Here is a 72089-nt window from a genome sequence, read left to right on the forward strand (position 1 = left end):
CTCCAAGAGGATCCTGGTGAGCCTGGCTCCAAAGTACCAGCATGTCTTTGGTCCCTGGCTTCCATCTGTCCTTCAGCCTCCGTGCCACCAGAGGACCTCCACGTGCCCTCTCCCCTGGCTGGCCAAGCCCCTTTCTTTTGCCTGTACCACTCCCTAGGTCTCTCCCTGCTTCTAGGCCTCTTTCGGCCTTGCCCCTCAGGGCTTTCCTTGCCTACGCTGCCTTCTGGCATTCTATGTTCCATGTTCTGTGCAGTCCTTGTCCTGGTTTATCCTGTCTTACCCAGCTCCAGTGTTCTAGTTCCATGCTTACCTTCACTCCGTTCCTGTATTCCAGTTCCACTTGTACCAGCACTCAACTCCAGTCTGTTGCAGTTGTTCCAGGGTACTCCTACCTGCATTCAGTTCCACTATTACCTGCACCCTGTTCCTGTGTTCTGGTCCACGCTTACCTGCATGCAGTTCCAATGTTTGAGCTCCCTTCCAGCCTGCACCTCACTCCAGAGCACCATTCCAGCTTCGCTTTGTCCCTGAGCTCCAGCACAGACTGTGCTTGCTCTTGCTCCAGCCTCACCAGACCACCCCACACTTAGCTCCAGCCTTAGCCTCCTGTGCCACTCCAGGAGGTGGTGTTCACAACACCCTTGCTACAGCCCAAACCCAGAACACAAAAGTGGAGATAAAGGGGGAAAAGATGAGGTATAAGGAGCAGAAAATGTCATGGAGAGAGGTAACAGGGAGCCAATAGAATAGGACAGATAAAAATAAGACACAGAGTAGGAAAAAGCAATATAAAGACAGAGAAAAAAGGAAGACAGGATAAACCAGGCATAAATTACAGAGACAAGGGCCAGAATGGGAGAAAAAAGAAAGAGAAAAGGCATACAAATTTGAGTGTTAACAAAAAATAATTTTCCTCATATTCTTTTTGGAGTAGGCTCCTTTCTATGAAAGAATAAAATAAAAAAGAATAGCAGAAATCTGACTTTCATCCCTGAGAGGACCCATAGGAAAGCCTGTTGAAACTTTAAAAATCAGCTTCAAGGTGCTGCCCCAAGAACACACACGGAGGTCCACTAGTACAGATAAAGTTAAGTTTATTATTTAATATTGACAGCCAATCATATAAGACCTCTGGAAGACTCAGAGTGGGAGCCTCATGTTTTTTTAAGGCTCTCCCTGCGTGTCTTAGCGTTAGTCAGTTAGTGATGCCTTTTTATAGGTAAAACATACAATGATCCCTAATAGGACTTCATAGAGTATCAGGTACCACGTGTCCTGTGTCCAAATCAGACAACCTATATCTAAGATACCCTGGTCCTGCCTCCCATATTGAGATCCAATTAGGCCTAGGATACCCACGTGTCTGATAATTAGTTTCAGTAGGCCACGTGTCTGATGATTAGTTTCAGTAGGCCTTTGTTCTGTCACTCTTTCCAGTCTTTTGATCAGACTCCTAATCTCATGGGGATCTCCAGTCACACTGCGCCCCTCAAGTTGAGACAGTATTCTGTGAGAACATGGCCTGGTCCATGTGTTCGCTGTGACCTCATGGCCCTCCATCATATCTGAATAGGTCCAAATTCATTCCAGATATCTCGCAGAAGCCATTCAAGCTTGGGTCAGTCAGAATTCCTTGTATGCCAGAAGTTGCATTTAGGTCAGAGACAGCAAAGGATTCTCGATAAGCTGAGTGAACCAAAGTCTGAGCCAAAGTCTGAGCCAAAGTCTTCATGTTAGACTTCCCATATATCAAGCCTAAAAGGCTCATCAGGCCAGAGACAACTGAGCTGCCTGTTATTGAAAACATTAAAGATAGAGTTTGGATATTCAGCTTCAAACTTAAGAAGAATAATTTGAAAGGGATAAAAATGTCAAGAATATGGGCCGGATTTTAAAAGGGTTACGCTCGTAAATCCAGAAGATTTACGTGAGTAACCGGCCTTACACGCACCGGGCCTATTTTAAAAAGGCCCGGCGATACACGTAAAGCCCCGGGATGCATGTAAGTTCCGGGGCTTTACAAAAGGGCAGGCGCAAAAGGTAAGACAAAGGTCAGGGTGGGGGTTAGAGTAGGGCTGGGGAGGAAAGGTTAGGGGGAAGGGGTGGAAATGTCAAGTTAGGGGGAAGGGAAGTTCCTTTCCAGGCCGTTCCGATTTCAGAGTGGTCTGGGAGGGAACAGGGGAAGGCAGCGCGGTTGGGCGCACACAAGGTGCATAATTATGCACCCCATTGCACGCGCCGACCCCTGATTTTATAACATGCATGCACCTGCATGTGCATGTTATAAAATTGGGTGTACATTTGCACGCGCCAGGTAGCGCGTGCACATGTAGGCTGTGCACGCTTCTTTTAAAATCTACCCCTATATTTGATACTATTTGAGTAATAAAAAAGTGCCTAAAATGAATAGGGATACAAAAGTATTCTGATAAGGATTGTGTAAGGTGAGGGGGAAAGGGAGGTGAAGGTAGGGATGTGCAGGGGAAAAAATTGTTTTTGTTTTTTGGGAGATTTTTTTCCCCATGAATTTCAGTTCATGGATTGTTTGATTCATTTCATTTGTGTGAAAAAAATAAATCAAACAATTTAAAAAAAAAAAACCTGCCAAAAGAAAAAAACGAGATCTCTATCCCACCCTCCCAGAAAAATGACATGGCCAGGATCCCCCTGCCCCCCGTTACCCATTCTGGTGGGGAGCTGCTGGCTAGGATTAGACCAAAGCATCGGACTTGTGTAGGCTGAGGCCATGGAAGGTCACTGTGGCTTCTTCATACAAGAATGATGCCTCGGCCTTGGCCAGACCCAGGCAAAACACCTCAACCTAGGCCAGAGCCCAGACCTAGGCTCAGATCTAGGCTCAATGCTGTGATTCTACCCAGAGGCCAGATCCTACCCAGAGGCCAGATTCTACCCAGAGTCCAGATCCCTATGCCTCGGCCTTGATCAAGGCTGGAGCCCAAGCCCAGGCTCGATGCCACAACCCGACACAAAGTAGAACGACTAGGGGGCACTCCATGAAGTTAGCATGGGGCACATTTAAAACTAATCGGAGAAAGTTCTTTTTTACTCTACGCACAATTAAACTCTGGAATTTGTTGCCAGAGAATGTGGTTCGTGCAGTTAGTATAGCTGTGTTTAAAAAAGGATTGGATAAGTTCTTGGAGGAGAAGTCCATTACCTGCTATTAAGTTCACTTAGAGAATAGCCACTGCCATTAGCAATGGTTACATGGAATAGACTTAGATTTTGGGTACTTGCCAGGTTCTTATGGCCTGGATTGGCCACTGTTGGAAACAGGATGCTGGACTTGATGGACCCTTGGTCTGACCCAGTATGGCATTTTCTTATGTTCTTATGTTCTTAAAGGCCATATCCTGACAACATGGCCTTGGCTTGGACCCAGGCCCAACATTGTGAACTAACCTGAAGGCTGGGTCCTGATGCCTGGGCCTTGTCCTATGCTGGAGCCCAGGTTCAGGTCCAATGCCATGACCTGACCTGGAGGCCAGGTCCCGATGCTAGGGCCTCAGCCCAGATGCAGACCTGACACGACAACCCGATCTTACCTGGAGGCAGAATCCTGACACCTGGCCCTGGCCTAGGCTGGAGCCTGGGCCCAGGCCTGATGTCATGACCCATCCTGAAGGCCGGGTCCCAACGCCAAGACCGATGCTGGGGCCTAGGCCTAGATCTAGGCCCGACACCATGGCCTCAGCCAGGATGCTGGGTTCCGATACCCGGACCTTGGATCAGGGTCATGCCCAGGCTTTTGAGCCCAGACCTGGGAACCTCTCTTCTTGAGTCTTCTTTCTTCGGTGCTTAAAAGTCAAATGATGCCATCCCCTGGGGTTATGCTGAAGTTAATTAACTCCGGCACATTCACCCCAGCAGACAGTGCCATTTTTATGTACAGAAATGCTGTATAATGCCATATATCAAAATGATACCGTCTGCTGGGGTGAATGTGCCAGAGTTAATTAACTCCAGCATAACCCCAGGGGATGGCATCATTTGGCTTTCAAGCGCTAAAGAAAGAAGAGGACCCATGAAAAGGAGCACCCAGGCCTGGGCCTTACTTTGGGCCAAAGCCCACACTTCAGAATCCCGGCTCTTGGCCAAGGCCCTTGTGACAGACCTGAGTCCAGGCCTGGGCCCCGCTGTCAGAACCTCGGCCTGGGTTTGGACCTGGCCTCCAGGTCGAGTCGTCGCCTCAGGTCTGAGTCTGGGCTGAGGCCCAGACATCAGGACTCATTGGTATAAATGAGCACGTGCACATACAAATAGCACATATTTGAGTATTATTTTATAAGCCGCAAGTAATGGTGCATGAATACATTTGCTTCATATAAAAAAGGGGCAGCTAGCTGCAGGTCAGGGGTGTTCCAGGGCAAGGTTAATATTTATGTCTATAACCAGTGAAAGTGATGCGCATACAGCTGTTACCCATATTTAATTATCTGGTGTAAGTCAGAATAGAATTCTTTATAGCCAAATAACTATTACAAATAGTAATTTGTAATGAAAGAGCTGATGCTGAGAATATTTTCTCTGTATTCCTATGTTGTGGGTCCTTAAGTGCTATACTTCCTTCCGCAGGAATAATTGGCTTTCTGTTTACTGAGGAGACCAAAGCCTCAACTTTTGGTCTCTGGAAAATGCATTCTAAGTCATCATGAGGAAGTGGATAGAGTTTTGAGAAAGACTTTGGTTTTCTGTATCCAGACTGAGGTGACTACCATGCAATTAATAATATAGGAGCGGATTTTAAAAGCCCTGCGCGCGTAAATCCTTAAGGAATTTACGCGCGCAGGGCCCTCGCATGCCGGCGCGCCTACTTTGCATAGGCCGCTGGTGCACGTAAAGCCCCGGGACGCGCGTAAGTCCCGGGGCTTTCGAAAAGGGGCGGGAGGGGGCGTGTCCGGGGCGTTCCCGAAACAACGCGACGTTTCGGGGGCGGGCAGCGGCGTTTCGGGGGCGGGCCCGGGGGGCATGGTGCCGGCCCGGGGCCGTGGTCGAGGCCTCCGGACCAGCCCCCGAGACCGGAGGATGGAGCGGGGCTGCCCGCCGGCGCGCACAAAGTTACGCCTGCTTAAGCAGGCGTAACTTTGCTGACAAAGGTAGGGGGGGGGGTTTAGATAAGGCCGGGGGGGTGGGTTAAGTAGGGGAAGGGAGGGGAAGGTGGGGGGAGGGTGAAGGAAAGTTCCCTCCGAGGCCACTTCGAAATCGGAGCTGCCTCGGAGGGAACAGGCAGCGCACGCTGGGCACGGCACGCGCAGGTTGTGCACCCCCTTGCATGCACCGACCCCGGATTTTATAAGATACGCGTGGCTACACGCGTATCTTATAAAATCCAGCGTACTTTTGTTTGCGCCTGGTGCGCGCCTGGTGCGCGAACAAAAGTACGCGATCGCGTATTTTTTAAAGATCTACCCCATATGTTCTCTTTCAAAATGAAGGAGAAATTCCCTAGATGTTTTGCAAACCCTTTCAATAACTAGATCCCAATCTGGAGTTGTCTCCATTTTATTTCATCACAACTGATGAAATCAGTTGTGAAATTAATGCTGCAACCCATCCCTGTGGAAATGTCTAAATATTGCATCTTCCTCTCCTTTGACTGAATTTCCTCTTCCTCAATAAAGTCACAGTTACTTCCTTCATATGGATCCTCATAATCCAAAAATTGAGATTCAGAGGATTTTGAAAACCTACTCCACCTGTGGCAGGTGAAAGCTTCTTTCTTTTTTAAAATGGAAAAATATATATTTGGGTGCTGTTCTAGAGCTTAACTGCTGCTGGAATTGCAGAAAATGTTCCTTAACATGACTTGCCATACTGGTTCAGTTAAGGGTCCATCAAGCCCAGTATCCTGTTTCTAACAGTGCCCAATCCAAGTCACGAGTATCTGGCAAGATCCCAAGGGGTAAATATATTTCAGGCTGCTTATCCCAAGAATAAGCAGTGGATTTCTGTAACACTCCCTTAATAATTGTTAATTGATTTTTCCTCCAGGAGCTTGTCCAAACCTTTTTTAAACGCAGCTATTCTAATAGCTTTCACCACATCCTCTGGCAACAAATCCCAGAGCTTAATTATTCATTGAGTTAAAAAATATTTTCACTTATTAGTTTTAAATGTATTACCCAGTAACTTCATTGTGTGCCCCCTGGTCCTTGTACTTTTCGAAAGAGTAAACAACCTATTAGCATTACTCATTCCATTCCACTCATTATTTTAAAGACCTCTGTCACATCTCCCCTCAGACATCTCTTCTCCAAGCTGAAGAGTCCTAACTTCTTTAACCTTTCTTCATAGGGGAATTGTTCAATCCCTTTTATCATTTTGGTTGCCCTTCTCTGTACCTTTTCTAATTCTGCTATATCTTTCTTGAGATGTGGTGACCAGAACTGAACACAGTACTCATGACGAAGTTGCACCATGGAGTGATACAGAGGCATTATGACATTCTCTGTTTTATTCTCCATTCCTTTACTAATAATCCCTAGCATTCTATTTGCTTTCTTGGCTGCTGCTGCACACTGAGCAGAAGATTTCAACATTTTTTCAATAATGATACCTAGATAAATTTCCTGAGTGGTGACTCTTAAATTGAAACCTTGCATTGTGTAGCTATAATTTAGATTTCTCTTCCCCAAGTGCATCACTTTGCACTTGTCCACATTAAATTTAATTTGCCATTTGCATGTCCAAGTCTCCCAGTTTTGCAAAGTCCTCTTGCAATTTCTCACAATCCTCTTGTGATTTGACAACTTTCAATAATTTTGTGTCATCGGCAAATCTGATCACCTCACTTGTTGTTCCCATTTCCAGGTTATTTATACATATATCAAAAGGCATCAGTCTCAGAACAGATCCTTTGGGCACTCCACCATTCACCTTTCTCCATTGGGAAAATTTACCATTTAGCCCTACTTCAGCAGGCTTTTGTAAAGCCCAAAGAGCCTGGTGTAGGAATGGGAAAAACTCTGGTGAGATTTCTCCAGTAGTGGGCAAGCTAGTATCCAACTGTGAATCCAATGCATGACTGACTTCATGAGTTAAAACTGGAGATTCAGAATTTTTGTTTTTATTTGCCTATGCCACACTGAAAACCACAAAGGTTGTTTTCATTATGACTGCCATTCCATCATCATCATCAGCTGACTCGTTATTCTCTTCAGCCCAGGGTATACAAGGGCTTCTGAAGCCCCTAGCTTATTCCTTTGAGCTGTTTTTGCCACTAGTTATGTCATTTTTATCATGGAAGCAAGTCTCACAGAGGGAGCCTAATGCACCTATGGCTAATCGGTTGCCACAGGAGAGAGAGAGGTAGCCTCGCTCCAACATGAGAACCTTATTCAAATACATTTTCTCCTGTGGGAGTAACCAGTAGCCAATAAGCAGCCACTGCCAATCAAAATTCACTCACAATATCTTACCTCTGCCCTCAAGGGGTAAATACTTTTTTTGTTATTTTTTTTAGAGAAAAATAGAGAGAATAGAAAGGGAGACAGTTACTTTAAGAGGAAACTCTGCTAATCCTTTTCCTTAACTTAGAACACCTTTATGGAATTTCCTGCTACACCACCAGTATGTCTTACATCTGCTGGAGGCAGAGGATCCTGCCCTGCAGTACAGTTAAATAGAGATGATGCCACAGGAAAAGGTCATTGATCTGTCTCTATCTGCTGGGAGTGGGATAGCAACCCAATCATTCTAGACTGGAATAGCAGGATGATGACGGAATTTCAATTTTTCCTTATGAGCCTCTACATATTGCTCACATTTACCTCTAAGTCTCACAATGCTACTTTTGCACGTCCTTCTATCACTAACATATATAAAAAATGTTTTTTCACTTTGTTTTATTGTATTTGCTATTTTTTCTTCCATTTGAATTGTTGTATCCTCTTAGCTATTCTGGATACTGCTACCTGTCTTCCTCCTTCTGTAATCTTTAGTGTTACATTTGGTGGTTCGCGGGCTGCCCTGATGGGCTCCCGTCACAGCCTGATGCCACCAGCTCTCTCTGCAGCTAGATGCCACGCTCCAATGCAGTGAGATGCTGCCAACTATGCACTTGGCAGGCCCATCCAGCTATGCTCCTCCTTATGTAAGCACGTGCCTGACTTCACTCCTTTTAAAGGGGTCGTGGTGGGAAAAGCCCCGTGGCACCCACTGATGACCTCACATGCCAAGCCTTATAAAGGGCTTTCTCTGGTCTTCTCTCATTGTCTCAGGTCCAGATAATCCTCAGTAGTGTGTGTTGCTTCTCCAGCTTGCCTTCAGTTATCATCCAGCTTGTCTTCAGTCTACGTACCACTTGTTCTTGCCCTTGCCTGCCTGCCCTGCTGATCCATCCCTCTTTTCCTCCTTTGGACAGATACCTGGTTTTAACCATTGCTTGGACCTTCGATACGCCTGACTGCTGCCTGCCTCTGACCACTGCCTGGATCCCGGATACATCTGAGCACCGCCTGCCTACAATACTAGCTAACTATGGACCTTCTTTATTGCCAACAATAGAGACCTTATCTAAGCCCTGCTGGCCCTGCACCCTAAGGCTCAACCCAAGAGGAACTTGGGCTGGTACAGGTGAAGGTCCTAACTGGTCTCTGCTTCGCCTGGGTCTGCCAGAACCTGCGGGGCTCCTCCCTGCAGATAGTGTCAATCTTACATCGGCCCAGGTTAGTGATGAACACTAACCTTTTCTCCCTTATCTTTTCAGCTACTTCTTTAGAAAACCGTAGTGGCCTCTTTTATCTCTTACCTTTATTTATTTTCCTAAAAAAAAGTTTAGTTTCCTTTATAATAATCCCCTTTAATTTTTACCCACTTCTCTCCTACCCTCCCTAGATTTTCCATTCCAGCTAATAACTCCTTCAATTTCTCCCCCGTTTTAAAAAGTTAGTTTTCCTGAAGTCTAGGATACTTGCTTTGGAATGAACCTTCATCTCCTGAGCTCTAATACTGTATCACACAATCTTGTGATCATTGGCTCCCAGATGATCATCCACTACAACATCAAAGATATTGGTCAGTTTCTCACATGAATCGCTGGCAGGCTGCAGATTGACAGCGCACCATATTAAGCAGATGCTGTTTTGAGTTTAATGGACTGACCTCACATAATTTCTAAGATCGCACAGACGACTTGCTATCACCTGGAGTTCCCTGAAGAAGGAGTAATACACTCCGAAACACTGTGGTGTCGGAGGATACACTTCAGGATTGTTCACATTAGTCATTTTCATGTGGATCAAGATAAGTGCAAGCATTAGCTAGTTTGCATTTACGATTTAGCCCTGGACGGTGCATATCAAGTGTTGTAGCAACCTATGATTAGGTAAGCCCAGTGCTATACGGGCTTCATAACATAAGCCAACAAGCATTCTGTGGCCATTTATGACAGTTGCATTTCACACCTCTACAAGAGTTCCTTACATAGCTGAATCTTTATGTAGTGATTTGTTTCCATTTTTCAGCTTTTTTGGGGTTATTATTTTAGTACTACTTACTTATGTTTAAATATCAGCATAATGATTATGCTTAAATATCAGCATAATCTCATCTTGAATGGTTTCATTTGTTTCTGCCTAGAGAGCAGTGCTGGTTACAACACGGACGCCACAGAAATGTTGGGACTATACAGAGAAAATATTAAAAAAAAAAATCATTTTGAAAAAATCACATATATGGAGGTGGCAGGAGGTTAATGATTATAACCATTATGACATTGGTGCAGGGATACCTACCCTCTATATGAAACCTTCTGTTCTTCCTAAAAAATATTTTTTCAGATAAATTTTGTTAAAGGTATTAAGCTTTATTGAAAATGTATTCATACCTACTTTGGAGTGTAGGTGTTGAAATTGAAAGTTTATCATTGAAAAAAAGTTTTTTCAAAATGGATAGATGAAATTCAACAAAAAATTGTTAAGACAGATTTAACACGTCACAAAAAAGAACTGAAACAATTTCCACAAACAACAAACTATAATCAAAAAGGAAATGTTGCGTCAAAAATCTTATATTGGATTACCGCTTCCCAAAATATCAATGTTTTAGGCGTATAGCCGCATCATCAAGCCTGACAGCGTGTTCTCTGTGATTTCAAAAGAGAGCCGCCCGGACCTCTAATCATCTGCGGCAATCATTTATATTCTTTTTTTCTTTTTCAATTTTTCAATTTTTCAATTTTATATTTCGTTCAATCTTCAATTCAATAGCACTACTTTTCTGAAAGTTTTTATGATTTAAACAAAGCTCAACATACGGCCGAAGTTTCGCAGCATCAGCTGCTTCATCAGGAGCTGTAGTGTAATCGCAAAATTCTTTTCAGAAATGATCAATCTTTCTCTGAAAGATTGAACAAAATATAAAATTGAAAAAGAAAAAAAGAATATAAATGATTGCCGCAGATGATTAGAGGTCCGGGCGGCTCTCTTTTGAAATCACAGAGAACACGCTGTCAGGCTTGATGATGCGGCTATACGCCTAAAACATTGATATTTTGGGAAGCGGTAATCCAATATAAGATTTTTGACGCAACATTTCCTTTTTGATTATAAGACAGATTTAAGCCATCAATAATAGAATTGTCACTTGCAGATCTGGTTTGCAAACCACAGCATCCTATCTGACTATGAAAGGTAACCTATACCTTTCCCTGAGCCTTAAAGGCTGATTTGCCTAGCCTAAGTTCATGTCACATTGTTCTGGGCCAGTATGTTTGCAGGATAGCAGAAGCCAAAAGTTGCTCAGCTCTTCTGGACTACTAAATTGCATCTGGTATTCCTACTGCAGACCAGGCCCTTGCAACTGAGCTAAGGCTACTGGTGTGTGGCAGCCTGCCAACCTTGAAGCAATACATAAGAGCTGCCACATCTGTGTTAGCTGAAAAATTGGTACCTCATGGTGTGTTTGCAAATGTCCTTGCCAAGTCTGCAGTATGTCCTCCATATAAACCAATTTGTGAGCCCATCAAAGAGAATATGCCAGGCCACCAACATACACAGGACACTGCTTCTGGTTGAGTTGAGTGAGGCTTCAAGACAAACTGTGGCTGACAATCTGGATGACGCATCACTAACCGGCCACAAGTGATCGTGCAGTACCAGTAGTGTGCACACTTCAAGCTTGCCATTAACCAGTGATATTTAAATAGCTCCCAATGAGAGGATAGGAACAGAACCATTCTGAAAGTGATCACTTTGAAAGTGTATAGTGCTTGCTCACACACCAAGCTTTAGGGCCGGTGCATTGTTTGCCGTCACAAGATTAGCAGGCCTCTGCAACATGGGGAGAAAAAGCCAGGCCCTGGGTCAATGGAATGCAGACTTAATAATACAAGCCACTTGTCATGGAAGCAATGCCTTTTCTCCCCTCCAGCCACACCCCATGTCCATGCCATTTGCCACAAACACATAGCCAGAGATGGAAGCGTCTCTCTTACCTATGAACCAACCGTCACCATACATATCATCCTCAATATTTTCACACAGGCCCAATTGCCTAAGTATAAAGGAATCATGCATGCTCCCAGGTACCTGGCCATGATGTCAAGGATGTGCATTCGAGCATCACAGATCACTTGCATGTTGTTGGAATGGAAGATATTTCTGTTGCGGTACATCTCCACCCTGTCACAGGGTGGAATGATGGCCACGTGAGTGCAGTCGATAATTCCCAGAACTTTGGGAAAGTTTGCGAAAGTATAAAAACCTCTCTTCAAATCCATCAAGTCCTGCCTGTCCTGAGGAAATGCTATGTAGCGATTAATGTGGTCAGAGACTTTTGTGATGACCTGGTGCAGATAGCATGAAAACGTGGTTTGGGACATTCCCCCACATCCACTACTGTCATTTGGACAGAACCAGTTGCCATGAAATGCAGGGTGACCAACAATTTGGTGAGGCCCAACACAGTATGGAACCTTTCCGTGACTGGATCCAGATCCCCTCGGATTTCTTCATATAATTCCAGGATCGCCCGAGAGCTGAGGTGATACCTGCAAACCATATAGTCCTCTGGCATGCCCAGCAAGGATGCTTGTGGTGGAAACATGCGCTCCCTGTATCTCCTCCGCCATGGCCGCCTGCGTGCAAGGCGAAGCTCTGGGCCCCGACCCTTCAGGGCCCATGGCTCGGCCTTCAGTGGAGGGACTTCCCTAGGAGGGCTTGGAACTGGCCTTGACTGTTCTTGAGGTTGTTATTGTTTTGATTATTGTTGTCTGTGGCAAGCCTCCCAAAGTATCCAGTATCCCCCAACAATTAAACTTGCCATAAACATTATGGTTTTAGGAAGCTAGACCAGGTAAGAACAGGTATTTTTATTGGGAAACGAGGGCCTGGTAGGTGTGTCTATTATAATTTCTCTTTTTATCGCACACAATAATCATTGCGATAATACCTGTGATCTGTGATATCGGCCGCAGGAGCACGATAAATAGTTTTTTCACTGTACCACCAAAAAAAAAGGTGTAGTTATTTCCAACGTTAAATCCCACAATAGTGTATATTACTTTATCACACTCCATGCTAGCAGACTCTGATTTCCATTTGCTCTACCCAAACTCCTCCCACTCGAATACTCCAATTTTAATTTGCATATGCATTTTGCGTTGCGCTATTTATCGCGCATGTTATGGCGATGTGCTGGAGTGGAGTGAAAAGGCCTTAATGTGAAATGATAAATGACCCAGGCAGTTTTCAGTAACAGCTCAGTGGAAAATTCTGCAGCAAAGGCTAGAACAAGTTTTGCTGTATAATATTGTAGATCCTACAGCAATTCAGTGTTACGTTTGCATGTATTTGCTTGATTTGTATACACATATATTTCTTAAAACAATGAGTTGTCCATCTTGTGTATCTGGATTATGTGATTCTTTCTTCTTTATTAGAAAATTCTGATTATATTAAACTAGTTTATATTTTTATCTCCTAGTTGCCCTTTTTCCTTATCTATTTATGTATAATTATAATGTACACTGTATAATATGCCCTGGGTAGGAATTATAAAAGCAATTTAAATGAATAAATACATAAATTCAATAATATATTTTCTCCATTTCAGTTTTTTCTTCTACTTTCTTACTTTTAACTACTTTTTTCCACCTACTTTCTGCTGGTCTATCTCTCTCTCCTCTTCTCCAACATACCTTTCCTCTCCTAAAATGTGCATTTTCCCCTTTACTTTCGCCCTGCATTCCCTCATTCTCTCCCTCATTGCTCCTCCTATTGAGCTCTCTCTTCATTTCAGTTTTTCTGCAGTCCTCTCCCCCTTCTCCTCTTACTTACCCACAGTTTTCACTATTTTTCCTTTCCCTTCCCCTTCTTTCTCCAGTTTTCTTTCTTTTCCAGCCTGGTCTCTTCTTGGTTGACCTGGGCTATATCCCCACCCCACCTCAAAGACAGCTCTTCCACCTGCTTTCTTCCTGCTGCTCATAGCATAGCGGGCTAGAGGAGACCTCATGCCTGTCTGAGTACTAGTGATTGGAGGACAGTGGTCTTGGAATGAGTGACAGCAGCAGCAGGGGGAGGAGGCCAGCAGGTAGGAGGCATTGGCTGACCTATGATGACAGCAGCATAGGGAAGAAGGAAGAGTCTGGCTCCAGTGGTGGCAGCCAAATGAAAGCAGACAGATGCAAGTTCTGGAAGTTCTTGTGGCATAAAATTCTGAATTTTAACACAACTTAAAACACTTTATAGATAAACTTATTAAAGTTCCTACGAAAGCTGAATATATTGCATAAATAAATATTGCATACACATTGAATGGATGACCTGACAAATCTTTTCCTGTAAAAAACACAGAGTTTGATCTTTTATTAGACTGTGTAAGGAAGCCACCAGAGGTGGCAGTAGTGAGCAGCTGGATTAGCCCGGCAGGGCTGGTATGCCTCAGGTGCTGGAACAGTGACTCGTCCGGTAGCAGTGCTGTAGTGGAAAGAACTGAGAGAATGAGTACAGTGGAGAATATACAAGACCCCAATATGGAGATCCCCAGGGTAGGGAGAGCAGACCCTCGAGGAGCGAGTATCTGAACCCTGAGAGCTGGGAGGCTTGTAGATGATGTACTCATGCAGCGGTTGCACAAAGATGGCACTGGAGCTGGAATGGAGGCAGGCCCTCGAGGAGCGAGTGCTTGGTTCCAGGGAACAGCTCTGAGGTGAAGATGGTAGTACTCACTGATGTTGAAGATTAGTGAATCCTTACAGGCAGAAGAGAAGGTAGGAGTAGGCAGCAAGTCAGGGAACATGGGCCCTCGAGGAGCGAGTACCGGTTTCCTGATAGCGACCTGGAAAGCAAGTGAGGCCCCCGAGGAGCGGGTACCTCGTTAGCGTTAGAGAGTCCAATAGTGATTGGAGAGGCAGAGTAGCTGGGTATGGAGACCGAATCCCATCTGTAGGATTCCCGTATGATTACCCTTGCTAACTCAAAGGCTAGCAAACATTGTAGGCTTTAAATATCCGGGCATCATGATGTCATCATGGGGGGACGCCCCGGAGGTTCGCACCAAGTAGGAAATAAGAAGAAGGGCTGTGCGGCGCACGCGCCCTATGGTACAAGCAGAGCATGGCTGGAGGCAGTGCCCAAGCCGGTCCGGGGACGCCGGAGAGGACGGCAGGCAGACACCGCGGCAGCCAGGCATCCATCTGCAGCAAGAGGAGGAGCAAACAAAGAGAGGTAGGCGGAGTGAAGCCGTCGGAAAGGGACGGTTGCAACATTGATGTTTTATCTTTCTTTCTCTTCCTCTCTCTCAATCTGTTAATAATATTTGCACTTAAAGTTCAATTTTTATTTTTCAATATGGTGCCTTTAATTTTCAATTAATTCTTATAAAAAATGTTTATAATCCCATGATAAGAAAAGTTGTAACAAGCATACCCAATTACAATCCTGTAATATGAAGACTGATGATACTTCTGCTATGTTTCATTAATAGCTCTCATAATGATCATCACAAGATACGCTTCTCCTTGAATAATGTAATCTGTTGAAAATTGCAGGGAGAAAAATCAAAGAAAAAAATCAATAATTAATATAGATCAACATGCCTTTTTCTCACTAAAGAATTATTTATGTTTAATGTGAAGCTAAATGCCAGTTTAATGTAAATCAATTTGTTTTTGAGCAAAGCAAATGCTGTAGGATAAACAAAGACACACTGTTGTTTTAGTTTTGCTGTTCCTGGAATAACAAATAAAAGGCACAGTTAAAAGTAAGGGTATGCATTTATTTTCTTAACTGAAATTTAAAGCAATGAACCTGCCATACTGCAAAGTGAACAAGTGCTAACTTCTCCAAAATAGGTTCATCGAACAAAAAGGAAGAATGCGGAAAATGTCTGAAGGTTCATTGAATCAGTTCAATAAGCCTTTTTTGGACCACATTTTTTAATCCGCTTTCAATTTTTTTTAAACGGCAGAACTTAATTTTCTGAACAACTCTTCAATATACAAAATCGAAAGAATCCATTGAACTTCAACTAGACTGAAATTTGCCCTCTTTTACTTTGACTTCCAATTGTTCACACATTTCTCCTCCAGTATGTTTGCTTTTTAAATATGATGGTAAGTTTCAAACAGGTGCATTGGCACGCACCAAGAAATGTGACAGTTTTATAATATGCACGCACATATGCACTTATGTTATAAAATAGCCTAGGCGCACTTTTAATTTTAAGCTTGTGAGTGCCCCATCAGTGTAAGCTGGGTTTCAGCTATGTAGTGAGGACATTTTATGTCCACACCATGACAAGTTTCACCAATTCATCCACCAGTTTGCCATCCAGAGCTAGATCTTCCAAACCCCTTGGTTCTTTAGCCTGAACTCCCCCAATTATTCCAGACCCCATTAAACCCATCACGGATGCCTGGAAAAGATTTTATTAAGACTTACACCTCCTCCATAGCAGAAGTAAAGATACGCAGCACTGGACCTGGGCGCACCCAGGTGTAAGGGTACTTACGTGCACATCTCTTGGCCCTGCCCCGGAACTCTCATGCCCCATCCACACCACACCCTTTTTTTTTGGCCAATATGAGATGTGTGCACATCGGTACTTCTGCACACATCTGGGCATCTTATAAAGTTGTGTTGACAGGTGCAAATGCCAGATGCACACCAATCTCCAGTTTTTGGCAAGTGCTGGGCTTTTAAAATTCACTTTTAAGGTTGTTGTTGTTTTACATCAGATACTTTTAAGAACCTATTTATTAAAATGCAATAACATGTAAACAAGCTTTAATGCACATTGTTTCATGTTAATGCACAATGGAGGTAATTCTCAAAAGGATTTATGTGCATAAAATTGGGTTTTACATGTATAAATGGGCTTTTGAAATTTGAATTTTTTTATACATGTAACACCTTGAAAATTCACTCCCGTATTAGTAAATTGACTTCATTGAGATTATAGGAGCCTATTTTAATAATAACATACATTAATGTGCAACAATGCATGTTATCATATATTAAAGCATTTACAGGCCTCTTAGCAAGCGTTTGGGGGGGGGGGGGTCATTTACTAAGAATTTTTCCCATGTACACAAAATGGGAGAAAACATTTAGCAAATAACCCCCTTGGTCCCTTTGAAAATTGACTAGAAATGAGTGTCTAAATTTAAGAGCCTATTTTTACTAGGTGTCAATTTTAGGTGCTTAAAAAGTGAACAGCTATGGGTGCAGAATTAGGGCAGAGAAAAATGTTATGCACTAGGGGGCAGATTTTAAAACTTACGCACGGGCGTAGATTTGTGCGCGCAACTCGACATGCATAAATGTACGCCCGATTTTATAACATGCGCGCTCAGCCACGCGCATGTTATAAAATCGGGAGTTGGCGCATGCAAGGGGGTGCACACTTGTGCACCTTGCGCGTGCCAAGCCCTAGGGAAGCCCTGATGGCTTTCCCCGTTCCCTCCGAGGCCACTCCAAAATCGGAGAGGCCTCGGAGGGAACTTTCCTTCTGCTCCCCTGCACCTTCCCCTCCCTTCCCCTCCCTAACCCACCTCCCAGCCCTATCTAAACCCCCTCTCCTAATCTTTGTTGAAAAAGTTGCACCTACCTCCGGGCAGGCGTAGGTTGTGTGCGCCGGCCAAGTGCCGGTGCATGATCCCCCGGCATGGCCACTGTGCCAGAGTCCTTGGTCCCACCCCCAGACCACCCCTGGACTGGCGCCCCGCCCATGCCTCCGCCCCCTTACCACCCTTTTTTTAAAGCCCCGGGACAGGAGATCACGTGGGGTGATGAGCTGAAGCAGACGTGATCGCTTTGGCTCCGGGTTTCTGCCTCCTAACACACCGGTACAAACGGAACGGTGAAGCTCTAAAATCTGCCTGGGACCACAAAAAACTGGCATATGTCGATTGTCACCTTTATGCAGAAATCGCCACAGCCGATGGCCGCAAGAAGTAGCAGAAAAGAAAAAGATAAAGGAAAGCTCCCGGAATCCAAAATGGCACCTGCGGAGCAGCCCGGGACACCCTCTCCCTCTAGCCCTGTGACAGTAGCGATTCTCCGGGAAACCATAGCGGCTACTTTGGACGAAAAGCTGGCTGGAATCGCAACACAACTTACTGAGGTGAGGGATGCGTTGGCGGAATTTGGCCCACGTATAGACCATGTGGAGGGGAGGGTGTCCCTGCTAGAAGATGATTTTACGGCGGCGACGGGGAAAGCGGAGGCGCAGGCTATCTTACTCAGGGTTTATAGGTTTCCCGGACTCTGTTGATGAAGGGAGCTTAGGAGATCTGCTAGAGGAATGGCTACCGGATGCAGTTGGGCTGGGGGCCTTAAAAGCCAGTTTAACAATTGAAAGGGCCCATAGAGTGGGAATGCGGCGTCCCACTGATTCCAGACCAAGAATCATCATAGCAAAATTCCTTAATTCTGCACAAAAGCATAAAATATGGCTGGCCTATAGAAATAAGCCTGACATCGAATATAAGGGAACCAAGATACGCATCACGCAAGATTATTCAGCCAAGGTCTCCCAGCAGCGAAAGAGATTTTCTAGTATCTGCTCAGAGCTGTTTAATAAACATATAAAATTCGCACTTCAATATCCTGCTACTCTCAAGATCTGGATGAACGGCGGGCAAAAAACCTTTACCTCACCGGAGGAAGCCCAAAAATATGTGAAGGACTGTGAGCGCTGAGGTTACGAATCCTACCATGAAAATAGGTAGTTTCTATGGAAATATGCAGTTTTTTCATCTCTTGGTTCCTTTTTCTTATTTGTTTCATGGTTCCTGTTTCATCGGATTATAGATTATACTTATTTAACCATCGTTGGTTTATCCCTACCTGTTGGATGGGGGGGTTATGGAGTAAATCGGGAGATGCTGCGGACACCGCATGGTTACCGCCATTTGCCCAAATGGTCCTCCATTTTCTTTCCCTTCGAGAACTGGCTATATGTGTAATAGCCCACATTGAATAAACATTCGGAGAAGAGATATGGGCTCTCTCATATTAAACTGGGCTGGGATAATATATGGCTTATCCCGATAATTAAAGCTTTGTCACGCCAGCCGGGTTGGATGAGTGGGCGATGTGCTGGCGCAGAAGATGGATCGTGGCAGCGTAGATACTGAGACGCCGCAGTGAGCAGCGCAGTGCACAGACTCCGGATGGCATGGACGTAAAATAGAGTAGTTGGGATAACAAGTAGTTTCTGTATCCTAAAGTTTACGTTATAACATGAATGAAAGTCCTTGGTGTTGGTATTACTGTTTAACTGTTACTGTTAAAAGGAAATTGTGGGGTGTTAGGATACTACGGGGTCAACAATTAAAAACCAAAATACAAAGGTTGGGGGGCAGTTTAACCCGGACACCTAATTCAGTGCTCTTCCTCTCTTCAGCGAAGAGAGAGGGTTTGATGTATCAAGGGAAGGGGATGGGGAGTTCAGGGATGGAGGGGAGGATGGGGGGTGGGGGTAGGGAGGGAAGGGAGGGAGGGGGCCGGGGTAAGTTTCGAAGAACAGACACATGGAACATGAAACTCAGGATATCGAGGACACGAGGGCTGGCACATACGAGAGAGGTAGGGAGTGGTGGAAACATGAAGATTCCATGCAGAGGAGGCCAGAATGGCGGGGTGGGGTGAAGCTGGGCACTCCGCTCCGACTGATAAGACTTAGCCGATCCTGTATTGAAGCGGGTATAAGTGTTCCTTATGGGGGGGAAATATAGAATAATATCTTGGAATACAGACGGGTTAGGATCTCCCATAAAAAGAAAAAAAGTTTTTCAACATCTAAAGAGACTTAAAGTCAACATAGCATGTCTTCAAGAGACTCATTTAAATGCGGCAGAGAGTGCAAAGCTACGTAGAGAATGGGTTTCGGATTGTTTTTACTCTGCAGCAAAAGGGAAAAAGGGAGGTGTAGCAATTTTAATTAACAAGAATACCCCTTTTACACTGGTGAAGGAAATTAGTGACCCTGAGGGAAAATTTCATATTATTGTAGGGCAAATAGCCGGGAAAGTGTTCACAGTGTGTAATGTGTATGCCCCAAATGTCCCCACGCCATCATATTTTAACAATATTATTACTATATTGTTGGAACATACCCAGGGAGATTTGATTGTTGCAGGGGATATGAACAGTGTATTGGATGCATACTTAGATAAATCACAACTTCCAAAAGGATATCATTTACCACATAACTCAGGAGTCTCACAATTTATTAATAGACTGGGCCTCCTGGATCCTTGGAGAACGTTAAACCCTGAAACTAAAGATTTCACACATGTTTCTAGAGCCCACAATACAATGTCTAGAATAGACTATATTCTTCTCCCTGTTAACCTTTTTTCTAAGGTAGATGCGGCAGAAATCAGTCCTATGGCAATAGCGGATCATACACCTATTTGGGTAGACATTTGGTTTACAACAGATAGGTTAAAAAAAAAACCATGGCAGCTGCCAGGGCATCTAGTAGCGGACAAAGAATTTCATCATTTCTTGAATGCACGATGGGAGGAATATTGTCAAAATAACGAACAACATACAGACAACCCGCTCCTTTTTTGGGAAACTAGTAAAGCAGTACTCCGAGGAGAAATTATTGCTTTCGCTATAAAAAAGAATAAACAGCTAAATGCTACTATACTATGTCTAGAAACGCAATTACAAGAAGCGAAACGACAACTAGCGGAACAAGCAACTACCCAAAATACGGCTTCGTACAGGGCATGTCTAGCTGCATTAAATGAGCATCTACATCTTCGAGCTCAAAGGGAGCTCCGAGCCTCTGACCACCTCTTTTACAGGTTTGGCAATAAATCCAGTAAATTGCTAGCGAGATTGGTGGCGATAAAAAGGAAAAAATCATACATTAATGGCTTAAAAAATGCAAATGGGCAATACGTCACATCAGCTTCAGAGGTTTTGGAGGTTTTCCATCGGTTTTATGAAGATCTATACCGAGAGGATAGACTGGGGGACGCTGAGGAAGAGGCAGCGTTCTTTACTGATCTGAAGTTACCTATGCTGTCTACTGAGGACAGGACAAAGTTGAGTGAACCAATCTCTGAACAGGAAGTCCAAGAAGTTGTACGCGCTAGCAAGGGTAATAAATCTCCAGGACCCGATGGGTTCACAGCTGAATATTACAAAATTCTATTGCATCGCATTACTAGACCTATGACGGAGTTCTTCAATCATGCCTGGCAAACGGGAGGATTCCCGAAGGATTTCAACAAGGCTTATATCACAATTTTACCAAAACCGGGCAAGGATCCACTTATGGCAGCATCATACAGACCTATTTCACTTCTCAATGTTGACCTCAAATTATATGCCCGGATTTTGGCGATTCGTTTGGGTAGGGTGATACCCTCTATTATATCACCGCATCAAGTGGGGTTTGTTGAAGGAAGAAATGCAGGAGCACATGTTATCCAGCTTCTAACCGCAATGGAGACGGCACACCATCGCCAGATCCCAGCGATGGCAGTGGGATTTGACTCAGAAAAAGCATTCGACAGAGTGTCATGGGATTATATGTTCTCAGCACTACTGCGCTTTGGTATCCCAGACTCCCTCATTACAGCCATTAAGATTTTATATACCCATCCAATGTCGCACATTTCAGCTAATGACACACTTTCTGATGGATTTAAGATCACAAGGGGGGTTCGGCAAGGCTGTCCCCTATCCCCAATTCTATATATTCTGGCCTTAGATCCTCTCCTACGAAAACTGGCTTTATCACCTGATATACAGGGGCTGCAAATATCGGGCGTCCATTTCAAAGTAGCAGCTTTTGCTGATGATATGCTAATCTATTTAAGTAACCCCGTCAAGGCTCTTCCACATGTGTTAGGTATTCAAGCGGCATTCGGAAGGTTTGCAGGTCTAAAAATAAACATTGAAAAGTCGGAAGCACTGGATATTTTGGGGAGCCTCCAGACTACTTGGCCGGGACAATTCCCATTAAAATGGGTCACAAAATCACTCAAGTACTTGGGGATTCACATTCCAGCTGACTTGCACCAACTTTACTCCCTTAATATTACTCCATTAAAACAAAAACTCATCACCAAACTGCAAGCCTGGAGGAACTTACCACTTTCCTTGTCTGGGAAGATCTTACTCCTGAAAATGATGGAGATTTCCAAATGGCTTTATCTCTTTGCAATGTTACCTACTTGGCTAAAACGGCAGGATACTCTCATTATACATAAGGAGCTGAATCGTTATTTATGGGGAGGCAAACGATCCAGGATTCCACTACGAATCCTCATGAGACCAAAGAAGGAAGGGGGGCTGAACTGTCCGGATCTTAGAGCCTATAATTATGCAAGCCTTTTACGACACCTTAAGGACTGGATCTATGATACAGAGAATTTCTCACCGTTAACTCATTATAAAAACTGGTTAGAACCCTATAGCCCAAGTGCAGTATTACAAGTTTCCAGCACAATGTTGCCTTCCCATATACTTAATAGTGTTATCATAAGACCCTTTTGGATGGCATGGAAAAAACTTTGCACCTTACTAGAAGTTGCTCCAGAATTTACCACCAATCTACCAATACAGGGTTGCCCCCTATTCAAACCAGGAATGGATAAAGGCCCTTTTCTTCAGTGGGCGATACGAGGATTGACTACAGTAGGTCAGTTACTGCATGTGGACTCGAGGCCTCTTCAACTCCTTAGCTACCAAGAACTACAGGATATTTATTTTCTACCACATAGGGAATTCTATTGTTATCTACAGTTGCGGCATTTTATACTGGAAAAGTTAATATCAAACTCACTTTTTTCTTATCCGGACAAGCTCCATCAACTACTTCAAGGACCAGATGGTAAACGTATTAAATGTTCTCAGTTTTATGTAGCGCTCATTGCCCTGATGCATCCTACGGACATTTCAGAAGTGGTGGCAAAGTGGAATAGATGGCTACCCACTCCTATAACACAACGAGAGTTCCGATCTAGTATTCAAGCAATACCAAAAACTGTTGAAAGTGTAGCCTTACGGGATAAACTTTATAAATTTTATTATATGGCATACTATTCTCAAAAGGTCGCGTTTTATATGGGAGTAACAGGGGTTGACGTGTGTATAAGATGCAAGGATGCGAACCCAGACCTGTTTCATGATGTTTGGTCCTGCTCAAAAATACAGGTCTTCTGGTCATTAGTGCGACACCTAATTCAACGAATGTGGGGTCTCTCCATCCCGTTACTCCCAAAGATATGGCTCTTTGGTTTGATAGGGGAGACTGATATCACTCTTGCTAGCCATCGGCTACTGTTATTTCACAAACTGATATTAATAGCCAAGGATACCCTCTTAGCACAATGGACTGCCACACAACCTCAATACTGGTTTACTTATCAAGGCAAATTACAGAAATTATTAATACATGAGTACATGACCGCCAAGCAGTCGCCTGGAAAATATAGTACACAGACTGAAAAAATTTGGGCAGATTATAAAAAATTATTAACAACAGAAGAAAGACTCTTTTTGAATCCATTTACTGCAACAGGCTCGATTTAGCTCCTCCTCGGGGATGGAGTTGGGCCCTTTATGTGTGTATGTGTGTTTGTATGTATATATGTATGTATATGTATTTATATGTATATATATATAGATATACAAATTGCTGTATATAAATTGCTATCTGGTTATGACCTATCGATGTCTTGATAACCAGATGGTGTTGCTTCCTTGGATATTCACAGTTGAAAGTATGTAAAGTGATGGTACGGTATCTCTTGAGTTTACACTGTTCCATGTATGCGTATTTTTAGGGAGGGTTTGTTGCTTGGGGGGGGGGAAGTGTTATGGGAGGGGGGGGAGGGGAGGAAGTTAGAGAGGGGAAAATGTAATATCAGGTAGTATCAGGTAGTATCAAGTGCTATTGATAGCTCCACAGATTTCTCTGGTGATGTTGAACTCTTGTTTATTTAGGGTATGGAGAACCATCTATTATAGGAATAGGGGGTTTTAGACTGTTACAATTTACAATAATGATAAGGAAAAACGCAAAAAGGATATCAACAGTTGTATACTTCCAAAGTATTATATTGCAGTTGCTCTTACACCTTGTTTTTTTTCTGTTAGTAAAGACGAGACTTTATGTCAATAAAGATGTGACTTTATAATGTAACCCGGTTCTTTAGAAGTATAAGGAATATGAAAGAGTAACAACTAAGAAAGTTTTCTGTATATGTCACAGGGCATTTAGGCATTTATTTATTTGTTTGCTATTTGTTTGCTTTCTGTTACTGCTATGTATATGTAGCTGATTTTTTCACTAGTCGCTGATTGGTATTTGATGTTTTTTACACCAAACAAGGTAAATTAACAAACAAGGTAAACTTATCATAACATAATAATAATACTTCTTGAAATATTGTTCTGTACTACTTATACCTCTGTACGATGCTTTGTTGATATTACTCAATAAAAAAATTCACACAAAAAAAAAAAAGCCCCGGGACATGCGCGCGTCACCGGGCCTATGCAAAATAGGCTCGGCACGCGTAACCCCCCTGCGCACGTAAATCCAGCCAGATTTACACGCGCTGGCCTTTAAAATCTGCCCCTAGGTGTTTATCTTCAGACCTAAATTAGCACCTAAATTTAGGAAAATGAATTGCAGGCTTATATGTATTCACTACCTATCCACCACAATAAGAGGTGAGATCTTGCTGTGGAAAGTTTAAAAGATAGGAAATAAAAAGTAGAAATAAATGGTCAGTTTTTACAATTGAAAGAGGTAAATAGTGGAGCACCTCAGTGATTTATACTGGGATCGGTGTTGTTCAACTTATTCAATAAAAATCTGAAGGGGGAGATTGAATGACTGGATATCCCACTGACTTAGTCTGGCAGATTTTCCTCCCTGGCATCAACTAGATCAGGGTTGGGAAATCTACTGCCCAGGGCCAAAACTGGCCCATTGGTGCTTTCTTTCCAGCCTCCCTGCCTCACCTGCAAACTACATTCTATCGAGCCTGCTGATACTGCGTCATCACCCCCATGGTCGGAGAAGAAGATGATGATGATGGCCAGAGCTTCTCTTCAGCAGCAGCGGAAGCGAGAAGGAAGCGACAAATGCAAGTTCGAAGTTTGTGAGCAGCCACCGATCATTTGCATGTCTTTCACAAAGAATTAATTGAATTTGACATGCATATAATTTATGTATTTATTTATTTTAATTTTTTTCTATACCGGCATTCGTGAGGGTATCACATCATGCCGGTTTACAATAAACAGTGGAGTGAAAAAAGGAACAATGAACGAGATAAATAATAGGTGCTAAACATAAAATAGTTACAGTTACAATAAAACAGGGATGAGTAAAACTGGGAGCAAGAGGAAATATGAAAGGAACTTTAACATAGTATATTAACCGAAATATGACGGGGTGCAATATAATGAATACTAACACACATGTCATTTTTCTCCCAGTTCATTCCTCTCATTTTCCCACTCTCACTTCTCTTCTTCCAAGAACAATGACACAAACTTCTAGCAGGGGGAGTCTGCCTCGCAGAACCCCGCCCTCATGGCCTTTGCCCAATCGTGTTAGAGTGGAGCCGGGCTCTGGAGAGGGAGGATGGGGAGGGAAGGATGGGGTTCCTGATTCAAAAGAAGTAATTGTGAGACGTTGGGATATGGTCTGATGCTGGCGCGTGCAAGCAATCTGTTGTCGGTTAATGTCTGTGTTAGCAGGGAGCAGGGCTGTGATAGGAGAAAAATCATTTCCCATTCCAGAAATCCCGTAACATAGAGATCCACCACATCCTTCCTAAAATGCTGGGGAAGGGGCACAGTGTCTGTGTAACACGTGTGCATTATGCTGGAGGTGGGCATTGAAGAGCTGCTTTATTTGCTTTAAAAAGGTCTTAAAGACTTTGGGTGGAAAATGAAAGTCTGTGACCAGAAGAGGGCTAGTTTGTACAGTCATTCTTTATAGTTTTCCCTGCACTTCCCTTGTGCTTCTGTTGGAGAAGAATAGCTAATCAAAGCAACCAGCATAACTTTCACAAGAGGAAAACCTTCTTCCTTTAATAAGATGGCTGAAGACTTACAGAAGATTTGTATTTATTTAGTTTCGGTGCTTAAATCCTCATGATGAGGAAAGCAGCAGCAACAACAGTGAGAGGCTTGTCAATGGGGATGTGGGTGGGAGGAGAGATTTAAAGAAAAGAATTGGAGAGAGAACATGTCCACATTAGGGGAGAGAGAGAGAGAGAGAGAAAAGCTTGTTGGAAAAGAGGAAGGGGGGGGGGGACGGGGGGGGACTGGAAGACAGACCCATCATGTTAATGCTCAGGTTGGTCTTTTCCTTGATCCAGCGTGGGGACTGACCTACTAGGGGAGAAGGAAGAGTTGTAGTAGCCCTCACCATGCCTAAAGAGCTACAATGGACCTCCACCACCACCACCATTCGAGGTGCTTCAAGCCCCTGCTGCAGATGAGAGCCAGTGGCTAAGCGGATCTATTTCAAAAAGGTAGGCTCACCCCTGAACTAAGCGAAAGTACTGGAGCTGGTCAGACACATTCATTATTCATTTATGAATAGTTAATATTCCATTTTCCCAAGGCTGGTTTCTCAGTGGAATGCAATACATTTAAATGAACAGAGGCAATAAAACAACTTTAAATCAAATCAGGATTTACAAATAGTGTAGCCGAGCATTCTCTTCCTTGGCAAACTTCTGAGACATATGGTTTTGGTCTGATTTTTCCTCTCCTAGAAGTCTCTTCTGATCTTTCACTTCCTCTGATAGGTCCCAAATACTTTTTGACTTCTGGCCTGAGCACAGACAGCCAGATTTTGTAGAATGGCTATACTAATTGCTTTGTTATTTATTTTTTTTATAAAGCTTTTCTAATGCATTTTCAATGCTTATCTTTGATTGAATGACTTATGAAGTATGCACCAGTGACTTCCTTCACCAAAATGAACCATCACTGAAGGAATCTTTTCTCAAGGTGCTAGCTCATTTAAATTATATGGAAATTGATCTCACAACATTTTTCTTACAAAAAAGTATGTGGGAAATTGCAGGCGTTTTTTTGCAAAGACACCATAACAACATCTGAATGAGATGTAATTCATTTTTGTGGAAAATCACAGCTTTGTGTGTTTTTCTGCAAGTAATTTAGCTACTTATAAAATGTGAATGAGATTATTTACATGTAATTTTCAACTCATTAGTAGATTTTGCATACATTGTACTAACAGGACTACATGCAGAAAAATATTGTGCCCAAAAATGCCAAATAGCACACACTATTTTTCATAATCTTAGGTAGAAAGATTAAATCCAGAACCTCCAGGGTAGCATTCTCTGAAATGCTCCCTGTTCCACGCGCAGGTCACCAGAGGCAGGCAGAGCTCCGGAGTCTCAATGCGTGGATGAGACGATGGTGCAAGGAAGGAGGGATTCAGTTTTGTTAGGAACTGGGGAACCTTTTGGGGAAGGGGGAGTCTCTTCCGAAGGGATGGGCTCCACCTTAACCAGGGTGGAACCAGACTGCTGGCGCTAACCTTTAAAAAGGAGATAGAGCAGCTTTAAAACTAGAACAAAGGGGAAAGCCGACAGTCGCTCAGCAGCGCATGGTTCGGAGAGATGTATCTTTAAAGGATACTAATGATGCATTAGAATTAGGGCATCCCGACAGTGAGGTTCCAATAATTAGAAAAGTAGTCCAAGTGCCTGTAACTAAAAACTCACCTGAGCTAAAAAATTCTAACTTATCCCTATCAATTAAAAAGCAGAATAAAAATACAAACAAAAAACAAACTTTGAAATGTTTGTATGCTAATGCCAGAAGTCTAAGAAGTAAGATGGGAGAATTAGAATGTATAGCAGTAAATGATGACATAGACTTAATTGGCATCTCAGAGACATGGTGGAAAGAGGATAACCAATGGGACAGTGCTATACCGGGGTACAAATTATATCGCAATGACAGAGAGGAGCAGTCGGGAGGAGGTGTGGCGCTTTATGTCCGGGATGGCATAGAGTCCAACAGGATAAACATCCTGCATGAGACTAAATACAAAATTGAATCTTTATGGGTAGAAATCCCTTGTGTATCAGGGAAGACTACAGTGATAGGGGTATACTACCGTCCACCTGGTCAAGATGGTGAGATGGACAGTGAAATGCTAAGAGAAATTAGGGAAGCTAACCAAATTGGTAGTGCAGTAATAATGGGAGACTTCAATTACCAAAAGTACATGCCAGAGCAGACTGCACTTTGAAGCAATATCACATAGTACAAAAAGTGCAGATAAATTGTCAATCCTGACAGAGAACTCAAAGCAGGTTTCAAAGGTGAAATGTGTTTTTATTAATTCATTAGGCAACTCCACTGGTTTATATCACAAGAAGCTTTACGGCGTCCCCTCACGGTGGCTGCTATGCTGAACAGCTTGGCCGCATTGAACAGCATTGAACAGCGTTGGACTTTCATTTTAGACTCAGTTTCCCCTAAGGGACTTAACCGGGAGATAGAATGGTTCCTGTTTACTTAGATCTCTCACAAGCTTGGTCGCATACAATGTTGCTAGGGCGCACTACAGGAATGGGAACCAATGAACGGGGTCATCAGATCCACGTCATTGGTTCACCTGCAGTTTTGGCGCCACTGCCATTCTTTAAATACCTGACAGCGTCTAGGGCAAGCGCGCTCCCTGTCAAAATTAAGCACATCAGCTCTCAGGTAAGAGTTATGGTTATACTTGTTTGTACCTCTATTCGGCTGTAAGACCTATATAGCATCCTGACTTTTGATTGATTTTTTACAGTATGTCATATGTGAATCCCTGTTGGCGTGCCCTCCCGATGCAGCCCTAGGCGAAACACGGGACCGTGTCGGGGGACGCCGTAAAGCTTCTTGTGATATAAACCAGTGGAGTTGCCTAATGAATTAATAAAAACACATTTCACCTTTGAAACCTGCTTTGAGTTCTCTGTCAGGATTGACAATTTATCTGCACTTTTTGTACTATGTGATAAGACTTCAATTACCCCAATATAGACTGGGTAAATGTATCATCGGGTCACGCTAGAGAGATAACGTTCCTGGATGGAATAAATGATAGCTTTATGGAGCAATTGGTTCAGGAACCGACGAGAGAGGGAGCAATTTTAGATCTAATTCTCAGTGGAGCACAGGACTTGGTGAGAGAGGTAACGGTGGTGGGGCCGCTTGGCAATAGTGATCATAATATGATCAAATTTGATTTAATGACTGGAAAAGGAACAGTATGCAAATCCAAGGCTCTCATGCTAAACTTTCAAAAGGGAAACTTTGATAAAATGAGAAAAATTGTTAGAAAAAAACTGAAAGGAGCAGCTACAAAAGTAAAAAATGTCCAAGAGGCGTGGTCATTGTTAAAAAATACCATTCTAGAAGCACAGTCCAGATGTATTCCACACATTAAGAAAGGTGGAAAGAAGGCAAAACGATTACCGGCATGGTTAAAAGGGGAGGTGAAAGAAGCTATTTTAGCCAAAAGATCTTCATTCAAAAATTGAAAGAAGGATCCAACAGAAGAAAATAGGATAAAGCATAAACATTGGCAAGTTAAATGTAAGACATTGATAAGACAGGCTAAGAGAGAATTTGAAAAGAAGTTGGCTGTAGAGGCAAAAACTCACAGTAAAAACTTTTTTAAATATATCCGAAGCAGAAAGCCTGTGAGGGAGTCAGTTGGACCGTTAGATGATCGAGGGGTTAAAGGGGCACTTAGAGAAGATAAGGCCATCGTGGAAACATTAAATGATTTCTTTGCTTCGGTGTTTACTGAAGAGGATGTTGGGGAGGTACCCGTAATGGAGAAGGTTTTCATGGGTAATGATTCAGATGGACTGAATCAAATCACGGTGAACCTAGACGATGTGGTAGGCCTGATTGACAAACTGAAGAGTAGTAAATCACCTGGACCGGATGGTATACACCCCAGAGTTCTGAAGGAACTAAAAAATGAAATTTCAGACCTATTAGTAAAAATTTGTAACTTATCATTAAAATCATCCATTGTACCTGAAGACTGGAGGATAGCAAATGTAACCCCAATATTTAAAAAGGGCTCCAGGGACGATCCGGGAAACTACAGACCGGTTAGCCTGACTTCAGTGCCAGGAAAAATAGTGGAAAGTGTTCTAAACATCAAAATCACAGAACATATAGAAAGACATGGTTTAATGGAACAAAGTCAGCATGGCTTTACCCAGGGCAAGTCTTGCCTCACAAATCTGCTTCACTTTTTTGAAGGAGTTAATAAACATGTGGATAAAGGTGAACCGGTAGATATAGTATACTTGGATTTTCAGAAGGCGTTTGACAAAGTTCCTCATGAGAGGCTTCTAGGAAAAGTAAAAAGTCATGGGATAGGTGGCGATGTCCTTTTGTGGATTGCAAACTGACTAAAAGACAGGAAACAGAGAGTAGGATTAAATGGGCAATTTTCTCAGTGGAAGGGAGTGGACAGTGGAGTGCCTCAGGGATCTGTATTGGGACCCTTACTGTTCAATATATTTATAAATGATCTGGAAAGAAATACGACGAGTGAAATAATCAAATTTGCAGATGACACAAAATTGTTCAGAGTAGTTAAATCACAAGCAGATGGTGATAAATTGCAGGAAGACCTTGTGAGACTGGAAAATTGGGCATCCAAATGGCAGATGAAATTTAATGTGGATAAGTGCAAGGTGATGCATATAGGGAAAAATAACCCATGCTATAATTACACGATGTTGGGTTCCATATTAGGTGCTACAACCCAAGAAAGAGATCTAGGTGTCATAGTGGATAACACATTGAAATCGTCGGTTCAGTGTGCTGCGGCAGTCAAAAAAGCAAACAGAATGTTGGGAATTATTAGAAAAGGAATGATGAATAAAACGGAAAATGTCATAATGCCTCTGTATCGCTCCATGGTGAGACCGCACCTTGAATACTGTGTACAATTCTGGTCGCCGCATCTCAAAAAAGATATAATTGTGATGGAGAAGGTACAGAGAAGGGCTACCAAAATGATAAGGGGAATGGAACAACTCCCCTATGAGGAAAGACTAAAGAGGTTAGGACTTTTCAGCTTGGAGAAGAGACGACTGAGGGGGGATATGATAGAGGTGTTTAAAATCATGAGAGGTCTAGAACGGGTAGATGTGAATCGATTATTTACTCTTTCAGATAGTAGAAAGACTAGGGGACACTCCATGAAGTTAGCATGGGGCACATTTAAAACTAATCGGAGAAAGTTCTTTTTTACTCAACGCACAATTAAACTCTGGAATTTGTTGCCAGAGAATGTGGTTCGTGCAGTTAGTATAGCTGTGTTTAAAAAAGGATTGGATAAGTTCTTGGAGGAGAAGTCCATTACCTGCTATTAAGTTCACTTAGAGAATAGCCACTGCCATTAGCAATGGTTACATGGAATAGACTTAGTTTTTGGGTACTTGCCAGGTTCTTATGGCCTGGATTGGCCACTGTTGGAAACAGGATGCTGGGCTTGATGGACCCTTGGTCTGACCCAGTATGGCATTTTCTTATGTTCTTATGTTCTTACTTACACCAGTGGCGTAGCCAGAATTGATTTTTTGGGTGGGCACAAGGTTAACATGGGTGGGCTGTAGGCATGCAGGTCTACTGGTTGTTTTTTTACTGATAAATAATGCCAAATTATGCAGCATAGCATTCACATCTACGCCTAAGTATGAGGTTTACTTAATGATACAAACATAATTCACGGTGATTTGTGGTACTTTAGCCTTCTTATTATTACGATTTTATACACGGCTCCTACCTGTCCATAAATTTTGAGAGAGCGGTTTTGTTGCTTATATTTAAATTGCTAACATCTCAAAATGTAGATATATATTTTTACCTTTGTTGTCTGATCTTTGTATTTTTCTAATCAGTTGGTCCTGGTCTCTTTGTCCCATTTTTTCCCTTATAGCTCATTTCCTAATTCCTTTTCAGTGTCTTTCTTCTATTACTGTCTTCTTCCCTTCCACACACACACACACACACACCCACACACACACACACACATACACGCTTTCTCTCACAGACTCCCTCTCACACACTCAAGCTCTCACTCTCATATGCTCTCCCCCCCCCCAAGCTCAAATTCAAGTTCTCACTTTCTCACCCCTCCCCAGGCTTATATTCTTATGCACACACAGACGCACATCCAGGCACCCATTCTCACCCACACACATAAACCCAGACTCCCATTCTCACCCACAAACCCATGCTCCCAGTCTCACCCACACATATTCAAGCTCCCATTCTCATCCATACATATACACATTTAAGGTACTATTCTCACCCACACATACACACATTCAAGCACCCATTCTTATCCACATATTCAAGCTTCCATTCTCACCCACCCACACAAACCCAGGCTCTCATTCTCACCCATATATACACACATTCAAGCTCCCATTCTCATCCACCCACAAACCCAGGCTCCCATTCTCAACCACACATACGAGCTCCCATTCACCCACATATTCAAGCTTCCATTCTCACCCACATACACACCCAGGCTCCAGTTTTCACCCACACACACACTCCCATTCTCATCTACACATACACATTCAAGCACGTGCACAGCTTCCGCTTTCTCCCCCAGAGCAGGAAGATCAGCTGCCTCTCCTGCTGCCACCGGCCTCCTGCTATCTTCGGGCGTCGGGCTGTACTGCCCGCCGAACTTCCTGTTGAACTTCCTGTCGGGTGGGGGGAGCGGAAGCGCAGCGCACAACGTCCGCTTCCTCCCTCCCCCCCCCAAGCAGGAAGATCGGCGGGCAGTACGGCCCAACGCCCGAAGATAGCAGGAGGCCGGTGGCAGCAGGAGAGGCAGCTGATCTTCCTGCTCTGGGGGAAAAAGCGGAAGCTGTGCGCAGCGCTTCCGCTCCCCCAAACAGGAAGTTCGGCGGGCCGTTTGGTCCGAAGATAGCAGGAGAACGGGTGGCAGCAGGAGAGGCAGCTGATCTTCCTGCATTGGGGGGAGGAAGCGGAAGCTGCGCGCGGCGCTTCCCGAACAGGAAGACCGGTTGGCCATACGGCCGCAGCAGCGCTGCCCCATGTGTACCGTGATGGCACGCGAGGCGTGGGTTCTCTTGTTCACTGTCTCGGGGATGGGATCCCGCGACAGCCTTGCAGTTCCGGTGCCAGTTGGGTGGGCCTGGGTCTAAGTTGGGTGGGCATCTGCCCACCCAGGCCCACCCGTGGCTACGCCACTGACTTACACACATACATGCCAATGTTAAGCGTATAACTCCTATGTAACTCTTTGAAAATCAGGCCCTAAATGATTATTAGATATGTCAAAATGATTTTATGTGCAGGTTATTTGTTAGATATTTTAATATTTGTAAATCACTTTAAGATGATTGTAGGAGAAAGGTAATATAGATAATTTAACCTATACCCCCTTTGATTTCTTGCCTCTCTCTCTTATGTTTCTAATGAAAAATTTATTTCCCCTCTTTTAGCAGTTGATCACTTTTCTCCTATGCTTGGCCTGTTGCACTTTCAGATACCCTTGTTTCTTCTATTTCAATTTCCTGAAAATTCTATTTGTCCCCTCTGCATAATTTTTATGTATTTTTTGAATGCTAACCTCTTGTGCTTACAATTTATGCTATCTCCCTATAGAACCATATTTATTTATTTATTTATTTGCTTGATTTATGGGTTGCCTATCAATTGTTCCTAGGCTATGTACATGTTTACATTCATAATCAGATAAAATAAAAACATAAGAACATGCCATACTGAGTCAAACCAAGGGGTCCTTCAAGACCAGTATCCTGTCTGCAACAGTGACCAATTCAAGTCACAAGAACTAAAACATTAAAAAAAAATCTCAAACTACTATTGCTTATTGATTAATAGCAGTTTTTGTATTTTTCCTTTAGGAACTTGTCCAAACCTTTTTTAAGCCCAGTTACACTAACTGCTATAACCACTTCCTCAGGAAATGAATTCCAGAGCTTAATGATGTGCTGACTGCTGAGTGAAAATTAATTTTCTTTGATTTGTTTTAAATGAGCTACTTGCTAACTTCATGGAGTGCCCCCTGTCTTTTTATTATCTAACAGCCCGAATTTAAAAGGGTCATGTGCTTAAAAAATGGGGGTAACATGCATGGTCGGGCCTTGTGCATGCCGTGCACATTTTAGAAGGAACCTGGCCACATTCGTGCCATTACGTGCCAAATTTCCATGCCCTGCAAAAGGGGCAGGGCGGGGGCATGGTCTGCATGGGGAGGGGCAGGGAGGGGCAGAGACGGGGGTGGGCTGGGACAGTGCCATTAGCCGCTGTCCTGGGGAAGCACGTGCCAGCAGGTGGCTGGCATGCATATATTACTTCTGCTCCCGGGAAGCAGTAAGTAATAAAATAAAATAATCAGGGATAGATAGGGTTAGGTTAGGGGTTTGGGAGGAGAGGGGAAGAGGTAGGAAGGGTAGGGTTAGTGATAGGAAAGTTCTCTCCTAGTCCACTCCTTAATTGGAGCAGATATGGAGGCAACATTTCAGTGCTATGGTCAGCTCTGAATCCATATTGATAACTATCCAGTAGCTCATAGCTGTTCATTCAGTTGTTTCAAAACAACTTTCTTCAAAAGTTTTTGAAAGAAAACAAAACACAGAGAATGGACAGTAATTTGCAGAGCCTTTGATATCTAATGATTTTTTTTTTCTAAAATCAGCATAACACATGCAGATTTCAAACTCTCAGGGTTATGACCTTCTGCTAAAGACAAATTAATTAAGGAAACTAATACATCAGTTACATAATTGGGAAGGATTTTTAATATGCCCGTGGAGCATAAATTTAATGGACATGATGAATTGTTAAAACAGAAAATGATTTGTAGCACTTCAGTCCTAGAAACACTCTCAAATCCTTCCCAGTGGGGTGGGAGGAGCAACGTGGAGGCATGATCGCTTTGCTCTCAAATGCGCTGCAGGATTTCCTCTAATTTACTCCCTTTCATGCTTGGAATGCCTCCTAAAAGAAAGGAAAAGGTTTATACTTACCCCTTGGAGCGTCTACCTTCTCTGGGTCAGTCTTCAGTCATGCAGTTCATGGCCCACAAATCGGAACTGGTGGCATTAGGTCCTGGTGTGAGGGGATGAAGCATCTTTGAGCCCCCTTGACGAGAGACTTCTGCTGGCCACTCAGAGCTTGACTGCCGATGCCTTGGTGATGTGACTTGAAGAGGTCAGTGTAGCAGCTGCTGTTGCTGTCTCCAGTGCAGAGCCCCAATTACAACTTGGAAGTAAATCCAGAGGTTTGGGGAGATGATATATATCTCCCTTGGGTCAGCTGCCCGTTGGTTCCATCTTTTCCCCGGACAAACCAGTGGTGGTCACATTAGACTGAATATGGGACTTTATGATCAAATTTGGATCAGCTTTTCCTAAATGTTCAATGTTGAATTATTGGTTAAAGGCAATTCTATACAGTACCAGGAGGTGACTAGGAAGATCAAGTCTGCGGAAAAAGAGGTGTATTCTCTCAAAGCAGTATACATCTTTATTATGTGAGACTGTGGAGCTATTAATAGAAGAGTCGAGATACTGAGAACAGACTGAATCACCTAAATTTACATTTTTTTAATTTTAAAAAGGTTGTGAGGGAAATTTCACTTATTATCCTCTGAATCCACCCCCTCCTTTAAAAAGGTGTAATTTTTTACCATTAGGCTCAGCTATCCAGAGTTAATCTTTTGGTGTAGATCTGTCTAATTTTCTAGAATCCTCAAATTATGAAATTTGAGAGATGGCAACTATCGTTTCTTTTTTTTTTTTTAATATGAGATAAGTTTGGTAATGAAGAATTATTTTAAGAATTTTCTTGTTCAGTTTATGGGTTTAAGTGTGAGGATTTTCCCAGATCTTTGTAGAGCTACACAGGAAAGACGGAGTTTCTGGCTTTACATCAGGAAATCCTAGCTATAGGGGCAACCTTCTTTCTGAGATATCCTTACTTTGTAAAATACAAGGTTTGTTTTGTATTTGTTGTTTCAGAACAGTTAAAAATGTTCATTGACTCCAAAAAATTGTTGATACTAATTATCTTGTCTAATAGAAACATAGAAACATAGAAATGATGGCAGAAGAAGACCAAACGGCCCATCCAGTCTGCCCAGCAAGCTTTGCACTTTTTATTTTTTTTTCTCATACTTCTGTTAGTCTTGGCTCTTAGTAACCTTTTGGTTCTATTTCCCTTCCACCCCCACCATTAATGTAGAGAGCAGTGTTGGAACTGCATCTAAGTGAATATCTAGCTTAATTAGTTAGGGGTTGTAACTGCCGCGATAAGCAAGCTACACCCATGCTTATTTGTTAACCCAGACTATGTAATTCAGTCCTTGTTGGTTGTTGTCTGTAGATAGATCCACTTTTCTTCGTCCTCCCTGCCGTTGAAGCAGAGAGCTTTGCTGGATATGTGTGAACTATTGGACATTCTCCCCTGCCATTGAAGCAGAGAGCTATGCTAGATATGCATGAATTATCGGTCTTTCTCCCCTGCCGTTGAAGCAGAGAGGTATGCTGTGTATGTGTGAAGTATCGGACTTTCTCCCCTGCCGTTAAAGCAGAGAGCTATCTGGGTATGTGTGAAGTATCAGTCTTTCTCCCCTGCCGTTGAAGCAGAGAGCTATACTGGGTATGCGTGAAGTATCAGTCATTCTCCCCTGCCGTTGAAGCAGAGAGCTATGCTGGATATGTATTGAAAGTGAAGTATCAGGCTTATTTGGTTTGGGGTAGTAACCGCCATAACAAGCAAGCTACTCCCTGCTTTTTTGTGAATGCAAATCTTTTTCCACATTTCCTCTTGCCGTTGAAGCTTAAAGCATTGTTGGAGTCGCATTAACCGTGTGTATGTTTATTGAATAAGGATATTATCTCCAGGCAGTAGCCATCATCCCCGTGAGCCACCCACTCTTCATTCATGTCCTCTAGACTTTATGGATCCACAGTGTTTATCCCATGCCCCATTGAAGTCCTTCACAGTTCTGGTCTTCACCACTTCCTCCAGAAGGGCATTCCAGGCATCCACCACCCTCTCCGTGAAGAAATACTTCCTGACATTGGTTCTGAGTCTTCCTCCCTGGAGTTTCAAATCGTGACCCCTGGTTCTGCTGATTTTTTTTCCGACGGAAAAGGTTTGTCGTTGTCTTTGGATCATTAAAACCTTTCAAATATCTGAAAGTCTGTATCATATCAACTCTGCTCCTTTCCTCCAGGGTACACATATTTCGATTCTTCAATCTCTCCTCATAAGTCATTTGATGAAGACCCTCCACCTTTCTGGTTGCCCTTCTCTGGACCGCCTCCATCTTGTCTCTGTCTCTGCGGAGATACGGTCTCCAGAACTGAACACAGTACTCCAGGTGAGGCCTCACCAAGGACCTGTACAAGGGGATAATCACTTCCCTTTTCTTACTCGATATTCCTCTCTCTATGCAGCCCAGCATTCTTCTGGCTTTAGCTATCGCCTTGTCACATTGTTTCGCCGACTTCAGATCATTAGACACTATCACCCCAAGGTCTCTCTCCTGTTCTGTGCACATGAGCCTTCCCCCCCCCCTCCCCCATCGAATACAGTTCATTTGGATTTCCACTCCCCATATGCATGACTCTGCACTTCTTGGCATTGAATCTCAGCTGCCTTATCTTCGACCACTCTTCCAGCTTCCTTAAATCCCACCTCATTCTCTCCACTCCTTCCGGCATGTCCACTCTGTTGCAGATCTTAGTGTCGTCCGTAAAAAGACAAATCTTACCTTCTATCCTGTCCGCAATGTCGCTCACAAATATATTAAACAGGACTGGTCCCAATACCAATCCTTGCAGTACACCGCTTAAAACCGCTTAAAAACTAATGACCATAAATTGTATTGTTTTAAGTGATGTGGGTTAATATAATGATATGCTTTTCTTCATTTCTTTTTCTTCTTTGTTTTCTCCTCAATATAAGTTTCCACCCCCCGAACTTGTTGACTGATGGATGAGTTTTGATTACCTAAATATTTTGTTTCCATTGTTTGTTATATTTCATGATATTTCTTTTGCAAGGTGTATGCTTTGTAATAAACATTTAAATTCAATTAAAAAATAGTTAAAATATATAAATAAATAAACAAACAAATAAATAAATAAATGGAAAGATTCATCCCAGTGAATCTGGAGATCATAATCAACATGTATAACATCAGTGTTATGCTCAGGCTTGTGAACCCTTGGGCCGACGGGAGGATGATATACCTTTGGAGAAGATCAGTATGTTCTCCTATTGGGAGGCAAGGCAGGAACAGAAGATGTGACCAGCTGACCCTCGGCTCTGTAGACAGAGATGACTGTGGAGGTGGACGAAGAGTCGTGATGTCGAGGAATGGAAGTGTGTCTTCGTCACTGGAAGTCCATGGTCCCCCCAGGAGGAACCCGTATGGACCCGGACCGCTGGGACTTGGGTGGACCTTTGAGAGGTCAAGGAAACGGATGTTTGATGCAAGGGCTGACTGGAGCTTCACCCCTGGAAGCCCGTGGTTCCCCCAGGAGGAGCTCGTAGGGACCCAGGCCACTGGGACTTAGGTGGGCCCTTGGAAATGATGGTCAGGAAGAAGTCCAAGGTCAAGTTCCAGAGGGTCGTCACTTACCAGTCTGAGGTCACACACCGAGGGATCACCACTTGCCAGCCCGAAGTCACACACCAGAGAATCACTGCTTGCCAATTCAAAGTCAATACCAGGAATCACCACTAGCCAATCCGAAGTCAGGAACCAGGAACACCAAGACGAAACAGGAACAAGGAATCAAGACACTGGAACTCACCGAAGCAAGCAGAGCTGACCAACGTAGGAAGTTGCCAAGTCAAGGAATGGTCAGAGGAAGTCTCCTTTTATACTTCCTCTGGCCCTGTGGATAGGAATCAGCTGAGAGCACTTGAAGGGACGAGGTCCCTTTAAATCTGGTGAGGAGGCGCGGCCTCGCGCCTAAGATGGTGGCGGCCATCTTGGATCCCGGACCGCGGAGGAAAGCAGCAGGTGCCGCGAGGGAGGAGCAGGGATGGCTCCAGACCCGTCGGCTAGCCTGGAGGCCCGCACCAACACACGGGGGCACCAGGCCCGGACGCCGGGTAATCTGCCCCGACGCTGCCGCTGGCAGCCCGGTCACGAAGACGAGGTAGGGGGCCGTGCCTGCGGACAGCTGTGGGTATGGGACACAACACTCAGTAGGTTGGATATTAAATCCAGCAGTGGTAAATTGAACCGTCTTTTAAACAAATAAAATGAAAGTTTCACATTTAGTTGAAGAAAAACTGTTATTCATGAAATTGCAAGATGATTGTGTCAATGTGCAAAAAATATAGAATAATTCTTGCAATTTTCCTCTGTTCACTCTAATCTTCGCAATAAACAATTCTATTTTTACAGTGGTAACAGATTCTTGATTATCAGCAAGCAATAAGGGAATATGCTGATGCATCAGAATCAGATTTTGTTTTTTTGCCAGCGTTATTCAACTACACGCAATTATTGCTTTTTTATTTTCTCTAGTGGATTGATTGAACCACAGAGCCACTCTAGCATGAGGGATAGGTCTGACTCTGAATGGGGCAATGAGATCAAGAACTTGGGTCAAGGTGCTGAGCCAGGTTGTAATGAGAAAGTCCACTGTGTTCAAGTTTGCTGAACCTTGAATCAGTTTAGGGATTCATTCAGTACATAAAACATGGGGTCAAATTTGGCTCCCAAGATTCCTGCTTGGGACAGTAGCCTCTGTTCTTCTAGGTGAAACCCCAAATCTAAGATTAACATCGACTATGAAATGATCTGATCATAGAACTTCCTTAAATGACAAGGACATCTTGCTATCATGCAGGATCAGCTCTCCTACAAAGAAGAAATCTAAATGATGACCAGATCTATGCATGGGCTTATTGATAAATTGGGTAAAACATAGATCTTTCATGCATGACAAAAAATCATCACAAGCTGGTGAAAGAGGATCCTCATCAAAATGCATGTTAAACTCTTCCATGAATATAATCCACCTAATATTATTATCAGATGCTGCTAAAAATTCAATAATTGGTGAACAATTCCAAGACATAAGGAGGGCAACAACAAATACCAACAGTCCATAGCAGACTAGATATGATCAGACATTTGTACTGTGGATCAATCTCAAATTTTAATTCTGTTAATACTGAACTAAAGATGATTTTTTTTCTCATGCAGCTTAAAATATAATTAATAGCCATGTGGGCATAATCAGTTAAGGTCCACAATGTTAGTTTCAAAGAGTCAAGTTTCAGTGATCACAAAAAAACAGGGGTTAGTGAAACAAATACTTCAAATATATGAGCCAGTTTGTACCTAATTGATCGAGCATTGATCATACAGATATGCAATTCAGCAAAGGTTATGGCAGGTGTGCTTACTGGAACATACTAAGATGGTAACTTTGATATCAGTGCATCAACACATATGTACACACTATGCCTACTTGTTCCAAGGACTCGACCATTTTATATCATACACATGTATATGCGCACATGGTATAAAATAGACTGTATGCATGTACATGTGCACACAATTTTATATTGACCTGCACATGTGCATGCAAATGCTGCCTCTACTGTGTAAGTGGGGGAGTCATTGACGCAATTACTAGTTTCCCCAATTTGTTCCCAGTTCACCCACGGAAGGCATAGGACTTCCTACCTCCCCTAGTTAAATAGCCTCCTTTTCTCCCTGTTAACACCAACCTTTAAAACTCTGCTGGCTAATCTAGTTTTTTTTTATTTTATTACTTACATGCCATCCATAGTAGTAATAAAATTACAGAGCAGGGACCCTGGCACACGCATGTGCATGAAAATACTTAAGCAGACATTTCAAGTTAAAATCCTGGAATGCCCATGTCCTACCCATGCCTCTCTCAGATCATGTCCACATCCCGCCTTTTTTGCAACATTTGTGCGAGTCCTGGGAGATACGTGCGTACTCGGGTGCCTTTTAAAATCTGTGCAGTGTGCGCAGGCTGGACATACTCACATATCTCATGCTTTTGGCACACACTGGGCTTTTAAAATTCACCCATCAGAATAAGAAGTATGCAATTTGAATAGAAACCTACTCTGGACCACCGTATGGAAAAAAGTTTTTCATATCTGCCCATACCTGTTATTACTGAAATAGATTGACAAGAATCTATAATATTCTTGTATATAAGTCTAGCCAGATAACTGAAAGTAGCATATGACAAGTCAAGACAGAGTTCTGTAAAGCAGAGTATCAGCTCATATGAAAGCAAAATCATTAATCAACAAATCAAGCAGCTATGGTCTACAAAAGCAAAATATCCCAGCAAATCCACAGAAAGAAAAAACAAAAACAAGAGATTGAAAAAAATGGAAAAAATTGAAAAATGTGCACAGAGTAACGCACAAAGGAACATCCAGCATGCTGCACCTCCAGCGTCAGGCTAGACCCTTTAAGTCCCTCACCGATGATGTCACTGGTGGGTTAGGATTCTACTCGTGGGTCTAGGAAAAAGGTAAAAATGCCATTGGGCTGCAGTGACAAATGGTCAAACATCAGGCAATTGGAGAAGAGAGCACATGTAGCAAGTATCTGGATAACTCACAATCCTGGTATCAGAAGGGCAGTGATTGAGCCTCCGATGTCAGACTAGACCCTTGAAGTCCTTCACTGATGATGCCACTGGTGGGTGGGGATTCCACCTGTGGTTTGAAGGAAAGGCAAAACCCATAGGAATGCAGTAATAGTCAAGTAGTAGGTAGTTGAAGAAAAGATAACCTGCTGCAGGTATCTCTTTTAACCTTTTTTAAGCTGCCTTACACAAAGATTTGTTGCCTTTTCAATTCCCTCTTTTATTATTGACCAAAGTTCCTCTGTGCCCTTCAGCACTTGCACTGGTGGTGCATCCTTGACCCGAGGTGAGGTTGAATCTACCCGTAGGGCAAGCCCCATGGGTCCCCACCACCGGGAGGCAAAGCAGACCAGGAGACGGTGGCCGATTGGAGCTTCACCAATACCAGCCCACGTTCCCCACAGGTTGAGCCCTTGGGTGCTGGGGCCAGTAGGTCTTAGGCGGGCCTCCATCAGACGACTCCTAGTGGATTTTGTAGCAGGTAGCCAAGGACCAGCAGAGGTGTCGGAGGGACCGAAGCAGGTCCGGACAAGGCAGGGATCCAGAAGCCAGGGTGCCAAGGATGGGCCAGAAGCAAGAGCAGGTGATGCCTGGGCAGCAGAAGGCTGAAGCCTGACAAGGCCAAGTCCAAAGATATACTGAAGGTGAGGTCGGGAACAGACTAGAGTCAGGGCAGGCGGCAGAGCTAGTCGAGGTACAGCGGAACGAGAGCCAAGGATGGGAATCAGAGGTCAAAGCCAGTAGTCAGTCCAAGAGGGTAGTTCCAACGAAGCAAGGGTCAAAGCCAGTAATCAGTCCTGAGTGTAGTTCCAATGAAGCAGAGGTCAAAGCCAGTAGTCAGTCCTCCTGAGCATGGTCCAAATGTAGCAAGGGTCAAAGCCAGTAGTCAGTCCAAGCAAGGCTAGGTAGGAACCAGGAACGGAGTCAGGAACAGGAACCAGGGATGAAGTCAGGAACAGGAACCAGGAACAAAATCAGGTACTAGGATGAGCAATGAGCACACGAGAAGCGTGGAGACCTGATGCCAAGGCAAGGAATGAGTGGCGGGCTCTGCCTTAAGTAGCAGGGCCTGATGATATCATCATCTGGGGCTGTGGGTAGGATTCCCGCTCTGGCTCCTTTAAAAGTGGAAGAGGCACGTGCGTGCACACCTAGGAGGAAGCAGGCCACTGGACAATGGTGTCTCCCCATGGCACATGTGGGAAGACCCGCTGGGAATTGGAGGAGCCCGTAGAGGAACAGGGAGAGCCAGAAGATCCCGCAGAGGGACAGGGAGAGACTGAGGAGGCAGTTGGTGTGCAGGAGCGCAAGAGACTGACCACCACTGCCAGAGAGGACGGGCCAGGTCCAGGAGCCGGGCGCCGGAGGTGAGTAGGCCCGGTTGCAGGCCTGCAGCAACCGGGACATGCAACATCAGCTCTTGGAAACCCATTAGGGCCTTCCCAACACTTTAATTCATCATCTTTAATTCTTCTCTCCTGAAATATAAGACCCTTGTCTTAGTTCATTTCAGTTCAGGTTATAGTTTAATATTGGACCACACAGTATAGCTATCATAAGACTCTAAATTTTATCTTTCCATTAGGTTAATGACATCATCTTCATTTGTCAGTACCAGATCCAGCCACCCCTTGAAAGGGCAATTACCTTAGTTGTATGAAGAATAAAACATTCAGGACATCTTCACACCTGTTTGACAATTAACATTGCAGCAGATAGCCTTCAGTCCACATCCAGTAGATTGATATCAACTACAAGCAGGAACTCCTTTTTGCACAAAATCTTGGTGATGTCTCTTATCGTGTCTGAATCCACCTTCTTCAGAAGGTCTGTATAATATACCCATTTACATACATTTTCTCTTACATTTTTCCAGGATAACTATAGAAATTCAGCTTCTCTTTGTCCTCCATCTATTTCAGTGGCTGCTAATGTATCAATATAAAGAGCTACTCCTTCCCCTACCTCTGTCTCTTCTAAAGAGATTATAGGCTCGGATACTTGCATTCCAATCCTGGTTTGCAGTGCATAGAGACTTGGTGATTGCAACCCTTTCTGAGTGTGCTTCTGCTATAATAGCTCCAGGTTTGGAATTTTGCCATCAAGATTTCAATCATTTGCAGATATGATTCTCCAAAATGATCCCCCAGCTCCATCCATCTCTATTTCCCTTTGTCCTTGTCTTATTTTTCTATTAACTATTTTGGCAGCTACTTTATTTCCTCTCAGATTTTATTTTTCTGTTTCCTCTACGTTAGTGCACGATTTAAATTGAGATTGTATCCCTTCAAGGCTTCCCTTGTTTACCTTTTTTACCTTCACCCTTGTTTAAATGGTGGTCTATGCAGCATTTTAAATGATGGCTAAGGTCTGTCATACACTTTTTGAATGGATTTATACTATTCCATTTGTACTCTAGTGTGGAGAAAGAACTACACCCACAAGAGCCAGATACAGTACATTCACCATTATTAAGCCTTTGTCCATGAAGTTTTTTGTGAGGACAATTTATTCTACTTCCCCACTAATGGTAGCTAGTAATTCAGAGAATATTACTAATTTGGCTACTTTTTGAACACTCTTAACTAACTCCTTAAACTGTTTTTGGATATTTACTAATTCATGGCAGGTCATTTGTATCTAAGAACAAAAGAACATAAGAAATGCCATACTAGGTCAGACCAAGGGTCCATCAAGCCCAGCATCCTGTTTCCAACAGTGGCCAATCCAGCCTACAAGTATCTGGCAAGTGCCCAAACACTAAGTAGATCCCATGCTACAAGATGCCAGTAATAGCAGTGGTTATTAGGGATGTGAATCGGGCTTTGGACGATTGAAAATATCGTTGATATTTTCAAAATCGCCAGAAATCAGGGGCTCCCCCAAAATGATAGGAAAACCCCACGATATTGATCGTGGGGGTTCCCTTATCATTTTGGGGAAGGATGGGAAAAACGGCACACAAAAATAACCCCTAAACCCACCCCGACCCTTTAAAAGTAACCCCTTAGCTTCCCCCACCCTCCCGACCCCCCCCCAAAACCTTTTTACAGGTACCTGGTGGTCCAGTGGGGGTCCCAGGAGTGATCTCCTGCTCCGGGCTGTCCTCCGGCTCCCGGGCTGTCAGCTGCCACTAATCAAAATGGCGCCGATGTCCCTTTGCCCTTACCATGTGACAGGGTATCCGTGCCATTGACCAGATCCTGTCACATGGTAGGAGCACTGGATGGCCGGCGCCATGTTGTGCTCCTACCATGTGACAGGGGCTGACCAATGGCACCGGTAGCCCCTGTGACATAGTAAGGGCAAAGGCTATCGGCGCCATTTTGATTACTGGCAGCCGATGGCCCGAGTGCAGGAGATCGCTCCCGGACCCCCGCTGGACCACGAGGGGCTTTTGGCAAGTCTTGGGGGACCCTCCTGACCCCCACAAGACTTGTCAAAAGTCCAACGGGAGTCCGGGAGCGACCTCCTGCACTTGGACCGTCGGCTGCCAGTATTCAAAATGGCGCCAATAGCCTTTACCCTTACTTTGTCACAGGGGCTACCAGTGCCATTGGTCAGCCCTGTCACATGGTAGGAGCATAAGATGGCGCCGGCCATCCAGTGCTCCTACCATGTGACAGGATCCGGCCAATGGCACGGATACCCTGTCACATGGTAAGGGCAAAGGGCCATTGGCGCCATTTTGATTAGTGGCAGCCGATGGCCCGGGAGCGGGAGGATGGCCCGGAGTAGGAGATCGCTCCCGGGACCCCCACTGGACCACCAGGTACCTGTAAAAGGTTTTTGGGGGGGTCAGGAGAGTGGGGGAAGCTAAGGGGTTACTTTTAAAGGGTCGGGTGGGTTTTTTGTTTATCGGCTGGGGAGCAGCCGATAAACAAAATGCGATCGGGCCCGAAGGAAAAAAACCCATATGTGAATCGGAACCGGAATCCGAACCGATTCTGGTTCTGATTCACATCTCTAGTGGTTATTCCCTAAGTCAGCTTGATTAGTAGCAGATAATGAACTTCTCCAAGAACTTATCCAAACCTATTTTAAACCCAGCTAGACTAACTGCACTAATCACATCCTCTGGCAGCAAATTCAGGAGCTTAATAGTACTCTGAGTGAAAAATAATTTTCTCTGATTAGTTTTAAATGTGCTACTTGCTAACTTCATGGAGTGCCCTTAGTCCTTCTATTATCCGAATGAGTAAATAACTGATTCACATTTACCAGTTCTAGACCTCTCATGATTTTAAAGACCTCTATCATATCCCCCCTCAGTTGTATCTTCTCCAAGATGTACAATTATATCCAGTATATCTCCCTTCAAAAGCCTCTAGATTTTCTGTCCATCACTGCAAGTGAAAGCACCTGGGAGGCAAATGACTTCCCTTTTCCCACCATTATTTCTTCTCCTTATGGAGTTCCCTATTAGAATTTCTTTTTTTTTTTTAGTTGTCTCAGCTGTTTCTTGTAATTTCCTTTATCAGTGGAGCCCCCCACATCCATTTTAATCTGTGTTCTGGCTCCCCCAGAGGTTGAAGATGCACTATAATATGTTCATTAATAACTGTGATTGCATACCAAGTCTAAAATTCCATGGTTATTAAATCAGATAAGCTGAATATTTTTCACTGGTACTAATATCAGAATATATATTGCTGCAACCACATGCCTGCTTAGAGAACAACATACTGCTAAAGTGTGACTAACAATATCCAACAAATCAATCATCTTGTAAATTCATTAATTTTATCATTTAAACAAATAAATGAACTTTGCAACTTGAAAGAAAAGAAAAATAATATTCCACTATTAAAATTGAATATGAAACTCCAAGTCATTCAGCCTGCTACTGGAGGTGAGCAGAAACCTTTACCTCAACCACAAAGAATAAGTCTTGTATGAAAAGTGATAAATACCTGTGATAGTAGTTCTGACACTTTGATACTACATACATCACAGTAATCCAAAATGAAAACACTATCATTCAATCTACTAGTACCTAACAGACTCCAGGCTATTATTACTTGGTAGACAATCTCTGTACAAGTTATTCCTCAAGGAGAATTCCATTTGTTTTCACTCTTCTTGTAGCTGAAAAAAAAAAAAAAAAGATGTTCTTTGCTACACATCTCATAACCATCTTTTTACAGGGAACTATCAAACTTTACAAGACTTTAGCTTAAAGTAAAAATAATATTATTTTTATTAAAAGGACTATGTCACTATGCTATTGTACATCACTGGCAAATAATTGTGGAGATTCACAAGTGTTCATGTGTGTTGTTTGTCTCATATTTCCAATTACAGATACCATTGTTGATGCTAACAAAAATGTATTTATTTTCTTTTATTACATTGTCTAGTAATGTGAATCAGTCTATTTTTAGGGTTTCCTAATTATCCAGCATTGTATGAGATGAATCCACTGAATACTCATATGTTTGCAAATTGTTTTTCTCAGATGAGTTGGGTATGGTTGTAGATAGGCCTCTATTTTTTTATTTAGAACCAATTGATGATGACCAATTGATCTTATAATAGTAATGCTAATAGTGTGTTTTCTAATGTTTCAGAGGTGGGTTAGGAGGAAATTCATGCTTTATTACAATTCCTGAACCCTAAAGTATCTCAGCTGGTCCTCTGTTTTTCATATTTCCTTAACAGGGTTATTTATCATTTGAAGTTAACCCATGCAATAATGGTGTAACGCGTGTGTTAAATAACTCAACATGCGTTAGTATGCAAATATCACATTTGCTATGCAAGTGGGGGGAGTTTGGGTGGAGTTAGTGGTAATGAGCAAATCATTACATCAAATGCGATAGAGTAATGCACAGCAACTCCGATTTTAATGCCAGAAATAACTACACCTTTTTCTGTGCGTTGTACCCGTGGTAGCTGTGCATTACTGGGAAAAGGATTTTATCACCCATGCCATTCAGATGGAGAGAGAGAGAGAGAACAATATGTCACTCAACTATTTATATCACTGTAAGAGCGGGCACTTTTAACTCTAAATGGGCTTGATGGGGTAGGTTTGGGGGGATGGTTTTACATAAACAGTAGGAAGTATGAACAGCAAAGTACACATCATTGAAGATTTTCTGTCATTTCAATTGGAACAAGAGGAGTTGATTTGTACATTGCACTCTCTACCTAGCTAGGTAAATAGCGCCACAAGTTAGGTAGGGAGTGCATTGTGCAAATCAACTCCTCTTGTGAAAAATAGCACAGGTGCAATAAATGTATTGCGGGTGCAGGGAAATTAGGTTAACTATGACCCCTTTTTTACCACAGGCACAATTTCCACTATATTTATACCATTTTGATAAATCTAGGGGTAAGAGAGGAAATGAATGTAGTGTGGAATCTATGCAACTATTATAAATTCATCATTGAAGGAACATCAGTTCCCTCGTGTTGCACTCACCACCCGCAGAACTCCCATGCTGGCTCTGTCTACCCTTCAAACTCGCAGTAAACACTGGTAATATGTAGGAAGAATCCGGCAATTATATTAATATATGCCTCTCAACCAGACCTCATACACTTTAACCAGAGCTATAAAACATACTGCTCTGGGTAGATACCACATATCTTGAAAAACTTTATGTGCGTTGTGGTTTTAATCATTGGTCATTGGTTGTGAAGCTCAATTACATTGCATTCTTCATTGATCATTAGTTGTGAAGCTCAATTGTATTGCATACTTCATTTTTCATTTTTTTCTTTTTTTCTTTTTTGTAATAAATTATTTTTAGAGGAAATATAACCTACTGTGGACAGTACTTATCTTAAATGTCACTTGTTAGTTATATAGGAAGTACTTATCTTGAATAACGTTTACAGCTGAATGTCTCAAACTTTAAACCGGAACGCCGGAGTGAAAGAAACAACTACGCCCGACGCGGCTCGCGTTTCTTTTTTTGCTTCTTCAGGGGCTCTGTTGAGTTGTCTGCGAATACAAACGCTGTATTAGAAATAACATATTGAAACTTCAATACAAAATATACTTGCTGTTTATCCATACATCAAATATACGATTTATATCTCCCGACTTCCACAGCCTACAGATCAGCTGGTCCTCCATCTTGCCCTGTGAATCCGGCGGCCTTTTAAACCGACTCAAGAATACTACCCCAACCAATCGGAGCAGTCCAGGTTCCGACAGTCATCATACGTCATGACGTTATGCACAAACATACGTTAACCTAATGTGGTCCAATCCATTAATTTACGTTGGATGCACAAAAAGACCTATTAAAGTTCGCTTACGAGAACATCGTAGCAGACTTAATACTTTAAATTTGGAAGCACCAATGGTCAAACATTGTGTTGACAAAGGACATGTTTTTCAAGATCTTAGATGGACAATTCTTGATCAAATCGTTCAGTCAGAATACAACAGAGATAGTTCTTCCAAGCTTAACTTTATTGAACAAAAATGGATCTTCACATTACAAGCAGTTTCTCCCAATGGGATGAATGAGGCCATTGATTGGACCACATTAGGTTAACATATGTTTGTGCATAACGTCATGACGTATGATGACTGTCGGAACCTGGACTGCTCCAATTGGTTGGGGTAGTATTCTTGAGTCGGTTTAAAAGGCCGCCGGATTCACAGGGCAAGATGGAGGACCAGCTGATCTGTAGGCTGTGGAAGTCGGGAGATATAAATCGTATATTTGATGTATTTATAAACAGCAAGTATATTTTGTATTGAAGTTTCAATATGTTATTTCTAATACAGCGTTTGTATTCGCAGACAACTCAACAGAGCCCCTGAAGAAGCAAAAAAAGAAATGCGAGCCGCGTCGGGCGTAGTTGTTTCTTTCACTCCGGCGTTCCGGTTTAAAGTTTGAGACATTCAGCTGTAAACGTTATTCAAGATAAGTACTTCCTATATAACTAACAAGTGACATTTAAGATAAGTACTGTCCACAGTAGGTTATATTTCCTCTAAAAATAATTTATTACAAAAAAGAAAAAAAGAAAAAAATGAAAAATGAAGTATGCAATACAATTGAGCTTCACAACTAATGATCAATGAAGAATGCAATGTAATTGAGCTTCACAACCAATGACCAATGATTAAAACCACAACGCACATAAAGTTTTTCAAGATATGTGGTATCTACCCAGAGCAATATGTTTTATAGCTCTGGTTAAAGTGTATGAGGTCTGGTTGAGAGGCATATATTAATATAATTGCCGGATTCTTCCTACATATTACCAGTGTTTACTGCGAGTTTGAATGAATGACACACATGGTTGGAGCAGTTTTTTTGTATATCTAGTGTTAAATTTTACTGCCAAATGGATCCCAACAAATTAAAGGAAACGTTCAGCTTCTCGGCAGATTATATATCGAGCATGTTACAGGGTCAACCTCTTTTGACTGAAGAAACTACAACTTCCAAAGTGGACTTTGAAACATCTTATAATGATTTACAACAGCAATTGATTAGATTTGAACTCCACTCAGCAACATTGATCCAATATTTACGTCAACAGATCATCCCGCGTGGTCTAAGGATCAACAAAGCTCCTCTTGTATATCAAGATGATGAATCATTTATGATCAAATGGATTGCAATTTTAAATAAGTGTTCCATAGATTTGATGACACTTATAGTGGAACGGACGAAGACATCGATTGATGAAACAACTGCACAAGTAATAGAGCTTCAAGAAAAAATTATACAAGAGACATCACCAGAACAAATGGAACAAATGATTCAAAAAAATCAACCAGCTTTAGATGAATTCCGGACCTCGATGAAACAATTTAAGATAAATAAAATTCATCGTGATGAAGATGATTATGCTTCTAACAATGTATATCGTTGGCTGAATAAAGATAAAGAGAAGGATAAAGAAAAAACAAAAAAATCTTCGGAGGGAAGACGAGTTACTTTTGCTAGTTCGGACAGTTCAAGTAGTTCAAGCAGTTCTGAAGACGGTTCCTCTTTTAAATTTTCGAAGAGAGGCACTGGTAACCGCCCCCCTTTTTTAAACAGAGGGAGAGGTCGAAATCGATGGCAGTCCCAACGCAAAGCTTACCATCAAGACCCAGTAACACAGGCACATGCTCAATGGGAGGGACCCCAAACCAGGTCCAAAACACAACAAGCTCCGCCGTAATAAATATTTCACAATATAAATTGACAGAGGCGCAGGAGCAGATTTTGAATTGTGGGTTATCTTTTGCGCCATCTAACTCCCATAAAGCGTTTGAAAGCCGTATTTCTATAGCTCGATTTATTAGAAAACTTCAGATTAAGTTATATTGTGCAAATAACAATTTTCCATTGGATACAATTTCAGTGGTCAGACCAAAATCATTTTGGATGCCTCCGGGACCTATTGATTCTAAGATCGCTACATTTAGAGATCTAGTATTGAATGACCTTGGTAAAATGGAATCCTCATTTGGGAAATCATACAACAATGTTTCTGTGGATCAAAAATTAGCTTTAAAAGAATTGGCAAATAATGATGCCATTATAGTAAAACCTGCAGACAAAGGGGGAGGCATCATTATTCAAGACAAAATTCAGTATATTCAGGCATTACAAGACCAGTTGGCAGATACAAATTACTATCTATTATTAGAAGAGAATCCCACGGAAGAATTGCAGATGATTATAGATCATTGTTTAGTGGAAAAAGAAACTCCCTTTCTTACTCGGAAAGAAAGACTTTTCTTAAGGGTACAAAATCCAAGAACGCCAATACTTTATGGCATTCCAAAAATTCATAAATCGATGACTAATCCCCCGTTAAGACCCATTGTGTCTAGCAATGGGTCATTGCTGGAACCGTTAGCAATTTTTCTTAACAAGTTTCTGCAACCACATGTAGAAAAAATGAAATCTTATGTCAAAGATACTACCCAGACATTGAAAAAACTCAGTGAATTCGAACATCAATCGGATCAACTTTTTTTGACATCGTTAGATGTAGTATCATTATACACGAATGTATCTCAAACAGTGGCTCTGGAAGTTATTGCTGAAACTTTGGAAAATCATTCACCATCAAGAGTCCCAGTAACTTTTTTGTTGAAAATAGCAAATTTAGTTCTTAAAAAAATTTTTTTTTGTTTTCAAGAAAAATATTATTTACAGATCCACGGAATAGCGATGGGGTCCTCGGTGGCCCCATCGATTACTAATTTGGTTATGGATCGTTTAGAACGGCATTTTGTATATACATCAGTGCATTTTCAACATATTCCGTTTTGGATACGTTATATTGATGATTTACTGTTTTTTTGGACATCGGATGAAAGGTCGTTAAATCAATTTATTATTTGGCTTAACACAGTTGATCAAAACTTGAAATTTACTTCACAATACATTACAGGACAAATTAATTTTTTGGATATTCAAATACATATTAAAAATAAAAAAATTGTTACCACTATTTTTCGAAAACCATCTGAGAGAAATAATTTATTACGATTCAATAGCTGTCACCCCACAGCGTTTAAACGGGGATTACCGGTCAGTCAGTTTTTTCGATTAAAACGTATTTGTTCAGATTCACAGGATTTCAAAAGACAAGCAGGGATATTGGCGTATAGATTTTTTGAACGAGGATACCCGCTTGATGCCGTCCATAAAGCTTATAGACGCGCAAAATATTCTGATAGATCATCTCTTCTTGAATATCAAACACGTAAACAGGAATGCCCAGATGTTTGTGTGTTACAACATTCTAACAAATCTAAATATATTGTCCAGAGCATAAAATGACATTGGCATGTTTTACAACTACATACTTCAATTTTTGCCGACCTACCCTTATTTTCATACTCTCGAGGAAGAAATATTAAAGAACACATAGTCCGAGCAAGTACCACTAATGCTTTTCTAACCAGTGAGGGCTCACATAGCACTTGTGGAGCTTGTGACATGTGTGAATCAGCAATTGTAGGGGCAGAATGGCACCATCCCAATACAGGACGGAGGTTTAAGAAATTGTCCAGTACAAATTGTATGTCTTCCAATGTCGTTTATGTTATCCAATGTACGTGTCCATTAATTTACGTTGGACGCACAAAAAGACCTATTAAAGTTCGCTTACGAGAACATCGTAGCAGACTTAATACTTTAAATTTGGAAGCACCAATGGTCAAACATTGTGTTGACAAAGGACATGTTTTTCAAGATCTTAGATGGACAATTCTTGATCAAATCGTTCAGTCAGAATACAACAGAGATAGTTCTTCCAAGCTTAACTTTATTGAACAAAAATGGATCTTCACATTACAAGCAGTTTCTCCCAATGGGATGAATGAGGCCATTGATTGGACCACATTAGGTTAACGTATGTTTGTGCATAACGTCATGACGTATGATGACTGTCGGAACCTGGACTGCTCCGATTGGTTGGGGTAGTATTCTTGAGTCGGTTTAAAAGGCCGCCGGATTCACAGGGCAAGATGGAGGACCAGCTGATCTGTAGGCTGTGGAAGTCGGGGTATATTTGATGTATGGATAAACAGCAAGTATATTTTGTATTGAAGTTTCAATATGTTATTTCTAATACAGCGTTTGTATTCGCAGACAACTCAACAGAGCCCCTGAAGAAGCAAAAAAAGAAACGCGAGCCGCGTCGGGCGTAGTTGTTTCTTTCACTCCGGCGTTCCGGTTTAAAGTTTGAGACATTCAGCTGTAAACGTTATTCAAGATAAGTACTTCCTATATAACTAACAAGTGACATTTAAGATAAATACTGTCCACAGTAGGTTATATTTCCTCTAAAAATAATTTATTACAAAAAAGAAAAAAAGAAAAAAATGAAAAATGAAGTATGCAATACAATTGAGCTTCACAACTAATGATCAATGAAGAATGCAATGTAATTGAGCTTCACAACCAATGACCAATGATTAAAACCACAACGCACATAAAGTTTTTCAAGATATGTGGTATCTACCCAGAGCAGTATGTTTTATAGCTCTGGTTAAAGTGTATGAGGTCTGGTTGAGAGGCATATATTAATATAATTGCCGGATTCTTCCTACATATTACCAGTGTTTACTGCGAGTTTGAATGAATGACACACATGGTTGGAGCAGTTTTTTTGTATATCTAGGCTCTGTCTACCCGGCAATGCCTCTGGGCCCTGCCTTAGAAGTTGGCTGCCATGGCCTGCTTTTCTGGTTCCACTCCGTTCACACCCACCGACACCAGGGCCTCCTTGGCCTCACCAGCGCATGAGACACCGCCAGCTTCCAGCCCCGCCAGGGGTTCCCCCTAGGCACACGTGCGCGGCACCGGCAGCTATTTAAAGGGCCTTCGGCGGGAAACCTGGGACTGCCCCAGAGGATGATGTTATCAGCGTGGGCCTATATAAGGCTCCCTCGGGCCGTACTCAGATGGCTTGGCAATGAGTCTTCCGCGTTGCTTCTCTTCAGATCCTGCACTTCTCCTAGAAGGACTTCTGTTCCAGTACCTGACTCCTGTTCCAGTACCCTACTCCGATTCCAGTACCTGACTCCGGTTCCTGTACCTGACTCCCTCCCCAAGACCAGACCTTGCTCCCTTCTTCCTGGAAACCTTTTTGGATGGATCTCCTGGATCTGAACCTTGGACTGGACTTCACTCTGCTCATCTGCCGCCTGCCTTTGAACCTTTGACAGGACTTCACTCTGCTTGTCTGCCACCTGCCTCTGAACCTTGGATTGGACTTCACTCTGCCTGTCTGCCGCCTGCCTCTGGACCTTGGACTGGGCTTCACTCTGCTCATCTTCCGCCTGCCTCTGGACCTTGGACTGGACTTCACTCTGCTCGTCTGCTGCATGCCTCTGGACCTTGGACTGGACTTCACTTCGCCTGTCAGCCCTTCTGTGGGATTGTGGCTCTAAGCCATCCCTGGCCACTCTGCCATCTGCCTTCTGACTCTAGGCAGGTGCCTGCCTCCTCTCCCTGCTGCTGGCACCTGAACTCAGCCTGTCTTGCCTTACCAGCCAGCCAGCCACCTGTCTCTTATCTCATTCCTGCTCCAGCTTGACCTGGCAGCATTAACACTTCTCAGGGGCCCACCTAAGTCCAGCCGGCCCCAGCACCCAAGAGCTCAACCTGCGGGGAACATGAGCTGGTATTGGCGAAGCTCCAGCTGGCCCCTGTCTTCCTCTGGCCTCACCTCCTGACATTGGAGACCTGTGGGGGTTTTCTTTCTCAGGTAGCACCAACCCCAACTCAGGCTAGGGGTCCACAGATCAGGCCATGGTTCCTAGACCTTGCTATCGAACAAGACAGTGATCACGCTGTTTTTGAAGAAGCCAAGATTAAATGATCTTGGGATTTAGTATATTTGGCCAGTGTCAAATTTGCCTTTATTTTTGCTAAGATATTAGAACAATCAATACTGATTCAAGAACGAGAATTTTATTTTGAGGTTAGACTCTGGATGGCAATCAGGACAGGAGATTTCACAGAACTTAGTCAGTGTAACTAGTGATTCTGGACCAGGGATCAGACAAGGTCTAGGTCCTTTTGAAATTTGACACTATTGATCATGTGGAGCTGTTAAAACTATTTCATCTTGGAATTCGGAGAGGTCTGTTGAAATGATTTTCTCTTTATCTTTTCAGTCAATCACAGTTTGTTGTGAAATATTATACCTTTGAATAGTGTGGAATCCTGCAGAGATCACTGCTATCTTTGCAGCTTTTTAATATTTATCTACAACCTTTAGTGAATGTGGTTCATTAATTTGGAATGAAGGTTTTTTTTTGGGGGGTTGTCCCCTTGGGTAAGCAACATTTAAGGGGAATTGAGCATTTATAGAATTGACTTGTTGCAATCATTAAGGGAGAAGCTAAGATAGTGGTGTAAGTAGTTTCAAATGTGAACACACTGTTGGATTACCTTTGTTTCTTTCTACCTTGTTACTTTACAGTAATGCCTGAGAAGAGGAAGTAGAATCCAGAGTCTATCCCTCTGGAGTTTCAACTCATCATTGCAACCAGCATAGAGCAGTACTTGCAGCCCTAAAGGGGTCACAGTGGTATTGAGGGTTGGGTTTGATATGGGAATTTGATATACTTTGGGTAGATTAATGTAAACCACTGCTGGGCAGATTAGATGGAACATTTTTGGGGCTTTATCTGCCATCATTTCCTATGTTTACTAAGATTGACCAATTTGTGGCTTGAGGACTTGCACTTGAAGACTCAAAAAACCTCTGTTAAAGTTTCTGAAGGAGGAGTGCCAGATCAGCTGGATAATGAGGTATCATTGAGTCTCCTTGAACAAAGATTACCAGCAAGGAGAGGCACTCTGGGCTTAGCAGTGGAAGAAGGGCTGGCCAATGCTGTAAGTGCCACAGATGCTGAGGAGGGAACCAAGGAATCCCTTCCCCTCAATTAAATATGTTTGTGGCTGTAGACTTGCTCTAGAGCCCAGGACCAGAGAACAGAAGGAGATGAGTTGGAGGGGAGAAGCCGGCAGATTCACAACTCTGAGGAGGGGAAGCCAGTCAGTTTATCCCAGATTTTGTCAGCATATGACCTTAGTGAGTCTCATGCTTTGTTAATCAGCTTCCAGGTGATTGCATTGGATTCTTTATGCACTGTCCCCGTTACACTAGATGTCTCTATTACAAAGTGTCCTTCAGAAATTAGTTTTCTGTCTTCAAAAATGGAAACATTGCCTCATGGTCATGAGATCTCCCTTCAAGAACAGTTGGGAAGAAATGAGTCTTTAGAAAGGGACATTTTAGAGGTTAAAACTGTGAATTCCACAACAATATAGGATAAGGTTATAATATATTAGAAAATGGAACTTTTGGAAAACTAAACTAGACATTTAAACCTTTGGTTGTTAAACTTCCCTATAGCCTTGGGGATGTTATTTCAGGAAATGTTTTAAAAATATTTAGTTGAGATTTTTCAAATTTCAGCAGATTCTACCCCTCCAATCAATAAAATCTACTTTCTCCCAACTGGGAAGGCATAAGAGGAAACAAGAAGAACAGGATTTGTATTTGTTTACTATGTATAGCCCCAATTTGATAGCTTTTTCGGAAAAGTCAAGTTTAGAATAGCAAGACAGCAGGAAGCTTTGCATTTCTTATGTTTTTGAAAAAGATCAAAGCATGCTCATACACCTATGTTTCTGCAATGTTAATGTATACATTTTGGGGCAAGGGTCTTTATGTATCCATACTTGGTGAAAGTAACCTTGGAGAGAAGAATGTTTTTTGGCAATGCATGAGGAGTTGGGTTCTTGGGGCTTCTTTTATTTTGCATTATCCCTATAAATGCTTAATTAAATATAACGGTATTAGGTTCATTTTCTTTGCCCAGGTCAGCTTCATTTTGAATGCTAAAATGCTGTCTAATTCTACTCCAGTGATGGGTGGGACTGATAATTAGTTGTTTAAAGATTTCAGGTTATACCATGCCTAGAATCCAGTTTTTTCTTCTTGTTGTTTTGTTTATTTTAAACATTTTCTTATGACCTATTATTTTTTATCTTCTCTCCCCTTTTCTTTTTGAGGGCTAGTGATATGCAAGATGTTTAAATTGTTAATTTCTAAATTGTTAGTTGATTTTTAATAATATTTCATGGATTATTGCTTCTGTTTTTTTTTTATTGAAATATATTTTAATAGTTGAATTTGAACATGCATTGTTACAAAGTTACATGCATTGTTACAAAGCCAGAACCTATGTATAAAGTTAGGTTGCATTGTTTATCAGGTTTTGTCACTTGTTACATTGTTTACCTGTTTTTGCACTTGTTTGCTCTTGTTTGCTAGCTCCTCTCTATCGCTCTTGTTCCTTCTAGTCCTATACCCTGCACCTGTTTAATGTAATTTCAACCCGCAGTTATGATGTAAACTGGTATGATGTAACTACTAATACCGATATAAAAAAGCTCTAAATCATAAATAAAGTACTCAACATAGTAGCAAGTACAAAACTTTGCACTTATTTTATAAAGCACAAATAAAAATAGACATCTCAAAAGGACAAGCAAACAAATTTAGACAGAATATGTTTAAATTAACACAAAATGGTTGAACATGCTTTTTAGAACCAGTAAATCTTAACTTGGACCCAGAACTAGTTAGAAAAAATTAAAGATCTTCAGCTTCTTCTGTTTCTAAAAGAAAGTTTGTTTGCTTTGTGAATTAAAAATGTAATAAAGTATTAAAATATGCATTTCTTCAATGGATGCTGCAAAATAAACAAATTCAACCCAATGAAGATTTTAGGTTTGTAGAAAAGACACTATATTCAGAAGACTATTGTATGCATGGTATGAAAGTACAGCCCACAATGGTTCCTCCCTGCAGGTTGTACCAACTCCATCTCAGTGCAGGGGTCCATGAGTTCAACAGATTGCTGATGCCAGCAACCCAGCGGACTGCAGGCCATTTCAGTTCTTGCCCATAAAATGCACAACCAGAAGAAAATACTGGAAATCATGGCTGCCATCATGGACAGGCTATTTATGCGACTGGATGCACTCTGTACTTCAGCAGCCCTACCACCACTGGCACCAGGACTGCCACCTCCAGTGGTGCCCAGTAGAGATGTAAATCGTGCTTCTGACGATTGAAAATATCGTACGATATTTTCAAAATCGTCAGAAATCAGGGGCTCCCCGAAACCGATAAGAAAACCCCACAAAATTGTTCATGGCGTTCTCTTATCATTTTGGGGGAGGGCGGGAAAAACGGCACACCAAAACAATCCCTAAACCCACCCCGACCCTTTAAAACTGATCAGTTAGCTTCACCCACCCTCCCAAACCACCCCAAAACTTTTTACAAGTACCTGGTGGTCCAGTGGGAGTCCCAGGAGCGATCTCCCGCTCTCAGGCCGTCGGCTGCCACTAATCAAAATGGCGCCGATGGCCCTTTGCCCTTACCATGTGACAGGGTATCTGTGCCATTGGCCGGCCCCTGTCACATGGTAAGAGCACTGGATGGCCCACGCCATTTTTAAAGATCAAAATCGTAGAGCATATAGAAAGACATGATTTAATGGGACACAGTCAACATGGATTTACCCAAGGGAAGTTTTGCCTAACAAATCTGCTTCATTTTTTTGAAGGGGTTAATAAACATGTGGATAAAGGTGAACCAGTAGATGTAGTGTATTTGGATTTTCAGAAGGCGTTTGACAAAGTCCCTCATGAGAGGCTTCTACGAAAACTAAAAAGTCATGGGATAGGAGGCGATGTCCTTTCGTGGATTACAAACTGGTTAAAAGACAGGAAACAGAGAGTAGGAATAAATGGTCAATTTTCTCAGTGGAAAAGGGTAAACAGTGGAGTACAGATCCTCAGGGATCTTTACTTGGACCGGTGCTTTTCAATATATATATAATGATCTGGAAAGGAATACGACGAGTGAGGTTATCAAATTTGCGGATGATACAAAATTATTCAGAGTAGTTAAATCACAAGCGGATTGTGATACATTACAGGAGGACCTTGCAAGACTGGAAGACTGGGCATCCAAATGGCAGATGAAATTTAATGTGGACAAGTGCAAGGTGTTGCATATAGGGAAAAATAATCCTTGCTGTAGTTACATGATGTTAAGTTCCATATTAGGAGCTACCACCCAGGAAAAAGATCTAGGCATCATACTGGATAATACTTTAAAATCGTAGGCTCAGTGTGCTGCAGCAGTCAAAAAAGCAAATAGAATGTTAGGAATTATTAGGAAGGGAATGGTTAATAGAACGGAAAATGTCATAATGCTTCTGTATCGCTCCATGGTGAGACCGCACCTTGAATATTGTGTACAATTCTGGTCACCGCATCTCAACAAAGATATATTTGCGATGGAGAAGGTACAGAGAAGGGCAACCAAAATGATAAAGGGGATGGAACAGCTCCCCTATGAGGAAAGGCTGAAGAGGTTAGGGCTGTTCAGCTTGGAGAAGAGACGGCTGAGGGGGGATATGATAGAGGTCTTTAAGATCATGAGAGGTCTTGAACGAGTAGATGTGACTCGATTATTTACACGTTCGAAGAATAGAAGGACTAGGGGGCATTCCATGAAGTTAGCAAGTAACACATTTAAGACTAATCGGAGAAAATTCTTTTTCACTCAATGCACAATAAAGCTCTGGAATTTGTTGCCAGAGGAGGTGGTTAGTGCAGTTAGTGTAGCTGGGTTCAAAAAAGGTTTGGATAAGTTCTTGGAGGAGAAGTCCACTAATGGCTATTAATCAATTATACTTAGGGAATAGCCACTGCTATTAATTGAATCAGTAGCATGGGTTCTTCTTAGTGTTTGGGTAATTGCCAGGTTCTTGTGGCCTGGTTTTGGCCTCTGTTGGAAACAGGATGCTGGGCTTGATCGACCTTTGGTCTGACCCAGCATGACAATTTCTTATGTTCTTATGTTCTTAGGACCTCCTAGCCTTCTTAGAGGGAATTATCACGCTTACCGGGAAGATTGACCACTGACTCCTGTAGAGGGCATGAGATGTTCGCCATCTGCTATAGAAACATTACTTTGGCACCCCGGTTCCAACAGCTATTTTTTTCCTCTGGTTCCTGCTTCCCTGACCTCTTCCGAAGAACCCATGCAGATGGGATGCAGGCATCTGGCCCCAGAGGAGAGATTCCACCAAAGGCAGCAAGGCCTGTGTTTATATCATGCTAGCCCAATGCCCACTTAAAGTGTGAAGCTCCAGCAGCTAGGGTCTGGTGGCGAGATGACCCTAGGCCTTACTGTTCCAGCCCCACAATTACTACTTCCCATAACTATAGAATTGGATTCCATCAGCTTCTCCACACAGGCATTTGTAGGTTCATGCTCGAGTGGTAACTTCATTATGAAGGAACTCGTGGATCAGCTTCTCATTCCCACCATTTGAAGGGACTCTCTTCTGATAATCTCTTCCATCCACAGAGACCCTCTTCCTGGCCACATCACCTTTGGTACAACACTGGTGACATTATGCATGGGTTTCCTCCACCAGGAAATAATTTGTTTCCATGTGATTACCAGGGTATCCATCCCATTTCCTGGGATAACCTTGGCTTCAAGAGCATCATCCTGAATTTGGCTGGGCTAATCAATGTGGTGTGGCCAAGAGTATATGGATTCCTGCCTGGAGCATGTCACTGCCATCACCTTTTTGAGCAAGAAGAGCTTCCCTTCCTGGAGTACATCATCTCATGTGATGGATTCCACATGGAACCCAACAAAGTGAAAGCTAGTATGGACTGGCCTCACCCCGTGGGGCTCCAAGCGCTACAGAGATTCTTGGATTTTCCAACTATTATCGTCAGTTTATTTATTTATTTGATGAGTTTTATTTATCGTCATTCGGTAGAGCCATCATCATTATTCCAAACTATTCCTCCGTAGCAGCCCCTCTCACTGGTCTTACCCATAAAGGTGCCAACACCAAAGACTATTCCCCCCCCCCCCCCCCCCCAAAGCCTTAGAGGCATTCCAGAAACTAAATAATTCTTTTTCAGATGGGCCCTGCCAACATCATCCAGAACCCATAAGGGCCATCATCCTAGAAGTCGATGCCTCAGCCATATGTGTAATGACAGTTTTAAGCCAACATTCCCTTGAAGGAGTACTTTGACTCTATTCTTTCTTTTCAAAAAAGTTCTCACCCATAGAGTACAACTATGGCATCATAGATCGAGAGCTCTTGACTGTTAAATTAGCTCTTGAAGAGTGGTGTCATCTACTCAAAGAAGCTCAGCACCATGTCACAATATATATGGAAAACAAGAATCTCAAACATCTTCACCAAGTTCAACAGCTAAATTCAAGACAGACTCGCTCATCTTTGTTCTTTACCCATTTTGACTTCAAAACACGGTACCAGTCCGCACTCAAGAACCAAAGGACAGATGCCCTCTCATAGGCCTTCCAGACTGAGAGTACTCCAGAGCCTCCACAGCATGTCATTGACCATGCTAAAATACTTCTGGCTTCCTCCATTGTTGTGTGTGCCAGTCATGGCAGGCCCACAGCCAGGCCTTCTTAACCTCTACTGCCGAATCCAGGATCTGGCTCCACGTCTCTCACAGCGGTTGGCTGCCGGCACCATCCTCGAGCCACCCACAGCGATCCTGACACTGCGACAAGCTCCTGTGCTCTGCAACGGGACTCTCTGCATAGCCCGTAGAGCAACGCTGCTGTTCAGTGCCGCGCCCCTCCCTAGGCACACGCGCATGCATCACTGCTACTTATGAAGGGCCCACGGCGGGAACCTGGCTGCGGCCCTGGATGATGATGTCGCTGAAGCTCCGGTATATATAAGGCCAGGTTCAGCTCCTGTTAGTTGCCTCTGCTTTGCCTGACTACACCTTTGATCTTCTCCTGGACTCGACCTCCGCTTTGCCTGACCACGCTACTGATCATCTCCTAGTCCAGACCTCTGCTTTCCTGACAATGCTACTAATCATCTCCTTGCCCAGACCTCTGCTTTGCCTGACCACTCTATTGATCATCTCCGAAACCAGATCTCAGCCTTGCCTTGCCTTGCCACCAATCCTCGATTGCCGCCAGCCCTGACTTCAGCTTGCTCAACGATGCTTCTTCAGTCTATGTCCTGGACTTGGTCTTTCAGACTTTGGCCTGCTCTTGCTTGGATGCCCCCTGTTAGACTTTGGTTCCTATTGGTGCCCGGGTCTCCGGGACTCCGCCTCGTCCAGTACAGACTTTCTAGTGTAGCTGTTGCTGTCTCTGGGTTGACCACGTCATCCTTCCTTCAATGACTTCATACGGAGGCCCACCTAACTCCAGCCGGCCCCAGTACCCAAAGGCTCAACCCACAGGGAACGAGGGCTGGTATTGGTGAAGATCCAGCCGGCCTCCGACAGTCAGCCCACTCTGCCTGCCGATGGTGGAGACCCATAGGATCCCTCCTACGGGTAGCGTCAAACCCCACCTCGGCCCAAGGGTCCACCTCATATGCAACATCCATGACTGTTGCTCCAGGGAAGATGGTTATACCTTCCCAACTGCAAGAAAAAGTTTTGAAATGGGCCCAATACTCCCATATCACAGATCACCCTGGATGGGTTTGAAGCCTTGAATTTCTTTCATGATACTACTCGTGGACCTAAATGAAACAATATGTCAAAGCCTACATTGAATTATGTGTGACCTGTGCACAGCAAAAAATGCTGCATGGCCGACCCTGGGGGATATTACAGCTGTTTCCAGCTCCCAGGTAACCCTGGACTCACTTGTCCATGGATTGCATTGTGGTCCTTCCTCTCTCAGATGATGCCACTATGATCTGAGTGGTCATCAATCATTTCTCTACAATGGCACACTTCATTTCCATCCCAGGCCTTCTGTCCATGCTAGAATTGGCACGCTTCTTAATCCTTCATGTCTTTCATCTGCATGGCTTGTGAAAGCACTTATTGTTGGACAGAGTATAATTGACCTCAAAATACTTGTGTTCCCTCTGTAAGAAATTTGGCATTATGCTAGACTTAACTACCGCATACCACCCCCAAGAAAATGTACAAGCAGAGCATACCAGCGTTCAAGGAGGTCACTCCCGGACCCCCGCTGGACTTTTGGCAAATCTTGTGGGGGTCAGGAGGCCCCCCCAAGCTGGCCAAAAGTCCCTGTGGGTCCAACAGGGATCCCAGAGCGACCTGCCGTCCGATGCCAGGACTCAAAATGGCGCCGATAGCCTTTGCCCATACTATGTCACAGGGGCTACCGGTGCCATTGGTCAGCCCCTGTCACATGGTAGGAGCACAAGATGGCGCCAATGGCCATGTGACAGGAGCTGACCAATGGCACCGGTAGCCCCTGTGACAAAGGCTATCGGCGCCAGGATGAAACTAGCACCGAGGGTGTGAGTGAGTTCCTGACCCCACCACTGGACCACCAGGGAGTTTTGGTAAGTCTTGGGGGGGTCAGGAGGGTGGGGGGTTTAAATTTTTATTTAGGCCAAATAAAACAGAAATCTGTTTAATACGTGGGGAGTCGCGATGCGTTTCGTCTCCCCACGTATTTAACAAATAGCAAAAAATAAGTTGCGGATTACAAATCCATGGAAAACGGATGCACATCCCTAGTGAGGGGTCAGCATTGAAAGACTTATGAGGAGAGGCTGAAGGATCTAACTATGTATACCCTGGAAGAGAGGAGGTGCAGGGGAGATATGATGCAGACCTTCAGATACCTGAAAGATTTTAATGATGCACAATTGTCAAACCTTTCCATTGGAAAGAAATCAATAGAACAAGGGGTCATGAAATGAACCTCCAGGGAGGATGACTTAGAACCAATATCAGGAAATATTTCTTCAAGGAGATGGTGATGAATGCCTGGAATGCCCTTCCAGAGGAGGTGATGAAGACAAAAACAGTGAAGGAATTCAAAGGGGATTGGGGTAAATATTGTGGATCCCTAAAGGCTAGAGGATGGAAATAAAGAAAAGAGTGCATGAGGGTTACTTGCTGGTGTGGCGGTTGATATCCTTAACAAATAAGCCTTGATACTGTTAATGCAACTTTGTCATTGCTCTCTTGATACCCTTAACAAATAAGCCTTGATATTGTTAATGGAACTCCATCATTGCTCTCTGCTTCAACAGCAGTGGGAAAAGGGGAATTAGATTAAGACAGCAACCAACGAAGGCTCTAACTTTTACAGTTTGGAGAACAAATAATCATAGGGGTAACTTGCCGATGTAGCACTTACTATTCTTAATCACTAAGCCTGATACTTTTGATGCAACTCCAACATTGCCCTCTGCTTCCAAAGCAATGTTTGAGGGAAATTGGATTCAAACAGCATCTGAGGGCCAAGACTTTAATATCTGGGAAACTGATAAGCATGGGAGTAACCTGCATGGTGCAGTAGATACTGGCATATGCTTGCTGGGCAGAATGGGTGGATCATTTGGTCCTTTTCTGCTATCATTTCTATGTTCCTCTATCTGCCCATCTGTTCTGCTCCTTGCCTTCCTGCCCTGCCTATCCATCCCCTCTTTCACTTCAAATGAATACCCAGTATTGATCTCAGCCTGCCTCTTGGATATTTGCCTGAGTTTTAGGAGTGCTTTGAAGATTTGGTTATTTTAATCTTTGCTGTGTATTGGATGTTCTACTCATAGATTTTTATTCTTACTTACAGGGTTTTGAAGACTTGATTACTTTAATACTTGATGTGTATTAGGTGACTGACTTTGGGAGAAATGAGACCTGACTGATTAGGTAATTATAGAATTGTTATTACTATTTTTAAAATGTAATAATTTGTTTCATCTTCCTGATGAAGGGGAGATGGTAAATGTTGTTTGTATTTGTTTTTTTTAACTAATTACTGTAATCTGCCTTGATTTGTATTCAGAAATAAAAACTTCCTGTCCCAGCAATACAGGGTAAATTACCCAAGTCCCACGATTTAGTGAATCCTGCAGTAGTTTATTTATGGTGAAACCTGCTATTTTATCACATCTTAGTAAATAATCCCCCTAAACATTTAGGCACCTAGATCTCCCTACATTTACAATTTCCTCTGCTGAACCCCTAAATTTAAAAACATGTTTTTACTAGGTGCCTACATGAAGATACCTAAAAAGTAGGCAGGGACAGTATACCTAAATTTAGAAAAGAAATAGCAAGTCTAGGTTTAAGAAACATAAATTTGATATATATTCAGCTTAAAACTTAAGGGCCCAAGTATGGCTGAAATTTCATTCAAACTTTAGTAGAATAATATTCATAGAAGATATCCTAGTAACATATTATCATAGCAATTTTCAAAACCTCATTTAAACCCGTAAAGTGCACTTACATATAAAAAACCCAGTTTTAAGTGTGTAAATCCATTTAAAACTCAGGGGGTCATTTATCAAATCGCGTTATGGCGTTTTCACATGCGTTAAGCGCCTTTATTGTCTGTGGAAAGCTTGTATAATAAACCTTGTGTAACTCCAATATTGTTTCTCTGTCATTTTAGTTCTCTTGGAAAGGGACCTGGGATTGAAGGGAGAGATCCCATAAGGGATTATGCTCACAGCTATAATTGCAGCATAAGGGGCAAGGGCAGAAGTATTCATGTCCAGAGCATACAGCAAGTAAACTAAACAAGGTTGATATGCAGATGCAAGATAGCGAAAACTAATAGGACTTATCTGTTGCGTCGGAGGTGGACCCTCCAGAATGCTCAGACTCCAGAAGGGCTGCGGGCTAAGTGAGGAGGGCCGGTCGCAAGTTCCACAGCCGGCCGATGTAACAGAACCCTCTCATCTAGGCCCCCCCCCTTCAGAGGTTCAGAAGGACCCAGGTACCCATTGTTTCCCAACACTCGCGGAATTGTGGGCTGGGATCCCACAAGACACTAAGAGCGAACCATTTCGGAACTGCTTCGAGAGGCAACTGGTGTCCTCAATGAAGTAGAGAGAAGCCCCTCTTTCTTCTCTAGTGGCCAAAGGGCGTGCAAACTCTGGATCTCCTCCTCCTTGAGGTCAGGAGGGAGATAAACCCGCTCATTGCTCAGTTATATTCCTTTACAAAGGCTTCATTCTCAGCTAGAGATGTGCATAATTTAAGGTTTTTTGGTCAGGCTGCAGTTCGGGCGCCTCATGGAAAATGTTGTTTTCCTGCAGCTCGGTTTTGTTTTTTTTGGCGATTTTCCATGAAAAAAACCCCCCACCCCAAACCTTCAAATTTACTTAATTATAACCCCCCACCACCACCACCATCCTGATCCCCCCAAGACTTACTGAAGGCCCTGGTGGTCCAGCGGGCTCCTGGGAGTGATCTCTCCCTCTCGGGCCATCGGCTGCCACTAATCAAAATGGCGCCGGTGACCCTTTGCCCTTACCATGTCACAGGGGCAACTGGTGCCATTGGTCAGTCCCTGTCACATGGAAGGAGCAATGGATGGCCCACACCATTTTCTAAGATAGTGCCGGCCGTCCATTGCTCCTACCATGTGACAGGGGCCAACCAATGGCTCCAGTAGCCCCTGTCACATAGTAAGGGCAAAGGGCCACCAGAGCCATTTTGATTCCTGGCAGTCCCAATGGCCCGAGAGTGGAAGATCGCTCCTGGGACCCCCGCTGGACCACCAGGGCTTTCAGTAAGTCTTGGGGGGGATCAGGATGGTAGAGGGAGGTTGTAATTAAGTAAATTTGAAGGGTTGGGGTGGGTTTGGGTCTTTGTTTTTAAATAAATGTGCCCCTCCTCCCCCGTGCTAACCCGAAAAATGATTTTCCCCAAAATTTCAAGGAAAGCCCGATCGTTTTTCAGGTCCTCCGATCCATACTGAATTGGACAATTTTGTTGAAATTTTCCAATTCGGCAAAAACGAATGCACATCTCTTTTCTCAGCTGTACTTTGTGATAACTGTTGCCTTAAATGCATGAAGACTGCCTTTAAGACGAGAGCAAGAGCTGGTCCGAGTTCCCTGGGATTTTTTATGAAGAAGAGAGAGTTTAGGAAGAGTGGTAGACACAACCAATGAATGAGGAAACTCTACTGGTTCTACACAAGATTCCGAGCACTGTGGACCCCACTGGATGAGATCGGCCAAGGCCCAGTCAAACTGTGGTTGATGCTTCTGTAGCCAGGGTAGCCCCAGAATAACTGGTTTTACAGCCTTAGAGAGAACATAGAAGGAAATAAATTCTGCATGATTTGGTCCAATCTTCATCATGAGAGGACATGTGGTTTGGTTCATCAGACCAGGAAGATAATCTCTGTGGATGGAGGAAAGGGTGAGTGGGGGTATCAGAGGACATGTGGATATCTGGTACTGGTCCATGAGATCCTGGTGAATGAAATTTCCCCTGGCGCCAGAGTCTACCAATACTTGGGTGGAAAAACAGGTGGAAGATTGCTCCAAGGTTGCTGACAAAAGGAATAGAGGGGATGCCGTGGTGAGCCCCAGAGCTATTGACCCTGAAGCCTCTCGGCGTGGGGTAATGCCCTTCTTGTGACATTGGGTTAGCAAATGATCAGAGTTCCCACAGTATAGGCAGAGGCCTGGTTGAGGGCAACAAGATTTTTCCTCTTCTGTGATGTGGGAACGACCCAATTGCATGGGTCCCTCTGATGAGTTTCTGGACAGCAAAGAGCGATCGCTGGGAAGAAATTCCTTGGGGCGGTTTTTGGGAATGGAACGGTTCTCCCGGGACCATTCCTGGATTCGCCTGTCAATCTTCCCTGTTAAATCAATGAGGCCTTCGAGGGATGGGGGAAGCTCCCGTGCCACAAGATCATCTTTAATTCGGGGAGCCAATCCCTCCAGGAAGATAACATGCAGACTGTCCCCCTGCCAATTCAATTCCGTGACCAGGGTATGGGATTCTATTGCGTAATCAGTTAGCGATCAAGTTCCTTGGCGTAACTGCAAAAGACCAGAACCCATGGCAGGAAGTCTTCCAGGTTCCTCGAATACCTGCTTGAAGGCTGATACAAATTGCGGAAGATTGGAAAGCATGGGATCAGAGTGCTCCCACAAAGGGGAGGCCCACTCCAATGCCTTACCATCAAAAAGAGACAAAATAAAGGTAGTTTTGACCAAATCGTTCGGGAACAACATCGCTTGAAGAGTAAAATGAAGATGGCATTGATTTTAGAATCCCCGACACCGTTTGGGATTCCTTGAATAATGAGGCGGGGCCGACAAAAGAATGTCCATCTGGCCAGGGTCTGGTGCTGGTATGGAGGCCACTGGGGAAAGCGGTGGGGCATTTAGCTGAGCCAGGGAGTCTTGCCGGGCAGCAAGACGGTTCACATCTGCCACCACCTGTTCCAAGGTTGTCTGGAGATTTTGAAGCTTCACAATGAGCCTAGAAATGGAATTCAGTGTTGTCAGATCCACCGGGTAGGCATCCAGTCGGGCATGCAGACGCTCTATGGAGGAGGCCAAAGCCTCAAGAAACTGCTGCTGTTCTAGTACTTTGGATGCCAGGTCAGGAATGGCCTAGAGAGCACGTGGCTCCACCAAGTCCATGGCCTTTGCAACCTGTTGCGTCGGAGCTGAACTCTTCGGCCGAGGTGGGGTTGACCTATGGGTCCCCATCATTGGCTGGCGGAGTAATCTGATAGGCAGAGGCCATTGGAGCTTTACCTATACCAGCCCTCGTTCCCTGCGAGTTGAGCCTTTGGGTGCTGGGGCTGGCAAGACTTAGGTTGGCCTCTGTCTGTAGTCGAAGTAAGAGTTGGTTCAGCCCAGAGACAGCAGGTGAGAGATGGTACAGTCTTACTTTGGACAGGGTAGTGTCCTGGAAGCTTGGGCACCAATGGAACAGAGACAGACAGGGGGCACTCGAGCAAGAGCAGGCCGAAGCCTGAGTAAACCATGTCCAGGGAGTAAGCTAGAGAGGCATCGAAAAACAGGCTTGATTCAGGGCTGGCGGCAATCAGTAGGCAGTGGCAAGCATGGCTCAGGTCTAATCACAGAGATAGGCAATAGGTAGTCAGGAGAAGCAGAGGTCTGGGTCTGGAAACAGGCAATAGCGTTGTCAGGCAAAGCAGAGGTCTGGACCTGGAGATAGGCAATAGTGTTGTCAGGTGTAGCAGAGGTCTGGACCTGGAGATAGGCAATAGCGTTGTCAGGTGAAGCAGAGGTCTGGGTCTGGAGGTAGGCAATAGCGTTGTCAGGCGAAGCAGAAGTCTGGGTCTGGAGATAGGCAATAGTGTAGTCAGGCGATGCAAGGTCAAAGTCTGTGTAGGCAATCCAAGTGTAGCAGGAATCTGGAACTTGAAGGGAGGCCAGGAGGCAACTAGGAGTGAGGGAACCTTTTGCAAAGGCAAGCATTGACTGTCAGGTCTCAACACGTGAGGTTTTTGAGAAGGGCCGGCAGCCTTAGCTTGCCGTGGGCCCTTTAAATTGCTCAGAGGGTGTGTGTGCGCCTAAGGAACCTAGAAGGAGAGAGGCCCCCTGTCTGCCCCCTGTCTTCCCCCTGTCTGCCTCTGTTCCATAGGTGCCCGAGCTTCCAGGATACTACCCTGTCAAGAGTAAGACTGTACCATCTCTCTCCTGCTGTACCATCTCTCACTGCTGTCGGCAGTGGCGTCTCAGCCACGTCTTGGGCGCAAAGAGGCAGTGAAGATTCTGGGGCCTGCCTCCAGAAGGGCTGCAGGCTAGGTGAGGAGGGCCGGTCGCGAGTTCTGCGGCCGGCCAACGTAACAATATCTGCCAATTTAGTGGCTGCTGAATATCTAGTTATATTCAGTGGCCACTAGCTAGCTGGTTAAGTTGTAGGTGGGCAATGGGTAGATCGAGGCAGTGCTAATTAGCCAGCTAAATTATCTGGCTAAATAGCAATATCCAACCTATCTGGCTAAGTTAGACTTATTCATCTAAGAAGTGATTTGTATGGGGATATTTAGCAACATGGCCCTGCTGCTGAATATCCCATTTAAGTTAGCCGGATATGTCTATCCAGCTAACTTAGCTGAATGACTTTTTTAATATTGACCCCAAGGTAATTTGGGGCAGAGTCTCCTATAACATAAGAGATCCTTTTTCCTGCTTTAAGTATTGTGGAGGGCGCTGGCCATTTATTAGCTTGTAATGCTGAGGATGTTTCCATCTATCTACTATGAATTACACTTGTATTTTTATGGATGGGATATGACCTCACTGAATGTATGCAGGTCAGCCTCAGAAGGGAATTTAGCAACAGTATTATATTGTAGGCAATGGTTTGGGGGACTCAGTTTGGACATCCATGGTACCCACCAGAATATTGCAAGACAGTGATGGACAGTGATGATGGAGTTCCTTTTCCATAGCTTTACCCTGGAGAACAATGGATGGGGTTGACTTAAATAGCTAACCTCAAGTTAAGGAAGTTTATAAATTTTCTGAGATAAAAATCTGGTTTTTTTTTCAAGTATTATGTGTGCAATATATAGGGACTGGCTTTCCTACCTTAGAAAATGTTAGGAAAATGGGCATTGTCATAGTTTATATATGTTTTTATTTTGTATGTGCAATTTGTTTTTGTTCTTTATTGCAAGGATAGGGGTAGGGCAAGGGGTCTGGTACTAATTAGGCACCTAAACATAGTCTGTAAGAGGCATTCTGTATTTGATGCTTCACATTCTTTTAATATATAGATTTATAATAACAAGGATATTTTTCTTTTTGTGCTAGGGTTCAGATAGCTAGAATTTAAAGCCCAAAAGTATCTCTTTCCTCTCCAATGTATTATCAAACTTTCAGGATTCAGATCATTAGCAATGACCACAGAGATTGTATATGACACTATAGCCTCAGGGAGTGCTGTGAATTACAAGAGAGTGCTCCTTTTGGGGTTAAATCTACTGTTTGATCTAATTTTCTGTGGGGTTTTTTTTTTTTTTGGACTTGTCAGTGTGTGAGATTTTTGTCAGAGGGTGAAAGAACAGTTTCCTCTTTGAGAACACAAGCTTATGCTTTTCTGTCCAAAAAAAAAAAAAAATACCCTTCAGTGTTTTCTTACCAACTCTGTTTCCTATATTTATATATCTACATCCATATATCTATATGAAATTGATATTTAGCATCACTTAGCTAGGACTTATCTGGCTAAGTGGTGGTGGCTGAATATCTGGGCACGTTTAGCAGCCACCATTTATCTGGATAAGTACTTATCAGTCTAGGTGGTGAGAAGTAAATGGGCATTTTGAGGAGGAGCTACTTATCTGGATAACATAGCCATATAAGCAGTGATATTCAAACTTATCTGGCTATGTTAACTGGATAAGTTAGACCTGCTCAATAGAAGATCTAAAGTTAGATGGATAAGACTTATCCGGCTAACTAGCAACTTCTTCTGATATACAGTAGCACAGTCATGCATGGTTTTAAATTACAGCTGAATATCCCATATGAGTTAGCCATACAAGTCTTATCCGGCTAATTCACTTAGAGGGTTTATTAATCAAAATGTGTTAGGGCATTATCGCACACTTTAGGGCCCTAATGCCCACGAAAACACTATAACACATGCAATAAATGCCCCATTGCAAAATGTGTATGCAAATTTTTCATTTGTATTCAAGTGGGAGGAGTAAATGGAAATGAGGGTCAGCATGGCATGCGGTAGAGTAACGCACAGCAACGCAGGTTTTAACGCCAGAAATAACTACACCTTTTTCCTGTGAGTTGTGCTTTACTGGCCAAAAATTGCAGTTTGGAGAGGGGTAGAGAGAGATTGGGGGGGGGGGGGAGAGAGAGAGAGAGAGAGAGAGAGATAGCACCTCTGTGGAAGCTCACTTATATCTGAACTTCTTATACCGATAATGAGGGGGGATATGATAGAGGTCTTTAAGATCATGATAGAGGTCTTGAACGAGTAGATGTGAATCGGTTATTTACACTTTCGAATAATAGAAGGACTAGGGGGTATTCCATGAAGTTAGCAAGTAACACATTTAAGACTAATCGGAGAAAATTCTTTTTCACTCAGCGCACAATAAAGCTCTGGAATTTGTTGCCAGAGGATGAGGTTAGTGCAGTTAGTGTAGCTGGGTTCAAAAAAGGTTTGGATAAGTTCTTGGAGGAGAAGTCCATTAATGGCTATTAATCAATTATACTTAGGGAATAGCCACTGCTATTAATTTCATCAGTAGCATGGGTTCTTCTTAGTGTTTGGGTAATTGCCAGGTTCTTGTGGCCTGGTTTTGGCCTCTGTTGGAAACAGGATGCTGGGCTTGATGGACCCTTGGTCTGACCCAGCATGGCAATTTCTTATGTTATTATGTTCACTGTAAGAGGGGGCATTATGAACTCAGGGTGAGGTTTGAGGGGTGAATTGGGTTTTGGGAGCCAGTTTTCCATGCACAGTCCTACATATGAACAGCACAGTTACCATCAGTGAGGATTTAATGTGATTTGGAAAGATGAAAGGTGAAAGAAGATTATATTTGTATCATGATCTCTCTAGGTTGT

Source organism: Rhinatrema bivittatum, chromosome 6 (genome assembly GCF_901001135.1).
Source record: "Rhinatrema bivittatum chromosome 6, aRhiBiv1.1, whole genome shotgun sequence".
In the NCBI taxonomy this organism is placed as follows: domain Eukaryota; kingdom Metazoa; phylum Chordata; class Amphibia; order Gymnophiona; family Rhinatrematidae; genus Rhinatrema; species Rhinatrema bivittatum.